Source organism: Cornus florida, unplaced genomic scaffold, assembly GCF_030987335.1.
Source record: "Cornus florida cultivar Cherokee Brave unplaced genomic scaffold, ASM3098733v1 CherokeeBrave_3.0.0_Hap2_Chr10, whole genome shotgun sequence".
NCBI lineage: Eukaryota > Viridiplantae > Streptophyta > Magnoliopsida > Cornales > Cornaceae > Cornus > Cornus florida.
This window is the reverse complement of record NW_026775580.1, coordinates 109,115,578-109,187,666: the sequence shown is the minus strand read 5'-3', so window position 1 is coordinate 109,187,666 and position 72,089 is coordinate 109,115,578. Positions and strand designations below refer to the sequence as shown.

At 35.4% G+C, this 72,089-nt stretch overlaps 5 protein-coding genes across 7 annotated transcripts in view; 4 read left to right on the top strand and 1 right to left on the bottom strand.

Moving 5' to 3' along the window:
• Positions 1-26,085: 26,085 nt before the first annotated feature.
• On the top strand, positions 26,086-38,687 carry LOC132276968 (glycosyltransferase BC10-like). 3 transcript variants are annotated; one of them, XM_059778637.1, is made up of 11 exons: positions 26,086-26,220; positions 27,739-28,256; positions 30,203-30,301; positions 31,637-31,737; positions 31,836-31,907; positions 32,150-32,240; positions 33,813-33,893; positions 37,317-37,379; positions 37,473-37,595; positions 38,025-38,063; positions 38,154-38,687. In XM_059778637.1, exons 2-11 carry the CDS (start codon positions 27,873-27,875, stop codon positions 38,280-38,282), a joined length of 1,182 nt encoding a protein of 393 aa, XP_059634620.1. In that variant the 5' UTR covers positions 26,086-26,220; positions 27,739-27,872; the 3' UTR covers positions 38,283-38,687. The 3 variants fall into 3 exon arrangements, with proteins under 3 accessions (XP_059634620.1, XP_059634619.1, XP_059634621.1); XM_059778636.1 differs by having other exon boundaries at positions 26,086-26,438; XM_059778638.1 differs by lacking the exons at positions 38,025-38,063; positions 38,154-38,687 and adding an exon at positions 37,860-38,018 and having other exon boundaries at positions 26,086-26,438.
• A 4,410-nt stretch (positions 38,688-43,097) lies between these two features.
• On the top strand, positions 43,098-43,730 carry LOC132278375 (uncharacterized). Its single transcript, XM_059780168.1, has one exon. The coding sequence runs from the start codon at positions 43,098-43,100 to the stop codon at positions 43,728-43,730; it is 633 nt and encodes a 210-aa protein (XP_059636151.1).
• Positions 43,731-43,791: 61 nt separating this feature from the next.
• LOC132278374 (uncharacterized) lies at positions 43,792-46,733 on the top strand. The gene is made up of 6 exons (XM_059780167.1): positions 43,792-44,061; positions 44,253-44,358; positions 44,542-45,249; positions 45,340-45,488; positions 45,635-46,417; positions 46,527-46,733. Exons 1-6 carry the CDS (start codon positions 43,792-43,794, stop codon positions 46,731-46,733), a joined length of 2,223 nt encoding a protein of 740 aa, XP_059636150.1.
• Positions 46,734-54,774: 8,041 nt separating this feature from the next.
• On the top strand, positions 54,775-56,148 carry LOC132278373 (aspartic proteinase CDR1-like). The gene has a single exon (XM_059780166.1). The coding sequence runs from the start codon at positions 54,775-54,777 to the stop codon at positions 56,146-56,148; it is 1,374 nt and encodes a 457-aa protein (XP_059636149.1).
• Positions 56,149-70,600: 14,452 nt separating this feature from the next.
• Positions 70,601-72,089, bottom strand: part of LOC132278372 (uncharacterized) — a 2,161-nt gene continuing 672 nt past the window's right edge. Inside the window, exons 3-5 of the mRNA XM_059780165.1 lie at positions 71,736-71,928; positions 71,437-71,561; positions 70,601-71,149 (exon numbers count right to left, since the gene is read on the bottom strand). Coding sequence (XP_059636148.1) covers positions 70,601-71,149; positions 71,437-71,561; positions 71,736-71,928 — 867 coding nt within the window. The remainder of the gene's footprint in view (positions 71,150-71,436; positions 71,562-71,735; positions 71,929-72,089) is intronic.

The window sequence follows — 72,089 nt, the reverse complement described above, 5'->3', positions numbered from 1 at the left end:
ACAAATCACAATGGTCTTGGGCTGTAAATACCCTCAATTTGGGCTTGAGCATGATGGGCCTTATATGTCCTTGGAATGTAGATATGGGTAGTGGTGACGTGTGCACTTTTTATTGGAGGGAGTTTTTTTCCCTCCACACTTTGCCCCAAATTTCGTTTTTAATTGAGCGACGGCTCCTATTAAAAAGGGAATTGAAACCGGTTTTTTACTTTGCTTCAGAAACGGTTCGAGGTCTTTCATTATTACTCCGTCATACAAGATTTTGCAAGAGTTACATTTGCCCTTGCTGCACTTCTGCATTCTTCATTCCATCGCTTTGTCAGGTTAGTCTCGCATCTTTCTCTTCAATCTTTCATTATGAGTACTTCATCTACTCCCGAACGTATAGACCTTGGGGATTCTGAATCCACACCTTCATCTTCCCCCCTTCGCATTAGGGCTCCCCCTCCTAGGGTTTCTACAGATCGCCCTTTGTTGAATCCATTAGGTACTTCCCCTCTTCCAACCGAGACATCCACCTCAGGCTCTGATTATGTTCTTACTCATGAAGAGAAGAGAGCAATCATCTCTATTCGCCGCAGCAAGTTCTCTATTGCTTCGGTAATGGAAGAATTTGATATTCCTGAGGGAGTAGAAATTGCAGAATATCCCGAGGGTGCCGATTTTACCTCCGGCGAAGGAATTGAGGAGGATGAGTTGCTTCTTTCGGTGGGGCATCTTAACGCTCTCCGATTCCCTCTTCATCCCTTCTATCATTTAGTTTTCAATAAGTTGGGTCTTGCCCCCCTTCAGGTAAACCCTAATTTCTTTCGCATCCTTTCGGCACTGTTAGTGCGCCGAAAATTAGAGGCTCTGGATTTGACCCTTGCCGACCTTCTGCTTACTTACAATATATCTAAGCATGGGACCGAGCCTGGTCGCTTCTTTTTTACCTCTCCCCTTCATCAAAGGATATGCACGAACCTTCCTTCATCCGAAAAGAAGTGGAAAGAAAGGATGGTTATAGTTAAAGGAAAATGGTTCGTGCCCCAATCAATTACACTCCCTATCCCGCGCAAGTTCAGGAAATTAGGTATAGAATACTTAACCTCCCTTCATACCAAGTGTTCTGGCTGTTTTCCTTGCCAAGTCTTAATGTTTCGCCGTACTTATGAGTTTCTTGGTATTTTTTCAGCTACATTCCCATCCTCCGCAGCAAGTAACAGACTTTCTTTTCTTGAGGAATGAGTCTGGAGTGACCCCTCGCCTATCGAGGACCTGCTAACTTCTTCAAACCTCAAGGATATTGCCTCCAGTGCTGTTGCTGCGGACCTCATGGATCTGTCTCTACCATCCTTTGACAGTTTCCCCATGACTGAGGAGGAGGTACGGAGGGCTGAGGCTTTAAAAAAGAAAGCCGAAGATGCCCAACCCTTGGTTGTTATTAGATCAACTGAGGATGAGGTGGAGGTTGAGGAACCACCAATGAAGAAATCTCGCCTCAACCCCTCATCCTCTGGCAAGGGCAAAGTCCCCTCTAAGAGCAGAGGGAAAAAAGCTGGAGAGGCCGAACCTGAAGATAAAGTCAGGGCCTTTGTTCTGGCTGAGACTAGGGCTCCTTGGACTCCTTCCTTCACCAGGGCGGACAGGTCAGTCCTGCACTCAGGGGATTCTGTGATTACAGACCCTTCGGCTGCACTGGCGGTGGCTCGAGGAATGTGGCTCCCAAAGGATGAGGAAGCCATCAGCCAAATGGGGTTGGAACAACTACTCCCCTCTGCCCCGGTCCGGGCCATAGAGGTTCGCATTGCTCCTTCAGAATTATGTTACTCTTGCTTGCTTATGTTTCTACTTATGCTTATATTTGCTCTCCTGTTAAACAAAGTCTATACCACACCATGGCCCTCTGCCCCACTACTGAAGCTCAATCCCTCTCCATCAAGAAGCTGGAAAAGGACCTTGACAATGCAGAGAAGAGAGCCACTACTGCCTCTACTAATCTGAAGATAGCTTCTGAAGCCAAGGATGCGTATAAGAGGCAGTTGTCAGCCTCCGAGGCTAAGGTGGATTCTCTTCAGGCCGAAGTTCAAAGCCTGACCGAGGCTCTTACTACTTGCTTCAAGGCGGGGAAGCAAATGCAGGGGCGTTACTCCTGTCTGGCACACCTGGCTAGTGCTAAAGCGTTCCGGTCTGGTTATAATCAGGGCTCAGGCCCTAAGACGATGGATCCGGAAGCTTTTGACAAGCAGGTGGGGGTGCACTTCCCATACGATGAAGGGCCAGAGGCTTTGGAAGCTGAAATCCGCTTTGCCGAGATGGTGAAGGAGCACCTGAAGGGTACTACTAGCTCATCTGCTCCTGCGGCTTCAATTCCTCCTACCCCAAGTCCTAATGTAGTGGATGCTTTTGAATCTACTCCCTTCGATCCGAAGAGGAAGTAGAACCATGTATTTTGTTTTTATGAACAGCCTGTTTGGGATAATGAATATAACTTTTTGTTTTAGGCTTACCTGACTTGTTTTTGCTGTATGCTCTTGATACTGTTCATATTTCTCTGACTGGTAATGTGTTTAAACAATAAATATTGTCTTTATGCTTCGGATTTATGCTATCCGCGAAAACGCAAGGATTGTGGGAAGAAGGAGATCCTTTTAACAGTTTAGTTGATATCACAGGATGATTCATATGGACAATGATTTAACTATTAAATGAACCCTCCTTGCCTTTTACTTGCCTGCAGTAGATGTATACATACTCTTTCCTTCTCGTGTGTTCCTGATGTGGGGTGGATTATGATGAACTTATGATATATCCGCATCCACAGGGTATTAAACCCTAGGAGTCCGGAGGAAAGAGTTCTGATCCGGGCACCAGAGGTCTAAAGCGAATTACTCCTCGGCACTGAGTGTGGAGGAATATTGCTGAATAGGACACTTAGGGTCCAAATCTGTCTCGGATACTTAGGATTCGAGGCGAATTATCCCTCGGCACTGAGTCGTGGAGGACTAGTGCTGAATAGGACACTTAGGGTCCGAAGCTGTCTCGGATACTTAGGATCCGAGGCGAATTATTCCTCGGCACTGAGTCGTGGAGGACTAGTGCTTAATAGGACACTTAGGTTCCGAAGCTGTCTCGGATACTTAGGATCCGAGGCGAATTATACATTCCCTGGCGTGGAGCCGGAGGGTGGTTTTGCCGAGCCGAACACTTAGGGTCCGAGGCGAGATTTTCGCAGAGCCAAACACTTAGGGTCCGAGGCGAGATTTTTGCCGTGCTAGACACCTAGGGTCTGAGGCGAAATTTTTGCCGAGCCAGACACCTATGGTCTGTGGCAAATGACCTACTCTCCGGCGCTGAGCCTAAGGGTGGTTTTGCCGAGCCGAACACTTAGGGTCCGAGGCGAGATTTTCGCCGAGCCGAACACTTAGGGTCCGAGGTGAGACTTTTGCCGAGCCAGACACCTAGGGTCTGAGGCGGAATTTTTGCCGAGCCAGACACCTAGGGTCTGTGGCGAATGACCTACTCTCCGGCGCTGAGCCTAAGGAGAGGTTTAAATGAATCACTCCCCGGCACTGAGCCAGAGGGGAGGTTTTGCCGAGCCGGACACTCAAGGTCCGAGGCGAATGAACTACTCCCCAGCGCTGAGCCTGAGGGGAGGTTAAATAAATTACTCCCCAGCGCTGAGCCTGAGGGGAGGTTGCGCCAAACCGGACACTTAAGGTCCGAGGCGAATGAACTACTCCCCGGCGCTGAGCCTGAGGGGAGGTTAAATGAATTACTCCCCGGCGCTGAGCCTGAGGGGAGGTTGTGCCGAACCGGACACTTAAGGTCCGAGGCGAATGAATCACTCCCCGGCGCTGAGCCTGAGGGGAGGTTTGTTTTATATTTTTCCTCAAACCACTTATCATGAGGCCGAGGACTCAAAAATGATAAGAGGCCAAGAAAGCGAGTAACAGTGGCTGTGAAGTTTTCCATTTGTTGACTTTGGAGACCTGCCTCCTCCACTGATACTCCCTTCTTGGCAACCAAATGTTATGGACCACGCATATATGAACCGTATTTCTTTTCTATTTCTATCCGATGTGGGACATAGACTAAATTTTGTCAAAAAGGTCGGTGTAAGGAATGCCTCTGGTATTGAGCTTGACAGCCTTAAATACCAGTGGGCCCTCCTTACACCGTGATTAATTATTTGAATATTTCCATATATAACAGAATGTGGCACATACTTTTTTGTCGATGTGGGATAGAAAGGTTTAAGCACAGGCATAGTATGGCCATAACTCATGTTTTGTTGCTTTTTTCCCTTTGTTTTTTGGTTTTTTTTTTTTTTTTTTTTTTTTGTTTTTTGTTGTTGTGAAAAAATCAGACGAATGCCATGCATAGTATGGCCCCCCATTTTTATAAAAAGAAACAAAAATAGAGGAAAGTTGTACTGAATATAGAAGCAAAATAAAGAAAAGCTTGGCCGACTGTGGACATACGCAGCTTTATTTGTGAAGAAGTTGTAGCAAAATGGACAAACTTAACTAATGGAAATACCTTTTCAGGTGTATTGCGTTCCAAGGACGCGCAATGGGACGTCCGCCAGCTTCGGCCAAACGATATGCTCCTTTCCCCACTACTTCGGTAACCCTGTAGGGTCCGGTCCAATTAGGTTCCAGTTTCTTTACATGAGCTGTCTCCTGCTTCAAAACCCAATCGCCTACCACAAAGCTCCTGAATCTGACGCGTTTGTTATAACTGTTACACACCTGCTGTTGGTATGCCGCGAGACGAATTGTTGCTGCATCTCTCCTTTCGTCCACCAGATCAAGGCTATGCTCGAGTTGTTGCTCATTGTTCCCCTCCAGTACCAAGGATGTCCGAAGGGTTGGGATTATGGACTCGGTAGGAATGACAGCTTCGGATCCATATGCCATAGCAAATGGGCTTTCTCCCGTGGGTCGTCTTGGAGTGGTTCGATAGGCCCAAAGCACTTGAGGGAGATTCTCGTACCACTTTGTCTTCAATTTCTCCAATTTTTTCTTTAAGCACCCGAATATCGTGCAATTAGTTATTTCAGCTTGCCCATTGCCTTGTGGATGACTAACTGCAGCCAATTTTTGCAGGATTCCATGTTCGCTAAAGAACTTCCTTGTACTTCTGTTATCGAGGTTCTTACCATTGTCCATTACGATGACTTTTGGTACCCCAAACCGGCAAATAATGTTGCTCCAAATGAAATGCTTTACTTCTTCGTGGGTGACGCTAGAGAAGGCTTCAGCTTCCACCCACTTGGTGAAGTAATCCGTTGCCAGAAGCACATGCTCCTTTTTTTCCATGGTTTTGGGTAATGGTCCTACTATATCAATCCCCCATTGGGCGAACGGCCATGGATTAGCCATGGCGTGCAAACCTTCGGCAGGTTGGTGCTTTATTGGACCATGGCGCTGACACTTGTCACATCTTCTTGAGTATTCCTCGGCATTCCGAGCCAAGTATGGCCAGAAATAACCTTGGGTTAGAATTTTGTGTGCAAGGGATCTTCCTCCGGAGTGGTTTCCACAATCTCCTTCATGAACTTGTTTTAGAATTGTGAGAGCCTCAGTAGGGGTTAAACACTTGAGATAGGGACCGGAGAATGACCTTCAGTACAACTGGTTATTGATGATTGCGTACTTAGCCGCGGTAAGCCTAAGCTTCCTTGCCTCAGCTTTCTGATTCGGGAGAACTCCTTCCTTGAGGTAGGCCTCGATTGGATCAATCCAGCAGGGCTCGCGTGGTACTTCCGGAATCACCATCACCTCTTGCCGGGGATTAATGCTGGGTTCTTCGAGAACATCGATTGGAACAAGCCAAATCAACTCTTCATCTGAAGATGATGCGGCTGCGGCCAATCGATCTGCTTCGGCATTTTCATCTCGTGGTACCTGATGAAACTCGATTTGATCGAACTCCCGGATAGCACTCTCTACAGCATCTTTGTACGACTTCATACGTTCCTCCTTGGGAGAATATTGCCCTGTCACTTGATTGATCACAAGCTGTGAGTCACTAAAAACTTTTAAACACCGTACCTGTAGCTGTTTAGCTAGCCGAAATCCGGCGAGCAACGCCTCATACTCGGCCTCGTTATTAGTAGATGGGAAATCTAGCAAAATTGACTGTTGCAGCTTGGTGCCCTCGGGTGTTGTGATGTCAATCCCGGCCCCTGCCCTTTTCCGGTTGGAAGAGCCATCAACCCGTAATTCCCAGTATGGCTCTTGAAGTGTCGGTTCCTCAGGTTGATCTTCGTACTCTAGTAGGAAATCCGCTACTGACTGCCCCTTGTGAGATACCTTCGGTGCATAGGTGATTTCAAAAGAGCTAAGTTCAATAGCCCATTTTGTAATTCGACCAGACAGGTCTGGTTTAGCTAGGATAGCTCGTATAGGGTGATTTGTGAGTACCACTATGCTGTGAGACTTGAAGTAATGTCGAAGTTTCCTCTTGGCATAAATTAACGCCAGGATTACCTTTTCCGTCTTGCTGTACCGTGTCTCGGCATCCGTCATCGTTTTGCTTGTGTAAAAGATTGGGTGCTGAAACTTGTCTCCTTCTTTGATCAACACTGCGCTCGTTGCTACAGCTGATACTGCTAAGTACAGGATGAGAGTGTCTCCGGGCGTTGGAGCAGAAAGGATCGAGGGTTTCGTCATGTAGCTTTTCAATTGATTGAGAGCTTCCTGCTGCTGAGGTCCCCACATATCTTTGTTTTTGGATCGAATAGCATCAAAGAAAGGTTTATACTTATCAGATAATCGGGATATGAACCGGCTGAGAGCCGCAATTCGGCCGGTTAGAACTTGCACTTCCCTGCGGGTTTTTGGCTCCTGGTTCTGTATGAGTGCCTTTGCCTGAGCTGGGCTTACTTCTATTCCTCTTTTATTTACGACGTGACCGAGGAACTGTCCTGATGAGACGGCGAAGGAGCACTTGGTGGGGTTTAGCTTCATACTATACCTTTTGAGAGTATCAAAGACCTCCTGGAGGTGCTTCGGGTGGTCCTCTTTCAGTATACTCTTGACCACCATATCATCGATATAGGCTTCAACTGTGTTCCCCAGCAGATTATTGAAAATTTTATTGACAAGTCGCTGGTAGGTGGCTCCGGCATTCTTTAGGCCGAAGGGCATCACTCTGTAGCAGTAAGTGCCCGTCTCTGTAATGAAAGTGGTTTTCTCCTCATCTTCAGGATTCATGGGAATCTGATTGTAGCCGGAGTATGTATCGAGGAATGTGAGCCTCTCATAACCTGTCGTAGCATCTACCATTTGATCAATTTTGGGCAGAGGGAAGCTATCTTTTGGGCAAGCTTTGTTAAGGTTGGTATAATCTACGCATACCCTCCATTTCCCATTCTTCTTTTGAATGACTACTACATTTGAGAGCCACTGTGGGTACTGCACCTCTCGAATGAATCCTGCTTGTAATAGCTTATTTACTTCTTCGGCTATTATGCGATTCCGTTCAGGTGCGAACCGTCGGTGCCTCTGCTTGATCGGCCTGAATTCTGGGTTAACCCTCAAACTATGGCATGAGACCATAGGATCGATCCCCACCATGTCCGAGTGATCCCAGGCAAAGACATCTGAATTGCCCCGAATGACCCTGATCACTGCTTCCTTCTCTTCGGCTTTGCAAGATGAGCCAATGTAGGTGACCTTCTGAGGGTCTCCGAGGACTACCTCTATAGCTTCGAGGGACTCCTCGGTAGGTGCTTCAGCCTCGGTTTCTTCCTCTGCCTTGAGATACTTGGGCAGAGGATATTGTAACTGCTATTTGATTGCGCCTTTGGGATTCGCCTCTAACTGAGGTGATTTCGACGCCTTTTTTGCTTCATGTAGCGTTAGCATGTAACATTCTTTTGCAGCCACCTGGTCTCCCCAGAGGTCGATGACTTCCCTGCCATCTGGGGATAAACACCTCATTACTTGATGGAGGGTAGAGGGGACTCCGTTCATACGATGGATCCAACCTCTCCCCATAATGAGGTTATAAGATGGGTGAATCTCCTTCACGACAAAGTTCTTCTTCAGAGTCCTCTTTGCTGCAGTAACGGATAGATCGATCACCCCAAGCGGATTCACCTTAGTACCATCAAATCCCATTAGGGGGCTGGAAGTTGGCCTGATGGACGATGGTGAAACCCCCAACTGATCAAAAGCTGTTTTTGTAATGATGTTGGCGCTACTTCCCGGATCTATCAGCACTCTCGTGATCATATTAGTCGCTACTAGGAGGCTGATGACCAAGGGGTCCTCATGCGGGCGCTGGACTCTAAAAAGATCATTGTTACCGAATCCGATGTTGATGCTGCCTGGTGCAACCGTGTTTACCGAAGACAATCTTCATAACTTATGAGCCTCTCTCAGCCTGGATCTGTACAACTCTTCAGACTCTTCATCATCCTCTGACCTTCCGTGTATAGCATAGATAACCTTTACCTGACCGCCCTCTACCCGTCGAGGGTTAACCTCCCAAGGTTTTACGTGCTCCTTCGTGGCGAGATACTCCACCAACTCTCCTCTCGCTATCATGCTTTCTACCTGTCGCTGTAGGGACCTGCAGTCATTGGTGGTATGCCCATAGTCTCTATGGTAGGCACAATGTTTGTTTTTGTCCCTCTGCTCCAAGGGTTGTTTCATGGGCTGAGGAGTCGCGAACCTCGTCTTATTCTCTTGGAATAGGCGCGCCAAGGTAGTACGGAGAGGGGTAAGCCTGTCCTCTGTCCTTCGCCTCTTCTCAGACGCTTAGGTGACTTGCGTGACGGTATGAGGAACCTTCTGCATCCTTGTGCTCGCAGCTTTCTCTCGAGACTTGTTCTCCACTGTGACGAGGGTAGCGTGCTGTGCACGGTGGGCTACGTTTTCCTCCAACCGAATGTAGATTTGTGCCCTAGCGTTCAAAGTCTGCATATCCGGGGGGGGATATTTGACCAAGGATGTGTGAAACTTGGTTCCCTGAATCATTGCCAACTTAAATGTTTCGATTGCCGTGGCAGGGTGGCAATCCGAAGCCTCCATGTTAAACCTGAATAAAAAATCTTGCAGAGTTTCTCCCTTCCTTTGCCTTATGGTGAAAAGGTTGGCGATACTTTTCTTCTGCTTCTTATTTCCGCAATACTGGGCTAAGAACATAGTGCACAAGGTCTCATAATCAGGGATAGACTTGTGTGGCATATTCCTGAACCATTCTAACGCTGCTCCGGTTAAACTGGTAGGAAAAACCTTACACATCCACGGATCGTTATGATCATCCAGTGCCATCTTTTGCGCATAATGATCGAGATGCCGAGAGGGGTCTCCTGCCCCATCGAACTGGGTGAAGGATGGCATAGTGAACTTCTTTGGTCTCTCCACAAGGCACACCTCGTCAGTAAAGGGGGTCTTGACCAAGGAGTTTTTGTGCTCTCTAGCCATCTCGGCTGGTGTCTGAACTCTTAAGAGCTTCTTTTCGTCGAAGGCATCTTGTACGCGTGCGCCATCTGGAACGCCATTGGACCATACCGTAAGCCTATGGCTGGACTCGGCCTGTTCGTCCTGTGTGCGATGCGGGAGATTATCCGAAGCAACCGCCTCGGACCTTGTCCCTTGCTTTTGCTGAACCTCATTAAGTCGAGCCCCGTTGGGTGGTGTCTCGTTGGCTGGAGGCTCGTGAACCGGAGGTAAATTCCGGGTGGGAGGTGGTGCTGCAGCATCGCCTGGTGGCGGTTGTGGCGTTAGCCTGGCCATGGCCGTATGCAGCGTATGAGTCTGCTGCTGAAGCGCAGCTATCTGGGCGACACTCGTATCGTTTGCTTGCCGGAGTGTCTCAAATTGGTGCAAGGACTCTTCTCGCATCTTTTGCATCAATTCTATCTTTTGATTCATTGCTGACTCTCCGTTTGACATTCCAGACACGACTAAGGATTTGATTTGAAGAACAAGTGGGAGTATATTTTTATACGTTTCCCATAGACGACGCCAAAGTGTAGGTGCATAATTTCGCTCAACCAATAATGATTGAGAAAAATAAAACAACTCACTCAACAAATAATGAAAATAAACAAGAACAGTATATCGAGAAGCGTAGAATTGCTTGATATCTTTATTGGAGGTCTTAGCCTCTATTTATATACAAAAGATTGCAAAATTATGGTAGGACTCGCGTTGCTTGCCCTCCAATTCTTTCTATATAAACATTCTTTTCTAATAAAGTTCTTTCCATTGTCGAATTTTCCATACATAGAACTTGCCTTGTACAGAACTTCCTATCTCAGAGTTTTCCTTCTACAGTAAATCCTTCAACTGGTAGGACTTGTGCATTCTTGGGCTGAATATATTTTGATCCGGCTGGGCTTGAGTAACAGGCCGGATGTTAAATATTCATAAGCTGGGCTGATGACTTCTTGATTCGGCCTTGATGGAAGTTGGAGAACAAATCACAATGGTCTTGGGCTGTAAATACCTTCAATTTGGGCTTGAGCATGATGGGCCTTATATGTCCTTGGAATGTAGATATGGGTAGTGGTGACGTGTGCGCTTTTTATTGGAGGGAGTTTTTTTTCTTGGAGGGAGTTTTTTTCCCTTCACATGGATGCAATAGCTAGTTCTTTTGTTTAGTTACGTACGTACCGCCAAATGAAAAATTTACCTGATATGAAAACGAGAGGAGGATGCAGAAAACTAGGGAGAGATTGAGATTGGTCATCTTATACCATGAGTCATTCAGCACCAAATATTACTTAAAATTTCAGTTTCTGTTTATGCAACCAAATAAAGGATGGTTGATATATATATAGAGAGAGAGAGAGAGAGAGCACCAACAACTTATAAACTGAAGATGTACATAAATACCCACATGGTCCTGTGGAAGCTTTCAAAGATTTCCTAAATATATAAGTTTTCAGTTATGAATTTGAAATCCTATTTGAGATTTCATAAATCTCATAAACCAAATTTAAGCGGATACAAATAATTTGAAATCCTATTTGGGACTTCATAATTTTCATAAATCTAATTGGGTTAATTTCACTCACATCCCCTTAGGTTTGACCAAATATCACATCCCTTTAAGTTTGACCAAATATTACATTGAAATACATTTTGAAAATAACTATCACTCACACCCCAAATCACTTTTCCATAACTGACACAGCCAAAATGGATAGGAAATGACATTTTTACCCTTATTTTTTAATGCCTTTTAATAAATAAAAAAATCAAAATTATATAAAGACAAAATTACCCCATAATATATTATACATATATTCATATATACATACACATATACACCCTCGCCCTCCCTATCTCATCACTCACAAACTCTTTCTGTATCTTCCAGCGCCGGCCACCTCCCACCACTTCATCACTGGCACCCAAATTTGCTCAAACCCTAATTTGCTTTTGATTTAATTCACAAACCCTAATTTTTTCTCTGCAACATCAACAGTTCCATCATACACTGAAGCCAATTTCTCAATAGCCTCCTCACACCCTGCAATTTGAGCAATCATCATCGTGGTGTCCTCCACCACCTTGACCCACCGACTCGTCCGTCCTTCACGACCAACAAGAACAGCGCGGGAACAGCCCCTAATTTTGATTATCTTGGCTCGAATGAACGCGTGCAATCCAATCCATAAAAGGGCTTTGAGGGCGTCTTTAATCGATCTCGGGAGCGAATTAAGGCACCGAATAATATCAATTAGGTATACATAATGTTGCGTTTGGAACCAATAATGGGTCTGTACTCGTTGACGATAAGGAGGCTGTGGAGTGTGGTGGAGGCGGACTGGGCAGCGAAAGGCGTGGTGGGGTGGTGGAGGACGTGGGAGAGGACGTCGCGGCTAGAGATGGAGAGGTTGAGGAGAATAGCGGTGGCATTTTCCTGGAACGTACAGAGTGCTTTGGTTCAGGGTTCTTCCCTACAGCTTCTTTATGGATTGGAAAACCTTTTTATTAGATTATGGGTTCTTCTTCTTTACTGTTGGTGCTATATATGTCTATGTGCTTGCAATTGTGTCTACTTACAACTGTGTGTCTATGTGTCTATATATATATATATATATAAGAAGAAGAATTAATTAGGGTGTCTATGTGTGTGTGTGTGTGTGTATATATCTGAAGAATTAGTGTGTGTATGTGTATGTGTGTGTGTGTGTATATATGTCTGTGTGAAGAATTCGTGTGTGTATATGAAGAATTTGTGTGTATGTGTGTATATATATATTGAAGTTCAATCATTAATTTTAATTGATTCCCATGCAAACTTGGCCAAATTTTATTATTATTGGTTGTAGGTATCTGACGTGTACATATATACATTTTGATGTGGATATCATGAGCAATAGTTTTTACTGAGTTTTGGGTCATCATAGCTCGATGTTGAGTGAAAATGAGGGTAAAAATGTCATTTTATATATTAGATAGTTTTTTAGTAAGTCAAAATAAAGTTAAAAGGGTAATAATGTCATTTTACATGCAAAAGTGATCTGACATAACTAAAAAATAATGGTTGGGGTGTGAGTGAAAAACGGAACAAACATTTGTAATGTGAGTGATAGTAATTTTCGAAAATTGTTTCAATGTGATATTTGGTCAAATCTAAGAGAGTATGCAAAAATTAATTTGCAACGAAAACTGTGTCTCCTTAAGTTTTGATATGATAACGTACTCCTTGCAGGCAAGTTGGAGAAGAATTGAGTTTTAAAGGTGCGAGGAGTTTAGAGAAGAGAGATAATAACCGCTAATTGTTCCAATCACAAATGCACAAATAATTCAAAATTACAAAATCAGAAAAGTGATAAATAAGGATAAATTTTTTTTTTTTCAATAAATTCATTAACCCACTCTGATTTCTTTATTTATCATTTTTCTAATTTTGTAATTTCAAACTATGTGTGTATTTGTAATTGGATTAGTAGAGATGACATACTCACGGTGAGTAGAAAAGTGTATATATATAACTGCCATCAACCTTCTATATATACGCAAGAAAACAAGATAATATTAAATTTTACAATTAAATTTTTTTTTTTTTTTTTTTATCTAATTATAATATTGCATGAGTGTTGGAGTTGGGGTTGGGGTTGGGGTTGGGTTTGTTTTGGTATTAGAAATTTTTAGTTGAATAGTGGATTCAAATTGCGGATTTGGAATGTTTGTGATTACAATGCAATTTCAATTCTAAATTATTTTGTAGTATCCAAATAACATATTTGGGATTAGAGCTCCCAATTTCAATCTCAAAGCTATATTGTGCTGCCAAATATATCCTATATGAATTTGGCAACTTCTATAATGTGAAAGTAATTTTCTTGATATAATATATGATACGGTAGAGAGAAAAATAAATAAAGAAGGTAATTATTATTATAGCATTCAAATCTCAACATAATTTATGAATTCCACTTCTGTTTCTTATAGAAGTCAAATTCAAACATATTTCCTGGAATCTTTGTTTTAAAATCCTCCCCTAAATCTTGACATTTTTATTTTTATGATTTCTTTGAGCTATGCTTTCAGGGTGACCTCTTTCTAATGAATAAAAAGTGTGTAGTTAAAGACTTGCCTAATTATGGGTAAGTGAAATCATATCCCAACTAATGTGATTATTTTATTAATTTCTTAATTTTGTAATTGCGAACTAGGTATGCATTGGACAATATTAATGATTACTAAAGATGACCTGCTCAAATCTTGTCCATAAATTTATTGAAAAACTTTTCAGTTACTTGTTTTTCAAACAAGTAAAACAAATGTATAGATGTGGGCGATATATACAGGCCTGCAAAAGGACATGGACAACGTGACAGGGCCTAAACCTAAACAAGAGAACGCCCTACAAAATCATAGAACATGAACCTAAAGCCCAGATGAATCTAAAGCCCAAACCATTTTTTTTTTTTGACACTAAGTTTTATTTTGCATTTTGGTTTTCATATGAAATAGACATAGTAAACATTTTTTTTGTTTTTTTTTTCAAAACAAAAAACATATTTGGTAACTAATTTGTTGCGCAATGCTTCATAAAAAAATATTTTAATTTATTTTAAATAAGAGTCTTGCTATCTGGCCCAACAAATAAAGACCTACTATTTTATCGAGTTTATGTGGCTACCCATGTGTCAAATATAATGGGACTCATTTTAAAAAATAAGACAATTTTTTTTCCCCTAAAATGTAAAACAATTGACTATTTAGAAAGTTGTAATTTTTTTTCTAAGTTTATCTTAATCTAATATCTTTATTGACAATTAAAGTTTCAACCACCGTAAATAAGTATATTTGTTTTATATAAGTATATTTGTTTTATATTTTAAATTGCATCTCTCATCTTTGTAATTGTAAGGACCATTGCGATATTTCAGATTGTATTTTTTATCATTAATATTCAATTATTATTGTGATAGGCATTTGTTAATTGCTATAATGATCAAAACTAATGATTTATCTAACTCCTCAAAATAAAGAGAATAAGAGAATTTTTTTAAAAAAAAATACAAAAGCATGAAAAAATTATAAAACATTGCTTTTTGCTCTTAGATTTTGTATAAATCAAATTATTAAATTTAAGTACCATGAAACTTATGTGAAAAAAAAGAAAGAAAGAAGATGACATGGCTATGGAAAACTAAAAGATAAGGAAAAGGGCTATAGGAAACTGAAAAAGACAAGGAAAGGGACTTAGAGTACTTTACGGAAATAAATAAGAGTTGTATTGATACCTATTTAAGTTGAAATTTTGATTAATCAGATCATATTTTTGTGTCTATCGGTTTTAAGTCAGGATATTAAAATCGTCAAAAATATCAATGGTATTGACATTATATTATTTTTGGAAATAATAATATAAAAAAAACCAATACAATTGTTCAGTTATAATAATAAAAACGAGTTAAGGAAAAGAAAAAAAATCAAAGAACAAAAAATATCTATTTATATATGAGAATACTTTGAAGGGGAAAAAAATAAAAGTTTGGTTGGATATAGGAAATACAATTATTTTGAAGAAAATTAAAGATGAAAAAAAAAAAAAAAAAGATTCACGATTCAAAAGTTTTCAATTGCACTTCCTCCAAATTCGGGAGCTAAAGAGTTTTATAAAAAGTTGGAGGGGTGTCCGCTTGTCCAGTCCATTGCAGCAATAGGATCCTTGTATTCGGCCGGATCGTCTTAGTAAAAGATTGAATTGTAAGAATGAAACAATTAGGAAATTTTTTTAAAATATATAATTTCATAGGTGGCCTTTCATAAATTTTTGTAATTAATATGCCTAAATTTAAAAACATATCTTCTCAAAAAATAATATATTGGATATTCTTGGTGAAGACCTCTTATAACACTCTTGAAATAATCCCAAAATTTCGAATGATTGGAATTGTAGATGAAAGATAGGTAACGACACTCCTTAACCAAAAAATTAAATTTTGTAAGAGTGAAAAAGGTCGAATATCAAGCATGAAATTCCACCCAATTGAATCAAACGCTTTTAAAAAGTCAAATTCGATCCACAATATTCATTAAAGAAACTACACTTTTTGTAACCTTTTTAACTGCGTATATATATTTCAGCACATATATAAATGAGTGAAAAGTTACGGAGGGTCAAGAATCAAGATTAGTCCCTGCTTCTCAATTTTGGCTTCATGACTCATTCTATAATTGGGTCAGTTAGTCAAACTATTTGACCATGAATACCCCCGACTTGTCTATGGTCTGCGAAGACTGCAATTACTTGGCTGTCGGCACAAATCATTTGACCATGTCAATTACGCAAGTTTTTCTTATATATACACACACGCACACAAATAGCTGTTGCTACCATAACAAATATGGTAAAGGGTTAATTGCAGAAAATTCGTGATATATAAGATTTGTGTAGAGCTAATTTTTATTTTTTAAAAATATATATATTAGTTCATAAAATTTAAAAAAAAGTGTAAATAAACTCCTCTGATTATTTTTTTACAAAAATTAAATATAAAAATTGTATTTTATCCTTTTAATTTCCGTAATACCCCTCACCCATATGTGCATATAAACCCCCTACCCATTTCGCCTCTCTCTCCCCCTTCTCTTTCTTTCTTTCTTTCTCCATATCTATATATTATTTGTTTCCAAAAGCCTCACCTAAATTAACTGATAAAAAAATATAATAAAAATATAAAAAACACATATATATGTACTTATATAATAAAACTGATACTCCGTAATATAATAAAAACTATAATAAAAATATAAAACTGATAATATAATATAATTAAAAAATATAATAAAAATATATATAATAATCTGATAATATAATAAAAAATTATCAGTTTTTTTCTTTTGGGAATTTAAGCAGTAAAAAGTTGTTGCTGGGCAAAACAAACATATAAGACACATCCTCCATATATAATATATATATGTATATGAGTGCATAAATTTAGAGATAATACAACTTTTTGGCAATCGACAACGCCAAGCCCAAAAGTTTGCTTTCGGTTGGCAGTTGATGTATTAAAACTGATGTATTAAAACTTACAAATGATTAGTTTTGTACTGCCAGTCGATTACAATCAGAGACTGGTCTCTGATTTAATCCGACGATTTGCCTAACCTGAGGACGACGAGTAGATACCCATTTGCGATTCCAATTTTGCGCCTAGGGTTGTGTGTGTGAATAATATAAGTTAATAGGAATTCCTTGTCTAAGGAACAGGGATTTAGGATGGGCTGAGTATGAGATGGGCTTGGATTCTTGGCCACCTCCTGTATAAACCCATCCAAACCCTATTGTTGATGGGTTTAGAGAGGAGAGAGATGGTTGTGGGCAGTGGGAGGAGGTGGTAGGAGCGGCTCTGGCGTGGAGGAGGTGGCAGGAGGCAGCGGCCATGGCGGTTTTTCCCATATCCAGTTTTAGGTTTAATTGGTTCAGCTTATTCTAATTTTATATAAATTGAGGTTTATTTTATTCTTGTCCCAGATAAACACAATTTTATACAAATTGGATAAAAGGGTCATTTTACATGGCCTATATTTATAGTTATTAATTTATTTAACTGAGTGAGAATATTATCATCATTTTATACCATGCAGGACCTATTTGAACTAAATTGATGGTATAAGGGAATTTTATACCACACAGAGACCTTTTTGCACCACTTAACCAATATAGTAAACAATGGTAGTAATTTATTAAAATTATGAGATGCGCACATTAGAAATTAAGTTCCTATTTTTACATCATAAAAATAATAATAATAAATAAATAAATAAATAACAAAAAAAGACATTATATATACGGCACTTTAGAATGCAGCAATTAATCGGCTCTATATAAGTGTGTGTGTATAAAACATAGTGGTAGAATCGTCTCCATACATACAAGAATAGTTATTTATAAAATTTATATTTTGGTATTATTGAATGTTCTTCATTGTTAGTCAAGTCTAAAAATAAATAGATTAATTAAAAATTTAAAGACACGTCATCCTGACTCCTTAGAGTAAAATTTTATTTTGATACCTCCTTACCAAAATAAGTATTAATTAAGAAGTGTAGAAAAAATTATATTTACTCCAGGTGTAAACCAATCCTGAACTGTGTATATGTTGATATATAATATTTCCATTTCCACTTCAAGAATTTGATGAAGCCACATGGCATAACATGCCCGTTTGGAACAAACTCACGTTGTACTGATCCCGATTCAATTGCAAGTTGTGCTATTTTAATCCTAAAGACAATGGTTGTCTGTTTGTTCTTTGTTGTGTTAAAAACGTTCGTTGACTTCATAATATATATCTCAATGTGGATTAGATCAATCACTGATGATTCAAAACGAGCTGTAAGATCTCTCTCTTATATATATACACTATATAATTAATGTCAATATGTTTATAATGATCTAATTAATATACAAGTTTAATTGGGACCATAATTGCTTGTATGAAAAGACATGTATACAAAAATGAAAAAGTAATTAAGATAGAAAAGAGAGACCAATATTCTGAGGTTGATTAAAAGTCCTGGTTTGAGGTTTTGAGCTAGAATCAATATTGTAATATATATTTATAATTTTATGTGTGTGTGTGTATATATATATATATATCCTTTCAACTTAATTTGTACCTTATTTTCTTATTCCTTGCATGATTGCTTATTATTGACATGGGACTTTTGGACCAATCCACACTTCATTTGTTTGGACGTAAAATATTTTGGTATTTGGTTGTCGTAAAATATTTATGAAGAAAAAAATATTAAAATTTAACACAAATAATTTATCCATTAATTTTGGACAAGTTATTTTACATGTCCGGCCCGATAGACTCAACCTTAACTTCGATGTAGACCTCTGCTATACACCGACAAAGTAAAAATAAAATAATATTTTACCTAAAAAAATATTTTATGTGAAAACAAACGGAGCAATAGTGTCATTTTTTTACAAAGATGTTCATGTATTACTCATTGTAATTCTTTAACTAATTAATTCCAAGATACACAATATAAACAGTAGGGAAAAAAACACTTTTGTTTTTTGTTTTTTTGTTTTCTATTTCTTTTACGTACCTATTAAGGGATAATTTCAAAAAATTGATGTTTTGGAGGTCAAAGGACAAAAATAGAAGGAGTCAAATTTTAATTTTTCAAATTAATGGAGTTTTCTCAAATATGGACCTGGATATGGAATTTGAGTGTAGATCACTTTTTCGTTCTCAAACTGCCCAGCGCCCATCATATATTGTTGCGAATTGACCTAACTACCCCCTTCAAGCTAATTGAGATCCAAATGCATGTGCAGCAATAGACGCTTGAGGAGTCAGTGACCGATGGACGACTGAGATGAGGAACTTCTCGGCATGGCTGAACGGTAGTGTGAATCGCATAAGAGAAATGACACCATGGTGGTGAACTCGATTTTCGCGGAACAGGTCGGCGATGGACTGTGATTTTGTGGAGGGAAATTTTCCCACCAATCATAGCACACCACGCGTCCACAAAACAAAAATAACCCATCAACTGGCCCAACAAGGCAAATATCGTCGAAAACCCACCATTGAGAGGCACTCAGACATTCAAATCAACCCAAAAAAGAGGAACGTGGCTCAGGATAAGGGCATTAAACGACCCATAATGCCTGTCATCACAGGAAAATAGGGCCCTTAATCACCCACACAAAAAACTGTCAGTAACAGCCCCAAAAAAAGCACTATAAACACATATAAATAAGGGATCAATGAGAAGGAAAAGGGACATCCATCTTTCTTCTGTCTAAATTATTTCAATTCAGTAATATTATCTCTACTATAATTTTTATTTTTCTTAAGTATTTCCAGTGTTAAATTTTGCACCTACAGATTTCCCTACCGGTCGGCCGTGACGTGGGAAACAATGAGCAAGGATCAGATTGTTGGGTGACGGTGACCGGAACAACGGACGACGACTAGAATATAACCAGTAGAGAGATTGGAACGGCCGTGAGTAAGGAATACCCCACCAATACCCCACCGACAATGATGATATAAGGGCCTGAACATTGGGCCAGAAAGGATTCTGACGAAGAAAAAGGACGGTGACCAAATGGGCAGCGAGCAAGGAATGACTGGTGATCGAACCAATAACTCTAATGCACATACGACGAGCGGATGGCTAGAAAGAAAGGGCAGTGAGCTTAGAACGGTTGGCGAGGATGATGAGAGCTGCAAAAACAAAAATAAATAAATAAATAAACTAATCTTGAAACTGCGATGCCGGCGAAGAGGAGGCGTGGCACCGGCAACAATGGTAAAGCTTGTGGTGCCACGGTGAACTCGGTATGAACAGGGGGTGAGAATGAATGGGCCGACAAAAAACAATTTCTGAACTACAGTGGTGATCATCGTGAACATAGAGGCCGTGAAAAGAAAGACTATAGGGTCTGTTGTTGCGTAGGCTTTTGGGTCTTGGTTAGCTTGAAGGGTAGTTGGGTCAATTCGCAACAATATATGATGAGTAGTTTAGGAATGAAAAAATGAACTACAGTAAAATTCTATATCCAGATGAGCATTTGAGAAAAATCCATTAATTTGAAAAACTAAAATTTGGCTTCATCTATTTGTTCTTTGACCTCCAAAACACCATTTTTTTTTTTTTGAATTGTCCCTTCTATTAACTTATTTCATTGCACTATGTACCTCTTAACGTAGTATTTTTTTTTTTTATAAAAAAATCTAATTTAAAATGTGTTGTTTTTTTTATATAGTTTTAAAAATCTGAATTATTTAATTTTTTAACATTTAGCATAAATAAAAAGAAAGTAATTGCATTACTAGATATATATATATTTTTTACAAGGTTAAAAGTGTTAGAGTTAGATCAGTAGATGCAGAAAGTCGAAATTTGGTATTCTAAAATCCACCGAGACTGAATCATTGAGGCATCTGCCATTTTTAAATTGAAATGCCGATCAATTATCTTCCAAAATGATATATTTCGAAGTGAAAAACCCATGTCGTGTCATCATTTTGTCAATAATCATAGGAAAAATTGATGCTATTCAAGTCAAATTACAATGAAATTTGTTATCTCAATCCGTCAGTCCATTCCTCCTTCCTTCATTGAATAGTAAGTATGATAAATGAGAATATTGTAAAATCCATCTTACTACAACTCTATACTATACAAGAATGATTCTGATGAAGAAAATTCGCAATATTTGAATTTACTAAAAGGTTATTAAAATTTGAATAAATCACACGATTTCTCTTGCACCGATAACCTTTTACAACCTTTCAGCAAATGTCACAAAACATTCAGCTAAAGAATGTTGCTAGTTTTTTAGTCTATATATATATATATATTTGTAACAAATGTGTGTGTTTTTTGCAACAACATATATATATATATATATATATATATATAGTGCAAGGTTGTTTAAATATTTTGTTTTTCTTTTTCGGGAAGGTGGCTTTTTCGTGCATAAGAATAAGTTAAGTTCGTTATCAAGAGTAAAGTTGACTAAAACCTCTCACATGATATCACACTTTTACGGCTCATTGATAAGTTAAATTATGGATGAAATTAATGCAAGTCTCAAAAAAACTTATCAAAGTTATTGAATTCAATTCCAACTTTTCATACATTGTGTGCAAGAAACAAAGTCTTTGACTTTTCTCTGAATCTTCTCAAGAAACATCCTCTACTATCTTTTATATTTTATTTTTTTACAAGTAGAAAAATAAAAAATAAAAAAAATTTCATCGGAACAACTCTACTAATTTACACACTGGTCAACAAACAACTCATACAGCACGTGAACAAACGTGGCCTTATATTGGGTCCCACTAAATGGAACAATCTACCTAGGCTAAATAGACACTTTTATAAACCAACAGAGTCTACAAGATTATGATGGAGATTAGGTTAAATATAAAATCACACTGTAGCACGGTAAGAAGCGTAGATCCTCGGGCATCTGATTCTGGAGGGGGTATTTCTGTCATTACATGTTTTAGACACAACCCCAGTAGCCAATTTCCTTTTTTTGCAACCTTTTCTAGTTAGTTTCAGACGCCATCCCGCAGTAACAAGCCAAAAAAAGGGGTCGGATGGGGGTATTATAGTAATTCACTACAAGCGTTAAAACTGTCCTCGTATCAGAAAATAAGTTTTCTAGCCACGCGCTTTGTTTCAGTAACCCGCACGCACTAATTACTAATATTTATTATTTTCTTTTTTCATCTATCTCTCGAGCCTTCTTGTTGTGTTATATATATATATATATATATATATATATAATACTTTTTTGAGATAATACTTAGGTCCTCATTAAACTTACAACATATTCACTATTAACATGGATCAATAATAATTAAATATGTGATCTTTAATTATCAAATCAAATATGATAGATTGATATTCACTTACCAAATCAAAGATAGTGATTTGATCACCATCTCTGATCTAAATTAAGATGGGACATGTTCATTTATTATTGGTTCACATCAACGATGACTATGTTGTAAATCATCGGACCTAAGTATTGTTCATTTTATAATTACTTTGTGAATAGAGAGAATAATATTCTCACTTTTAATCATAACTTTAGAATATAATAATACGGTAATTAGTTAATAAACTTTTTTTATATATATTTTAAGTAATTTCTTGTTTTTCTATTACCCTTTCTTAATATTAACAAAAGCAAATGACAAAACTAGACATGTAATTAAAGAAAGCTAAACCAATTAAACTGCATTTGAATTTTTTTTATATAAAAAATCATTCCATCTTTTGCAATAGTGTCAAAATAGTTAAGAAAATCGCCAGTATACAGTATTTTTTTGAAAAAATAAAAATAAAATAAAATTCTTCAACAATGGACAGCCAAATCCAATAATGGCGAGACGAATTAAAATTAATTAAATATTTTTTCTTCACAACCGAGACAAAGTAGAGTTAATTAAGTAAAAAAAAAAAAAATGCTTTAGGGTGTGTTTGGTTAGATGGAAGTAGGAAAGGAAAAGAAAAGGAAAATTTTAAAATTTTTTAGGGTGTGTTTGGTTAGATGGAAGTAGCAGAAAAGAAAAAGGAAAGGAAAATTTTAAAAAAATTTCTTTTTTTTGTCCAAGTTGCTTTTCTTTTTGTCTAACTCACTTCCTTTTTTCTTTGTGAGTTTCGGGAATATCCCCATTCATAGGTCCGAGATCTGTGTCTATGAATTGAAAGGTCCGAATGATCAACTCTGCAATCCGTAGTTAGAATCAATAGGTCTTCAAATTGTCCTCATGAATCATGATAAAAAGCCCGTCTCTCTAAATATGTATATAGGAAAGAAAGAATAAAAAAAGATTTTTCCTTTTTTCTGTTGCAATGAAATTCTTTCTATTTTATTTATTTTTTCGTTCCTATTCTCCTTTCTCAGAAAAGGGGGGCTTTCAAAAAAAAAAAAAATAGAGGATTACTTCGTTCCTTAGGCTCCGTTTGATTAGATGGAAATAAGGTAGAAAAGAAAAGAAATAGAAAGTGAATAAAAAGAAAAGTGATTTTCTAACATACATTTGGTTGGCATGAAAATTTATCCAAGAAAATAGTAGAAAAATATTAGTTTTTTAGTTTGAGTAGCATGAAAGTGAAAAGAAAATGATTATACATACCAAAACTACCCTTTGAGAGAAAAACTAAATATTTCACCATATAACTATATATATATATATATATATATATATATGATATCATACAGAATTGACTTGCATTAATATACTAAATCAAAAGTTCAATATGATCTTTCAATAGAACATTCATGCAACAAAGTAGGAAATAAGTGTTACCAGCCTACTTAGTCAATGCTAATAATGACCTTATGAATACCATCTTCTTGTTGAGATAGTAAAAAATGCACTACTACGGAGAATTAGAGAATTAAATCATTTTGTTGGATCTCTAGAATCGTGTTTTAAATGCTACGGAAATTTGACTTTAATTATTCATGTAAGCCTAACCAGATTACACACCATACTAATATATACAAGTCTTAGTTGTTTACGGTCTGAAGAAGTAAATAAGTAAAGAATATAAAAATAAAAAAGAATTTAATTTTTTTTTTTTAAAAATTCTATTATATTCATGGCATGAGACTGTGTTTAGGAATCCAGGGCGTGACAACTTGGTGTATATACATATATATATCATACTATGTGTTGTCTCTTTGTGTTTGTAAAGAGCATCCACTTCTACCTGCCTTCGTAGGTCACACACACACACATATATATATATATTGATATTGGATACTGGGTATATATTTGGATTCTGGTATATATACCCAGTATCCATATATACATTGGATACTGGGTATATATTTGGAATGAAAGAAATCGTTAAAATAACATCCCTAATTATAAAAAATTCTGATTTTAGTATGATTTGGGATTATGAGTGGCTAGAATTGCAATATAGAACATATAATTTTAAAAAAAAAATTCTATCTGTATAATTTGCTTTGCCAGAGAAACGTTGAGAGAGAACTTACCTTTGGAGAGAACTTTGCAACGATTAAACTGCTAGGTAAAATAGGAACTGCAAATAACTAAAGAACAGATAATTAAAAAAAAAAAAAAATTATTGAAATTTTTTGGAAAAAATACTCTACGCAGGAAACTAAATTTTCCATTACGATTCTCTTTATATCTATCCAAACTTTAAAAAAGTTTAAAATTTTTGTCTTTTCTTTCTTTCCTAGCTGTTTCTACCTAACCAAACAAAGCCTTAGAGTTTAGTTAGAAGAAAAGTCAAAATTTTGAAGAAAGTTAGTCTCCCGCAAGTTGTTGATCTTCTTCAAAATGTTTCCAGCATAAAACAATAGAAAATTTCAATTTCTCATGAAAGTTGTGTCTATATTTAAACTTCCTATTATACACCTTATCAATTGGTGATTTCTTTATGCTCTTTATAGACTTCTAATATATTTGTACATGACACTAACTTAGAACACCAATTATGGAAAGAAATTTGTTACGCAACTTTTCAAATATTTGTGGTAATGTGTATTTTTGAAGTAAGCCTCTAAAATTCCTCACATATAAATAATTTAAAATTTAATATCAATAGTTATATTATAATTCTTAATAATTTCATATTTTATCATTATTATCATTATTTATTTATTTTGTTTTTAAAAAATGAATATAAATAATTGGGCAAGGGGAGTAACACAAATTTATTTTATTTTTAGTATTTAAAATCACAAGGGTGATTTTGGTAAGTACAATCATTTTATTTTCTATTTCATACTTTTCAAACTAATAAAATAATATTTTCAGGAATGTGATATTATCGCAACTGGTTGATTTTTCTCAAAATGTTTTCTTTATAAAATACGTGAAAATTGTAGGTTCACAAAAGGAGCGACTTTTTTTTTTGATAAATTAGGACTCCTAATTATATTACAACTTTGTAACTCTTTAAATTATGATTCTTAATTAAGTTACAGTTTTTTAACTCTTCAAATTAGGACTCTATATATATATGCACGCACATATATTTTTATTCATAAAACAATTATTTATATTTTTTATTATAATTGTTGCATGATGTATTTTACTTGGTATTGAATTCATAAGGGTAGTTTTGGCATATAAATCATTTTCTTTTCACATTATTGCTAACCAAACTACTGAAACAACATTTTTCCACAAATTTTTTACAAAAAAATCATGCTAACCAAATGTATGATAGAAACATTGTATTATTTTCTTTCACTTTACTTTCTTTTCTTTTTACTTTCCACTATCAATTTTCGACTAACCAAATGGAGAGTTTCATTTAATTGACAGACAATGACATCAACTATCTTGGTTGGCACAAGTCTTTGAGATTAATCTTGTCAGAAGATGGTTTTGATCAACTGATATAAAGTACCATTTAATTAATAGAAAGCCCGTGTTCAAATCTTACACTCTCCTCTTTCTCCTCTAACAACTAACTACTAACCCTTACCATTCTTGTCCTAAAATAAATAGTATGGACGTTCAAAGACTTCCGGGATGTTTAGAGACACACCGTGCTCTGATTGGGGGAATTGACGATGTAAGGATCTCTTTTAAAGTACGAGACAATAGTCCTTCATGTTCTGATCAACTAATATAAAGCACCATAATAAAAAGCCTGTGTTCAAATTTTACACTCTCCTCTTTCTCCTCCAACAACTAACCACTAACCCTTACCATTCTTGTTCTAAAATAAATAGTAAAGTACCATTTAATTAATAGAAAGCCCGTGTTCAAATCTTACACTCGCCTCTTTATCCTCTAACAACTAACTACTAACCCTTACCATTCTTGTCCTAAAATAAATAGTATTGACGTTCAAAGACTTCCCATTTTGTGCTAGCTCCCGCAAAGGGAAGAATAAATACTTTAAGTTAACTTCATCATATATCTTCCTTTTAATTCTGTTTGGTTCCCTTATCGTACCAACTTTCCTGTTTTAGACAACCATTGTCTCATTTAATTTTACAAGGCTGAAGTTAACAACTACGCACGCGCCTCCATTGCGATTGGGTTTACCTTTTGATCGTTGAAAAACATAAATATATATATAAAATTCGCCGGCTGAAATTTTCTCGTATGGAACGGAGCCCAAATACGACTGTTTCGAGCGAGGCTTCATCTCAGACACAGAGAGAGAAAGATATTTAGAGAGAGATAGAGAGAGAGAGAGAGAAGAAGAAGAAGAGACACACAGACGCATCGTTGAAGGAAATAACGAATTAGTAATATTTTTATTTTTATCTTAAATTTTTTTGTGTAAATATAAATATATCCTATTTACTATTTATATAGTTCTGTCTCTCTCCTCGCTCGCTCTCTCTTGGAGTCTTCTTCTTCTTGTGCCCTAGATCTTTAACACCTATAACAAAAACTCTTGAGTGGCTAGATCTTTTGATTCGTTACCCTAGTTCGTGATATAGGAATCTTGGGGTCAATCCAGGTATGGCGTCTCATTCTCATTGGTCTATGCGCTTTCTTTTGATCAAAAACAGCTTAATACAGAGAGAGGAAGTTACAAACACACATACACACACAGTTATATACATATGCTTGAGAGGTCTTGGAAATTACTAAATGTGTTCCTCTGTTTGTTATTTATTGATCATTAATTTTTTTCTTTTTAACTCTGTCTGATTTCTCAATGCTTCATTGGTTTCATTAATGTGATGTCAATTTACACGCCAATCGACTTCATTTTATTGTAATCTTGCTTAATACTTAATTTTTCTGCAAGGTCGAGGATAAGGAGAAAGATATAAAATTCTTATCGGGTTGACTAGTAGCACAATGGATGGTATGGTATATTCTGGATCATGCTCATCCTATAGGTTTGGGTGGGTATTGAAGCAAATTTATTTTCAAGAAGTCTTGTTTTGGGTGGTTTGAATCTGATGATGGGAGTTGAAATTGGTAGCTCTGATTTCGATGGATGGGTTTGACTTTATTTTTTTCTTTAGCAAACTGATGTCTTTAGAAAATTATTAAAGATATCAGCTGGTTTTGTTGGTTGGGCAACTTGGACAATTTCAGTTTTTAATGATTTTCTTATTATCTTTTATTTTCCTTTTTTGTTGTTCATTGCGAACAATTGTTTGCCTTTGGGGATATGATATGGTTTGCAAATTTAACTATGTGAATTTTGCTTTCATTGGGTAATTTTTTTTTTTATTTTATTTTTATTATTATTATTTTTTTCTCTTGTTGTTTATTGAATATTATTTCATCTCTAAATTGAATGGCATAACACAAAGAAACAATGGAATTCGAATTGGGGCCTCCAGCTCCAAATACAATGTCCTGATGTTTGCAATGCGAGTCTTGGTGCTATAATTCAGTTTATGTTTAGATCCATTGTTGGATAGTGTGATTCTATGCAGTGTCATGGAAGTACCATGGGCACTTCAAAGTGTTGCATTTGTTGCCCGTCCTCATCAATTATGCAGTTTTCAGTGCTCAGCTATTTTACGATGGAGCAGATTTCGAACTTTGCTCTTTTGGAGTGACTTGTGGAATCATTTTACTTCATTGAATGAATTTTGATTCTCGCCCATTTCTCAGTTTTTTTGCTGGCTAAATTTGGCAATATTTTCTTAGAATTGAATAACTCCTTCCTATCTCTCTCTTTGTAGATTATCAAGTGTAGGATACTCTTTAATATTGCATAATAAAACTATTGGAATTGATTTATTTCTTATAATTTACACCCTGCTGATAAATGTGTCTCTGCTTTATGGATTCAGGTTCTTCCTCAATCTGTCAATTGGAGGCTGGTGGTAGTCTCTTAGGTATTGATATCTTAGAAAGAAGTGTTCTGGAGGGAAATTATGAAAAGGGAGTGAGTTGTTTTCAGACTAAGTGATGCATTAAATTCAAGATGAAGACAGCTCAGGCTTGGCGTCTACGCATGAAAGACATGCAGATCTTGCATGCGCCCCGCCAACGCTCTCATTTAAAGAAGCCAACGTGGATAATCATATTGGTTTCATTGGTCAGCATCTTCTTAATTTGCGCTTATATTTATCCACCCCAGAATTCTGCTGCCTGTTATGTGTTCTCTTCCAATGGTTGCAAGGCTTTTTCCAATTGGCTTCCACCTGCTCCTACAAGGGAACATACTGATGAAGAAATTGCTTCTCGTGTCGTAATTAGGGATATTTTGAATACACCGACAATTGAATCAAAGAACCCTAAAATTGCTTTCATGTTCCTGAGCCAGGGTACTTTACCTTTTGAGAAGCTATGGGATAAGTTTTTTCATGTAAGAGTTCTTTCCTAATATTAATGTTATTTCATTTTTTCTTACTTTTTGTTTTTTTTTGCTAAATCTTTTTTTACACTAACTATTTGCTAAATTTGCATAACTTTTATAGATATTTAAATTTTGTCAACCTTTGCATGCATTAATGCGTAATTAAGTTATACATAGAAATTGTGACTTCATGTTGCCTCACTTTATGGTCTCTTACAATGGTGGATTCTTGTATAAAGTAATATGGTTGATTAACTTGATTGATTGAGTGTACAAAAAATGTTCTGAAGTGCCCTTATAACATAATTTATGATGTGGAACCTACTTAAAAGAAATTTGGAACTATGTAATTGTTATCATTGGAAAGCTTTAAAAGACCAGAAAGCAAGGTTCTACGAAGAGCGTGGATGCACTGCAATTGGCAGAATTTGTTGTCTCATATTTGATGCAATTTTGAGACTGTTGTGTTGAAAACTATGGTTATAAACCGAATATAACACAGGGTTTTGACATGTCTTAGGTTTAAATGAATGGACTAACTCTAAGGATATTTAACTTTTATATTGTTGGCTTTTCTTCTGATTGGAAAACATTAAGTGGGAGGTGGATATGTTAATGTTATAAAAGCATGCTTTGAGGGGTAGGCATAAAGGGTTATGTACACCTACCTGACCACATTCCAAAATAGAAGAGAAAAGTAGCCTTGCATCGGTTTACGAATGACCGGGGAGAATAACCAAACTACTCATCAAACCGTATCAAAGCTAAAAACAATTAATAAAAGCATAAACTAGGAGGAAGTTACTCTTATATTGCACCTACTCATCAGACCATATCAATGGACAAAAAAGAGTCTATACTTAAATAACCAAACTGACAGCTAAGAAGCATGAACACTTCCAATGAGGGTCTGTGTTTGTGTTCTACACATGTTCAACACATATTAGACGTGTGCTTAATTTTAGAATAAAATTATTAATTTCGCACACATGGCTGACACTTCTTGGGCATGTGTTGACATCTCGACCACCTTGAACATTAGATATATCTCTTGCCCTTGTTATCTTTTCCTTGACATATTTGATCATAATTAAAGGATCATTGGCCATAAATTTAATGTTGTTATCATAAAATACATATTTGTAGTATATAATATATTTTTCATACAAAATTACATATTTTATTGTTATATCCTTAATGTGAAATGTCCGTGCCCGTGTCATACTTTGGTCTTAATAATGACTTGGCGGCGTATCCGTTTTCTGTTGTGTCCATCTCCCACATCTGTATTCATTCTTCTCAGACTATTAGAGACTATAAAATCATTTTGTACTTTTATTTATATAATTCATCCATAAAAATTCCTTGTAGTGATCAATTTGATATATAATTATTGGATGTTAGTGTTTTTGGTCTTAATAATGTAGATCATGGTGAGAGATAGGATTTTTGAAGGGTTTAGGAGAAAAGATTGGAGAGTAAAATGCAATAGGAAAAGGTTTATAACTAATGAAAGGAGTTCTATACTTACATGGTATGAGGGAGTATTTATAGCATGAGCTTCCAAATCGCTGTATGTTGGCAGATATGATGTGGCGTTTCTGAAATTGAAAGCGCCACTTCTTTCTTTTGGTCTTCTAGCTGTTTTACTTGTAGGAATTGGTTCATTGGAATCTGCAAGAAAACTTGTGTACCTTATGAATGAAAAAACACTGAATTCCAAAATGCATCTGTAGCAAAAATGCGGATGTGAGTTTGATACCAATGGCTACTATGTGTAGATTATTTATCCCAAGTAGATTAAGATGTAGTACATTAGTAAAAGAGAAAACACTGTATTAATTGTTCGTGTTATTTCATTTTGCTTCCAAACCATTTCATTTTTAGGTGAAAGCAGTTTTTGTGTTGTTTCAGTTCAATTTGTATGCCAACTGAAGTTTTAATTATATTTTCAGGGGCATGATGGCAGATTCTCTGTCTATGTGCATGCATCTAATGAAAGGCCAGTACATTCGAGCCGTCACTTCATGAATAGTGACATTCGCAGTGACAAGGTTTGTAAACTTAATGTCAATATTTTTTTTTAATACTCCAAATTTGTCTCTCCCAAGTCCCAAGTAAATTTACAGTTTTATTACCTGATGGGGTTAGGCTCTGTTGTGTTCATTTTTACCTATATGTTTATATTTTGAATTGTATATATTTTTTGTTTATAGTATATTTCCTTGTATTCCTTTCTTTATTTGCATTTCTGTTCAATATTGGAAATATGCAAGTCCTTGTAATAGTAGCGTGATCAGTAGAAAACATATATAAATAATTAAATGGAATAATTAAACACACACACACACACAGAGACACATATATATATATCATTGATTACTCCATTGGCTGTTGTGTTTGCAGTGGAAAATTGAACAATTAAATAAATGGTAATAAAAAGAAAACCTATTGATAAATGGCATAATTCAATACTTATATTTGTTCCTTTGGTATTAAATTTCTAAGTTCAAGGGCTCGATGAAGTTGTGTGTTGGAATGTTGGATTCAAGGGATTGAAAGGGAGATGTCTATGTTGAAGTCTTCAGTTACTAAGCGGAGATTCTCCTTAATTGGAAGTATAAAACCTATGTGATTGGGAAAGTATTGATCGAAAAAAATGTTCAAAGGGAAAAGAAAAGTACCTCTATCGACACACCTAGAATTGTATGGACCTGGGTACCAAGCAGCCGAATGAAGTAAAAGTTTGACTTTGAAGTAGTGTTTTAGAGCCTGGATGGTCTCTAAAACGATCGAGTGCATACCTACAGATAATTTTTTTTATTTACTTTTTATTTGTGTGTGTACATCTATGAAGTGTAAACATTATATCTATGTGGTTAAGTGCCCACATTTATGAATTCTATTTATACATTATGGCCATATTAGGATGTATTTGTACAGAACTTACCTTGACTCTATTTGCATGAATGGGGTTTTTATCGTTCTCAAATTAAGATTCTTACCTTGACAACAAGGCTCTTACTATTACTATTTCACTAAGCAATATCCCTAATTGCCTGGATTTTTGTAAATAATGCATATATTCATTGACCAAACGGTTGTGTTTAATTTAAGATGATGGAGATATATAGAAAAAATGAATTTCCCTGTTGGCACATATGCAAAAAAACTATCCTGGTCTGTGTATATATGTTCTTTGAATACATCTGTATGTATGATCAAAATAATGGATTTCAAAAGAATCAGGAAGGCATTGTTGTCATACTTTCTTTAATCAGTTTGGAATTGAAATGATTAGGTTGTTGTCGTCATCATCATCATTACATTATCACCATCATCGTTGTACAAGCTAAATAATATAATTGTTACATTGATTTTCTGTGCAGGTAGTGTGGGGAAAAATTTCAATGGTTGATGCAGAGAGACGACTTTTGGCAAATGCACTGAAAGACCCTGATAACCAGCATTTTGTTTTACTTTCTGATAGGTGATTACATGAAAAAGTTACTGTAATTATATTTTTTCTGCTAAATTATGATCTTTAACTCTTATCTATTTCCGATGAATTGTTTTCTTGCATTGCAGTTGTATTCCACTGCGCAATTTTGACTTTGTATACAACTATTTGATGTACACAAATATCAGCTTCATCGACAGGTTTGCACAATGTTTCCACATATTGGGAACCACTTCTCTTGTATATAGCTCTTTAGATGAGCAATTTCCAATTACCATACATTGTTTAACTACATTATAAATATGAAACTATTTTGAAGCATTTGCTGCTTTTATTTGCTTACTAAATAGGGGTTGTCAAATATTATAATTTATTATATTGCAAAATTGCTTTATATGTGTTTTATTCTCTCTTACTGATGCACTTTTTATGTTTGTTCTAGCTTTGTGGATCCTGGTCCGCATGGAAATGGCAGGTATACAGAGCATATGTTACCTGAAGTTGAGAAGAAAGACTTCCGGAAGGGCTCACAGGTATACTTACACACATTTAATGTGGAAGCCATGGTTTTATCAATCTGTATAAATTTTAATGTGTTTATATTGGAGAAGGGCCATATAAACATAAACTACCTGCAGTAGATCTGTGTGCAAACTATTATGACATTTAAGCCCTAAAATTCAAGGGGTTATAAATATGAGTCCCTTTGTCAACTATATGTCAATGAGGTGATGCATTGTTGCAATCCGCTGTAAAATCTTTTCGACTTTTTTAGTTTAGTTTAGTTTTTTTTTTTTTTTTTTTTTTTTTTTTCCTTGGTTCTTTTGGTGGTGGTGGTAGTAAAGAGGGGTGGGGGAAATGGGTATTGGTTTAGATATGTCAATTTCAGTATCCTCAACTTTAGTTTTCATCTAAGTTTTAAATCCAATCAATCAAACCAGTACACAATCAACACAAAATAAAGAGTAATTTGCTCTGGAAAAACCTGAATTGGAAAAAAATTGCGGACCTTGTTACGAGCAATTCAATTCAAATAAATCCACTATGTGAAGAAAAGATTACAATCCAAAAACCCTAACAAAACTAGCTCATGCTCAATGGGGCCATGTGCATCACAGTCTCATGTTTGGTTCTCACAAGGCCAGCCTGGCCTCAAACTCGTGCTTGACTCTTATGAGCTTAGTTGTTGTACTCCACACAATCAAACCCTTGATCTGTCCTCTTCACGAGTTAGTGAATCCAACTTCTCCATGAAGCTATTGTGTAGTGGTTACGAGTTTCTGCTGCTTGATATTTTTCGATGATCTGGTTTAGCAGGAAATCACTGGCATGAGCAAATCACGCACAAACTCTCTCAAGTGTTATATATGAAAAACAAAAATCTTGCAGACAAACATTTATAATGTGTATGCAAAGTAAGCTTGAAATTTCCGATTTTGTAAAAAATTGCAACACCAATCCATGAAGTTGCTAAATCTCTTCTCTATCTTCTAGAAACCCTAGGAGGTTGTTTATAAAGAGTCCAATATTTAAGTCTAAGAAAATTATAAAATTTATTTAGAAACTTTTTATTAAGTTTGAAAACAAATAGAACGTGTTTTGATAATTAAAAGCTGTAAATTTTTCATGTCTGGACATTATGCAGCGACCAGTGATATGTCTGCCAAGATAGCCACCATTGGAAATACACTGTACTGTGCATAACTCACTGTGTAGTTATGTACCGCTGGATAAACATGTATGGGCAAATAACTCTCTACCTAGTTTTATAGCAATGCAAACACCTTGTAACAGGGAAAAACTTGTTGTCTTTTGTAACTTGAGCAAAATTAAGCCAAAAATCAACGTACTTATTTTTCAAAAAACATGTTGAACAAATAAGACATGCTATCAAATTCGAATGTGTTCGCCTCACTCATTTACCTTGTTCTAAAAGTGTATGTCCAATTAGTTGTTCATGAATTAATGATTTTCTGAATGTAGCACGGTCCATGCTTTCAACAATTCAAGACTCAAACTAAAAATGCCAACTCAATTAGGCTTCTGACTGAAAGAGCCAAACAATGACGCGAAGTCCTAATAGTTTTTGTTTTGAATTTCTACAGTGGTTCACAATGAAGCGGAAGCATGCTTTGATCGTAATGGCCGACAATCTGTACTACTCAAAATTTCGGGATTACTGCAAGGTGATTCTGTTCCTGAATATGAGTTGATTTTTAATACATTTGTTTATGATTTGAAGTTTTGATATATGGCATGCAATTGTTGTTTCTAATATCTTTAGGAACAGTTTCTTCTGTGAATTTCAAAATTTTTTCTTATTGATACTTCTCTCTTTTTTAATAGGTTTTGTGAGTTATAGCCAATGCAGTTAATACCCTTTTGCTTCCATTGATTTATTATTTCATCTTGGCAGAACAGTTTAATTTCTACTTTGTGAAATATGTTTGTCTTATTTTTGAGATCTATATAGGTTATATTGCTCTACCTATCTCTCTGTTGGTACTTCTTAGAACAGTAGTATTTAGCTTGTAGAGGAACAGCAGTTTCTCTTTAAGCGTAAATGCAAAAGTAGCTGCGACATGAGATGGACTGCAAGTGTAAAAAGGGATTAATCTCATCTAGTATCTTGATAAAAATAATTTACATGGAATTATTATTAAACAGGTAATATTGTACATAGACAATCTTGCTATTGGCCAATTCCACTAGGTGAAGTTACCCCCTTGATCATAAATAATGAATCATGATTTATGTCTGTGCTCAAACTAATAAAGTGGTGCCAAGTGAAATATATTCACTTTATCTGATTCAATAGCTCTAATGCTTGGGGGTGATATTCTCTTCCCTCCCCCCCAATTGAATGATTGATTAATTTATTTTTGCTGCGTTCAGTTTAGGAGAGATTACTTTCTATCCAAGATGGTGGGCTTAAAATGCAAGTTGTCCATTAAAAATATGAAATGCAACACAGCAAAGCATATTTTATCATTTCCTCATATCGTTGTCATTGGCTTATCTTAGTCTTGGGGTTGGGTGCATAAATCTTGTTTGTTGTCATTGACGTGTATCAAATTTGTAGTTGGCTGCATAAATCGTGTTCGTTGTCATTGACTTGTATGAAATTTGGAGTTAGCTGCATAAATCATGTTCTACAGCTCGAGGATGTTGAATGCCATGAAACATATTCGATATAAATATTTAAAAAAAAAAAATATATTTTTTATTTTTTAAATTGTCAAAATCATATGCATGTGTGCCTGACAGTTTTTTATTAAGACACTCTTGGACATGTCTTGAACACATTTGGACATATTTGGTATTTAAAACAAATTTATATAATCATGAACATGTTCGATAATTCCCTAAAACTCCTGACGATGTGTTCAGCATGCCTCATGATGGTTTGTTGTTAGCCTTTCTGTATAGAAAAAGTGTGTTACTGTAAATAAAAAATAATATAGTATATATACTCTGTCCGAAAATTCAGAAATGAATTTTGGGATGTCACACATGTCCCATTCCAAAAATGAATGTACTATTTTTTATAACATTCCCAAACTATCCTTTTGACATTGATTTAATTAAACTAGTGCACTAATTAGTAATTACGGAGTACTCCTTTGTCTTTTAACAAGGATAAATTTGGAAATTACTCTTATCAATACAATAAAAAAGTATTAAAAACCCACTACCTTAAAAAGTTGGATTCCCCAGACACCCCAAGAATTTTGGGACAGGGGGAGCATGTTAGAGGATTAAGAACATATTTCTCTCCCCCTCACACAAACACAATTTGAGACTTGCATTGAAGGTTTGGGTATATATATGTATATAAATATATATAATGGCATATAGATGTTAGAGAAGTCCATACACCAGGCATTATTTTTATAGCCATAACTTTCTTGTACTTGTTCCTTCTGGAAAATGTTTGGAGTTTCAAGTTTGCGGTTATATTTTTTTGATAGATCCCAAGCGGAAAGATCATGCATTTATGATCTAATTATCGTCATCAAATTTCCATTACTTCCTTTGAGTCGAAATTTCCACTTTTCTATTATCTGAAAAAATATATGCGAAATGGGAAGAAACCTTGAACAGAAACGCACCATTATTGATGGACCGAAGGCTGTAGCCTTGCGACCTGTCCTCTTCAGGGTTACAGCATATGAACAATGGCAAATTTTCTTCATTAGCTGATGAAACTCCAATAAGTAAAGAGTATCCCAAAACAGACACTCTTTATATTCCTTGTGATAGTTAATAGATGCCATAATTCCATTCACTAGAATTTCAGCTACTTTTTGCATGTGTTTTGTGTGCTTGAGCTCACACATCTGGTTATGGGTAGGTTAAGAAAACTCCGCCAGCGTTGAAATAACACTGCCGGTCCCAAGCCCGGATAAAGGAGGAGGGTTTTTCAGGTTTTAAGTTTCTGTTAAGATTTTTCGACTTGTTTTTTTTTATGAATATTATCCTCTTATCTGTATTTGTTTGACAATCATCTCAGGTTGAAAATTTGACTAAATGTCTATGTTTTGTGAGTTCATATCTTTCCATCAATAACCCAGCCCATGTATTAGAGAAGGGGGGTTGAAATCGACAGAACTCAGTCCATGGGGATATGGATTAGACAGAACTCACGCATCGAGAAGAACATCATAAAGCCACAATAGTTATTTAAAAATGCAAAAATTACGTACATTTATATTTGTGCTTGGGTGTGTGTATATACAGTATTGGACATGGCATAGCCGTGTCTTATGCTCACTTTTTTCCTTCCGTGTTTGTTCCAACAGAGCTGTTGCTCCTATTTCCTTTATTTTATTTTATTTCAATCTTCCAAGCTACAATACAACTTCAATGGGCAAACTTTCTTATAGATATAAAAGAACCTGCCATCAAAGATTGTGTTTTGATCATCATTAGCTAGTTTATATTAGACTACAGAGTTTCATTTTTATTTTTGGTTTTTGTTTTGCTTTCTCCATGTTTAATTTTGTGATGCATTGAATCATTTTTAATCTTCAATTGCATTAATAATTGTGTCAAATGGATTCCCCAAAATAAAAACGGTCCATCTGAAACATTTGGTTTGTTATCGGTCTATTTTCTTCAATTGCAGATATAAACGGGTAAGGCTTGTCCAACATCATGGCAATGTTCTTTTGAATGATATTAACTAGACTGTTCTCTGATGTTATTAAATCTGTCTTTTTGCAAAGTGAAGTGCACGCTTGCTTTTGCAATCTCGAAACAATAATACATCTCCATGCATTAAGTTGGTAATATTAGAAAATAATATTGTATACTATTATGTGAGGAATATATTAAATTGCTGTCCCTCTTTTCACAATCATATATAAAAATCTAACTTTCTCATACTAGGTTTTGGACTTGATTAATTAGGTTCAGCTGAATCCATCAGTTAAAACCTTGTGAGGATCTTCTGCATTTATCATAATATTCTTGTATTATGCCATATATCCAACATAAAAAGGTTGTTCTATCGTCATATGATTTGGACTTTTGGAAAATATGGAACTTGTAAACGTGGTTCGTAGCACCATTGTATTGACCACAACATTTTTTTTTTCCTTTTGCAGCCAGGTATGGATGGGCGAATCAATTGCTATTCTGATGAGCATTATCTGCCAACATTTTTTCAAGTGCGAACATTTAATTTTTTATGCTTTTTTCCATTGCCAAATACTTCATGTTCAACTCTGCTTTACTGAACCAATTTTCTGTTCATTTTAAAGATGTTTGACCCTGCTGGAATTGCAAACTGGTCAATAACGCATGTTGATTGGTCTGAAAGGAAGTGGCATCCAAAATCATATAGGGCTCAGGATGTTACTAATGAGCTCATGAAAAATATTACAGTATGTCTCTCTCTCTCTCTCACACACACATACACACAAAAGTGCTTGTTTTTGGCGTGTCACGTTGCTATATTTCTTGGTACTTCCGGAAGTCATGATAAGGTTCAGCTCATTCTGGTGGAGGCCTACCAAATTCATCTGGGCATTATACTCTCTGCCGCCCTCATCTTAGGACACTCGCATTTTCCCCAAAATGCATGTCTATTCAATGAATCAACTCTTTGTTTAAATTGAAATGACTGAAGCACCCCCTCTTTACAACAGTGTAGCATAATGACTCTAGAATCAGAAGGGACATGGGAGAGAGCAGCCATGATGGACACTAGCAGAGCAATTGCCTGTGTCCTTGTTATAGAGCTAGAGTTTTCTTGGCTATGTTTTTGGCCTCTCGGAAATGGGTTGTAAACATCTATTGTGTTTTTTTTGCAGTCTATTTATGAGAGCGTGCATGCTACAAGTGATGAAAGGGTATGTAAATACTAAAATTGAAAATTCTTGCCTCCAAAATTGGTTAAGAGCAGAAAAATTCTGAAAATAATCGTATCTCATGTGCTGCAGAATGAAATACAGATTAGATCTTGCTTATGGAACGGAATCAGACGACCATGTTACTTATTTGGAAGGAAATTCTTACCGGAAACTTTAGATAATCTGATGCTTCTTTTTCCCAATTATACAACAATTTGAGTGGATATCATTGATTCTAATTCTTTGGTCGGATCAGCAGTTGCTCTCGGCCCCCTTCTTCTTCAATTCTCATGTAGTTTACAGTGTTGTAAAGCACCTCATTGTAGAAGGATTGAATGCTCCCCGTCCTGGCTTCTTTTTGAGTGCAAGGGCAACTGGCAGAGCAGTTAGGGTGATTTGAGTCGAAGCTGTTGCAAAAGTTCCTTCCTTGGGGATGGGTGATGTAGTATTTTATCTTTCCCCTCCAATCTGGGCTTATTTTTGGTTATATTCTAGTTATGGAACAGAAATTTTGGGGACTTATTTTGTGAAAGCTGAAAATATGTAGTTGCAAAAGTTGTGTAGTCACGGGCAATGGTGTGTCCCTCAATTGGCCAAAATATAAGACCTAATTCCAGAAAATAATATTTTAAAGTGAATAAGTAGTCCCAGAAAGAAGAAAAGGTTATAAAAAAAATGGATCATAATAAGTGAGACAAACCAACAAGAAATTTAAATCAGATGCCAAACAACTCTTTTATACATTTCTACCGCATCTACAATAACATATTGATTGGTTCTTAAATTCAACTAGGGGTAGCAAAATGGGTCAGGAATTATCAACCAGTCCATATTTGTCCGTCTTTTAATGGTTATGGGTGAATAATATTTAATTTGAGGGTCGAGATGAGTTGGGTAATTTTTAATCACTTAATTTAAGAGTCAAGATGGGTTGAATATGGTTAACCATATTCAATTCATATTTCACCAATCACATATAAACACACGTCTATTCTATATTGCACTCAATTCATTTCTCTCTCTAAATTTCTCTCACTCATAATCCTCTCTTTAAATTTGTCTTTCATTAATCTCCTTTCTATAAGTTTCTCTCTCTAGAAATTTTTTATAAAAAAAATAAATAACTAAAAAATAATTTTAAAATAATTTTAAAAATTAAAAATTAAAAATTAAAAAATTAATTAATTTTTATTATTATTTATTATTATTTTTATTTTTGTAATATATCAAGCACAATGGCGCCAAAACATATAAAATTATACTTCCTTAATATGTTTTACGTTGGGCCGGCACACATATATATAAATATATAGTTGGATTCAGGTGTAATTGATCATGTTGGACCGGCATATATATATATATATGTGCGCACTGTAATGAATTATTATTAAAATTATAGTAGGACGAAAAGTCAGCAAAAGAATCCAAAACGTATAAGTTGAATTAATTGCTGTGTACAATTAATTAGTCGTAGATAACTAATTATAGAGAACTGGTCAAGTGGCGCCATGCAATTTCCATTCAGGTGATGCGAAGGAGAATATGCTTACTTAATATGCATCCATCTTTGTGTAAATATAATATTCCAGTGCTTGTGCTTTGTGCTTTGAACATTTCATTCCGACGACTTCACTGAATTTCAAGTTTTCTTACTCCAAGACTTCACCAAACCGTTAGACATCCAAGTCTCTCGAGCATTTAATTTGGGACAATTGAATCTCACTTATTCAACCTAGTTTTTCTTGGGGTAAACTGTAAAAAAAAATTCCTCAACTTTAGCAATTTTGTTTTATTTACCAAAAAAAAAATGGCAATTTTGTAATAAATTCTCTTGAATTTTTATTTTTGCACAAAACTCTCTTAAACTATTCCAAAAATATGCATATACTCCCTTGTCATTTGCCAATTACAATTGTTACTGAAAGTATAAAAAAAATTAAAAATTAAAAAAAAATTAATGGGATCACGGGTCATAACGGGTTAACCCTGCCCATTTTCAACCCGTTTTGAACGAATTAAATATGAGTCTTGACCCATTTTGACCCACCCATTTTCAACCCAACCCAAATCCAACACAACACGCCCATTTGCCACCCCTAAGTTCAACTAATGGTTAATGGAGCCATCCATTGACTCTATCATTGGAGCTGGCCGAATTTTTGTGTTCGGTCCTGGCTTAGTTTGGCATTCTGAATCTAGCAGTAACTAGTTTAGGGTTAAGGTGAACCCGATTTGTTTGGAACTTTTAAGTCTCATAATTTTGTTTAGGATTTGACATTGGTCTCTTTTTCAAAAAACATTAGAGATTGGTTCTATTTTTAGATTTTTTGTTAGTCATCATACGCGTTTGGAATTGTTTCTCTATTGCTTAAAAACACTTTTATTTTGAAAAATTATTAGTAGGATTTTTGAATTAAGCTAGAATTTTGAGTTAGAAAATTTTGTTCTTTTTATTTCTTTATTATAATGTGTCACCAAACACCTAAATTCTTTTTACTAATAGTAATTTTTTGACACCTCTGTTAATAAAATAAAAAAAAAAAACCTTTTTTTTTTAAAATTCCAAGCTCTAAACAACTTAAAGAATATTTTTTTTTATATAAAATTTCAAAACTACCCCTTGCTAAAATTACCTTAATCAAATACTTAGCCGTCATCTCTTTTTTTGCTTCCTATTTTCTTTGATATTTTTGTTTTTCACAAGATATCATCTCTTTCTTCTCTTCCTATTTCCACCGCTATCTGATTGAATTGTGAGAAAAATATGGAGAACTTTTGCCTTCCACTTCCACTTCCACATGTAAAGTTAATTTTATTATGAATATTGTTCATAAATTTCAATGAATCAATGGATAACTTCTTCTTCTTATTATTTTTTTAAAGTCGAAATCTTTGTTCCACTGCACAATCCTATTTAACAACACAATAACAACCCCTTGTTTCCCTTCTCAATCCTTGATTTAGCTATATATATCTTATTCCCAAAAAAGAAAAAAAGTAAAAAAAAATGAAAAAAGAAAAAAGAAATTACCACTGTTAAGATCTCTTGGTCACCGGCCAAGTAAAAAAAAAAACCCAAATTTATTTTGTCTTCCCTAAAGTCAAAGAATTAATTGAAAAAACAATCACCAAATATATCATGAATGTTTGAAGTAAATAATTGACAATTTCTTTACTTCATGTACTCGTGATAAACAGCAATGGGGGCGTGGAGAGGGAGAGAGAGAGGGGTTAGGGTTCTGGTCATCTTCTCTAAGGTAGTTTGGTGGAAACAAATTAGGGTTAGTTTTGAATTTTGTTTTTGTTTTTTTTGAAAGTTTAAGCAACTGACATGTTAGGAGGTTCGTTGATGTTAAGTCTCCCCTGTTGGAACCCATGCATTCCAAGAGCTAGTAGGAGGTATCTTATTAGCTAAGGCCAGAAGACTTTGGCAAAAATAAAGTCAACAAATTATTTTTTAATTTTTTTCTCAAGTCAACGAATTATTGAACTATATAAAAATATGACCAATCTCTAATATATATATATATATTTTCAAAAATGACAAAACCTATACAAAATTATGGGATTTAAGAAAAAAAAAAAAAAAACTATATATATTTTGTGTAAATCTATAAAAGCGATTTCAAGTATTGGAGGCCATTATGTTCCTTTGTTACAAAAGGTGACAAGTTTTAAAATTTTGATTTTAAATTTTGTTATTATTAATAACCATTCAAAGCACTTTTAATTTTAATTTTAGCTTGCTTTATAATGAAATTAAAATTTCTAAACTTGGCCTTGGTGCATTAAATCTCCCTCTAATTTCAAAAAGTTGCACAATACTACGAAATCTTTTTTTTTTTTTTTGGGTAACAAACAACCTCTATTTTACTAACTTGTTGCAACTTACCCTCTTTTGTTAATGTAGATGAAACAAAATTACATGAATACTCGTAATAAGGAAATTGAATTATATATATATATATATATATATAATTCAATTTCCTTATTACGAGTATTCATGTAATTTTGTTTCATATATATTTTAGGAAAAAAAAAAAATCACAACTAAGCCGACCAAGTTTGAATAACAACTCCCTTTCTTTTCCTTTTCTTCCCCAACCTTTCACCATGATTTTGCTCATTAAACCATGGATGATCCTTCTCCTGCTATCTCCCCACCTGTCCAACCTTCCCCCAACCTGTTATGTGACCAACCCAATAACCATGACCAAAACCCTACACCTATTGTAAAAGCTGGTAGTAGCCTTGAGATGGATGGTTCAACCACTATTGATGGTATGGAACCACTGATTATTGATGACAGAAGGAACATTGCTTTAGCTAAGCAAGTGATTTCTGAGGCCCTATCAAGATACCTTGTTGATGCAAGGAAGGAACTTGAAAAAGCCAGAGAGAAGATTTCTAATCTAGAGTCATCTCTTCTGAAGCTTCAAAAAGGAAAGATGGTTGATGAAGGGCATGTGGCTAATAACCAGCCCAAGGAAGGACCTACTCAGCATACTACTTACCCGAGGGGTAAAGGTAGATTCAGAGGAGGTTCTAATAGAGGTAGAGGAGGATCCACAATTGGGTACAACAGCTACCACCATGGTGAACCAAGTCACGCGCCTAAGGAGATTGGGCATTACACTGGTCAACCAAAGTCCAAGACTGGTACCAACCACAGGGCTGCTACCACTGATACACCTACCAATCAATACACAAACCCCTTACACCAAAATGGTAAGGTCAAACCTGCTAATTGCTCTTTGGAAAATGACAAGAGTATGGTTTTAGAAGCTGGCCAAGTCGCTCCTAGACAGCCTAGCTGGGCTGAGATTGCTGCTGGACCAAAGGCCAACTCTCCCAAGATGGAATTTGAATTCATCCCACCTCTTCCACCCAATAGGGACCGCATCCTTATTGAACCTCCTGAAGAAGTTACAGAGGAAGGAGTTGAGGAGTGGATGACCTGTCTTGTTGGATATTTTATCCAAAAGAAATTGCCTTTTTCCATTATCAAGGATGCAGTTACAAAGATGTGAAGTAATGAAGGGTTGGAAGAAGTTATGGCTGATGATAAAAGGGTTCTTTATATTTAAGTTCTCCACTGAAGCTGAGTGTAATAATATTTTAGCTAATGGACCATGTATGGTGATGGGGAAACCATTATTCCTTAAAAAATGGCACAAAGGTATGGAAATGAGTAAAGAATCATGTAGATCCATTCCCCTTTGGATCAAATTTTATAATATTCCCTATGAGTATTGGGCAGCTAAGGGTTTCAGTCATGTGATAAGTGCTGTGGGAAAACCTTTATTTGCTGATAGGCTTACTGAAAGCAAAGCAAGACTCAGTTATGCTAGACTGTGTGTGGAAGTGGATGCCACTAAACCCTTTGTTGAATCTTTCCAACTGAAGGCAACTAATGGAATTGTGTTTGACATTAAGGCTGAATATCAGTGGAAGCCTATGGTCTGTTCATCTTGTTGTTGTTTTGGGCACCTTAGTAATGTATGCCCTACCAAACAAACCATAAGTAGAATAGCTATAGAGAATGCTAATCAAGGAAAGGAATGGAAAGCAGTGCAAAGGAGTTCTCAACCAATTGAAGTAATAAATGTTAGCCATGAGGACCACATTACTGATGTTGCTGGGGATGATACTGCTGATGTCAAATAGGGTGGAGACTTTATAAGTTGTGTCTAAGAATGTTATTGAGCTGGAAGTGAGCACCAAGGAGATGAAAAGTTCAGAGGTTCCAAACCAAGAGGAGGTTATTCCTGCTGTTGAATTGAAGACTGATGGAGAGTTGCCAGAGATGCCTAAGGCTAACCATGTGGGAGAGGGGACACATGTTGTTTTACCTAGCTGCTCTAGCTCCACATGCTCATCTAGTTCAAACCAATGTAAGGACAAGGAGGACCCTGAGGTCACAAAGCAGAAAACTCAAATAAAGAAAAAGAAGAAGGGAGGTGAATGCCCTATTGTACCTGTGTCAGGTTTTCCAGGGGTAATTCTTCAAACCCTGTCTTAATGATTTTTGCAGCTTGGAATATCAGGGGTCTTAATTCCCCTGAAAAAAAAAGGAAAATAAAACAGCTTATTGCTTCTTCCAACTTCCATTTTGTGGCTATCTTGGAAACTAAGGTCCAAGAACCTAATGTTAATGATATCCATAAATTTATTGCCCCTTCTTGGCAGCTTCTACACAACTACCCCTCCTATAGTCTTGGTAGGATCTTAATCTTGTATGACCCTATCAAACTTAAAGTTCAGAAGCTTTCTTCTAATGCACAAGCTATTCACTGTAGTGTAACCACTATTGAGGATCACACTCATTTTTTTGTGTCTATTATTTATGCTTTTAACACTGCTGTGCAAAAGATCTCCCTGTGAAATGACATTAAATCTCAAGCTAGGAGCTTCTCTCCCTCCCCATGGGTCCTCTGTGGAGACTTCAATGTTATTAAACATCCCAATGAAAATGCAGGTGGTTCTGGTAATTGGAATTCAGGTATCATAGACTTCAATACCTGTATTTTTTATGCTGAGTTACATGAACTGAGGTATAGTGGTATGTTCTACACTTGGACCAATATGAGCCCTGGAGATTCTAATATTTCTAGGAAACTGGATAGAGTTTTGGTGAATGACAGCTGGTTATCCAAATTCCCTCTATCTAGCTGTGAGTTTTTGCCTCATGGGGTATCTGATCATTCCCCAATGATTGTTAACTCAGAAATTGTGCCTCCTAAAAAGAATATTCCTTTCAAATTTTTTAATTTTTTGGGCAATCATAAGGATTTTTTATCTACTGTGGCTTCGGTTTGGGAGCAAAATGTGCATGGTAATATTATGTTCCAGGTGGTTTGTAAGTTGAAGATGCTCAAGATCAAATTGAAAGCCTTAAACAAGAAGGAGTTCAGTGAGATTTCCAAAAGGGTTATTGAAACTAAAGATGCTTTGAGTGTTATTCAGATTGCTCTTGATGGTGATTCTGCTAATGTGGAGCTCAGAAGTAAGGAGAATAATCTTCTTCAAAGTTTTCATGATTTGTCTGTAGCTGAGGAACAATTTTTCATGCAAAAGTCAAGGGTTAAATGGTTGAGTGATGGCGATAAGAACACTAGCTACTTTATGAAGACTTTCAATGCTAGGTGCAACAAATTAAGGATTACTAGGCTCAGGCTTGCCTCAGGTGAGTCCACTGAGGTGCCTTCAGTTATTAAAGATGAGGTTGTGATGCATTTCTAGAGTATTTTGGGAAGCTCTTCTCACTGCTATCTAGGGATTCAAGCCTTAAAGGAAGTTTATAGTAAGGTGGTTCCTGACGAGTATCTTAATTCATGGACTTCTATTCCATCTCTTGAAGAGATCAGGGGCTGTTTTTTTGGGCTGAGTGACAAAAAATCCCCTGGAACTGATGGGTTTAATGCAGTTTCTTTAAGAAAGCATGGCCCGTGGTGGGCAATGATATTGCGATGGCAATCAGAGAATTTTTTGTTAATGGGAAAATTTTGAAGGAGATTAACTCTACTTATCTTGCTCTGGTCCTAAAGGTTCCCAATCAAACTTCTTTGTAGGATTTCAGACCTATTTCCTACTGTAACACTAGCTACAAGGTTATATCCAAGCTTTTGGCTAAGAAAATTCAACCTATTCTTCCTCACCTTATTGATAATTACCAAACTGCTTTCATTAAAAATAGAAGAATTGGTGAAGGAGTGTTTATTGTTCAAGAACTCATGAAGGGATACACAGGCCAGCTTTCTTCTCCAAGATGCACCCTTAAGGTTGATATCCACAAAGCTTATGATACTCTTTATTGGGAGTTTTTGGTGGATTGTCTTAAAGTCCTCAACTTCCCTCATATGTTTATCCAGTGGATCATTGCATGTGTCACCACAACTGCCTTCTCTGTGGCTATCAATGGTGAGATGATTGGTTTTTTCAAAGGAGCTCAAGGTTTAAGGCAAGGGGACCCTATTTCCCCTCTCCTGTTTGTTCTTATTATGGATGTGTTATCTTCTACTATCATTAAGTCCATCTATGAGAGTTCCCAATTCTCCTACCATTGGAGATATAGAGCAAACCAAATTTCCCATTTGTGTTTTGCTGATGATGTCATTTTGTTTTGCTATGGGGACCCCTATTCTCTTGATGTGTTGATCAAGAGTTTTGATTTGTTCTCTAAGCTTTCTGGTTTAAAGCCTAATTTGGCTAAAAGCAACATCTTTACTGCTGGAGTGAATGAAGAAACTCAAAATACCTTGGTTAATGGCTCTGGATTTGTTGGTGGCCAGTTCCCATTCAGGTATTTAGGTCTCCCTATTACTGCCTCAAGACTCTTAACTGTTGACTGCAAGGTGCTTGTGGAAAGGATCATTGCTAGAATATCTAGTTGGACTTTTAGATTTCTATCCTATTCTGGTAGATTCATTCTTATTGGGGGAGACACTCATCCTTCCTATGCAGGTTACTAATAAGGTGAATGCTGTATTAATGAAGTTTTTATGGACTGGGAAGGAGCTGAAGAACTCTGGTGCTAAAGTTAATTGGTATGCTGTATGCAAGCCTATGGTCTATGGAGGGCTTGGGCTGCCTAATCTTGCTGCCTTAAATAGAATTGCTATCTTGCAGCATATCTGGAATTTGTTCTATGATGGAGGCCAATCTCTTTAGTATCAGTGGGCTCATAGTGTCCTAATTGAGGAGAAAAACTTTTGGAACATCAAAGCTAATTAACTAAGTTCGTGGAATTGGATAATGCTCCTTAAGCTGAGAGGTCTAGCTAGGCAATTCATCAAGCACCAGGTGGGGGATGGAGCTGAAACCTTCCTATGGTTTGACTATTGGCTACCTACTGGTCCTATCAATTTGAGAGTTGGAAATGATGTTATATCCAATTTTATGTGGGATGCTAACTTCAAGGTTAAGGGTTTCATTAAACATGGCCAATTGAGATTCCCTCCTCTTTTCAGAAACTTAACTAACTTGGTTGAGAACCCTCCTCTAATCAATTATAATGGTAGGGATAAGGTGGTATGATCCTTGTCTACTACAGGTAAATTCTGTTTGAAACAGACGTACAATGCTCTTCTTCCTCCTGCTCCATTGTCTAATTGGACCAATATTATTTGGTTTTCACAACAGGCTTTATACTAAAGATAGGTTCTCTACAGATCATAGAGATGGTTCTAACCTATGCATCTTATGCCAAAGAGAAAACGAAACACATGAGCATTTGTTCTTTAAATGCAGTTATTCCTCTTATATATGGAACTATGTTCAACATACTTATGGATTCTATTGTGGTGAACGTAGCCTGACCTTCATTGCGAGATGGATTGACAATGTTTGGAATGATAAGTGTAACTCTATGGATGCTGTAACTGCTAGACTTTGTTTCTCTGCGGCTATCTACTTTATATGGAAGGAAAAGAACAAACGTACCTATGCAAGCAAGTACTCTGTTCCTTATGTTGTTTGGAAGCTCATTGAGGATTGCATTCGTGGCCGGCTTCTGTCATTGAGATTCAAAGATACTAGGATTTCTCGGACTGTGGCGGCTGATTGGAGACTTCCTAGTCTGGTTATTGACAGTGCTAGTGTTGGTGATTAAGCAATGCTTTGTGTTGTGCTTTCTGTGTGTTACCTCTCGTAGTTCCTCTTCCTTTTGTGGAGCTTGTTGTTGCATTCGGGCTTTGTTTGGGCCTTAGTGCCTTCTTTCTTGTTGCTTCTTTTGGGCCGCTGTTTGGTAGCCTATATTGTTTATTCTTTTTTGAATAAATTTTGACTTACCAAAAAAAAAAGTTTGAATAACAAATTAAACTAGTGGATATATATATAAGCAAAGTAATAAAGGAACTAATTTCTATATAGAATATAATATATATATAATTGTATATGTCTAATAAGATTTTAATTTACTAATTATTTATTATGAGAATTTTATTCACACAAAAAGTAGATTTGGTCACGATGTACAATGCCTCGAGGAAATTGGAATTGCTGAATCACTTGAACTATGAAATCTTGCTTGTCACTCACCAATAGGGATGACAATGGGGCGGTTTGGGGCGGGTTTCCCATTCCCCATCCCCGCCCTCGTTTAATTTTGGTGCCCCCAAAACCGCCTCATAACCGGTTAATTTTTTACCTCTAATCCCCATAACCGCCCCCGCCCCATTTGCCCCGCCTCCGCCCCATAGCCGATTATATTTTTATTTAAACACAATCATAGCGCGCGCGCGCGCACACACACACATATATATATGGAAGTGGTAAGTGTAGGGTTTCCAATATATATATAGAGAGAGAGAGAGTGAAGGTTAATTTGGTAAATATATTAACATGGTAGGATAAATTAATAATTTAAAATATTAAACGGGGTGGTTATGGGGCAGGGATCTTAGTCTCCCGCCCCCGCCCTGTAACCGGTCAGTTTTTTTTTTTTTTTTAACCCCCATCCCCACCCCATTTAAGTAAACGGTTTTCCAAATCCGCTTTAAATGGGGTGGGGGCGGGGCGGTTCCCCACATGATTGGGGATTTTTGCCACCCCTGCTCACCAAGAAGATTGTGATTTTTTTTTTTTCCCCTTGAAATACAAAACTATATGAATAATAGAGAAACTCCATAAAATATCTACAATATATTTGAAAATTTGAGATTACAATTAGAATTGCCGTTTATAAGGATATTTTTTATTTTATTTTTAGAGAAGCTCCAGAAATATCATCTACCAAAGAAAAGCTAAAAAAAATAATAATAATAAAGTCAACTTATGTATAATACTTATCTACGTTGGATTAGTCCATAATATTAATAATAGAGAAACTCCATAAAATATAATCCGTCAAGGATATATTTTGTTTTTGTAAATCAATGAGAAATGCTACATTGAGCAATTTGTAAGGGTAATTTTGTCAAGAACTTGGATCCCCTCCGGTGGAGGGAATTACAGGAAAAATCTCAAAACGTCAGCATTTTGAGCCACAATTGGCAGCAACCAAAAATTAATTAAGACAACATTTGCTCATTTCTTTAAATACAATATATTACTTCAAAAATAATTACCAATTCTTCTGCAAGTTGTAAATTAAACCAAACTAATATTTATGAGTCTTGGAGCCTTTTGTGAACTATAACGACACTAGTAAGTTTTTTATTTTATTTTATTTTTTCCTAGTTTTTACTATTAAACTCTCATAGTTTTTGGCGCAATTAACAAATAAAATTTAAACAAGTCATTCTTTGTATTAATTGGCAGCCAAACTATATTAGTTAATCTGAAATTTCATCAGAACATCAGTATTATGAAGCTCAAGCAATTGATGTAGAGGTAGCGGCTGATTTAGTAATAATACGGGAATTATTATATTAGTATTTAAAAAAAATATATTGTATTTAAGGACTGGACAACTGTTATCTTAATTAATTTTAGGTTGCTGCTAGATGTGGCACACGATCATGTGATTCCCTCCTGTGGAGGGAATCCAAGTCCTTTTATTTGTGGAACATAATTAACTAATGTGTCGTTTAATATGCATAACTAAGGCTCTATTTGTTTGGATGTTTATTTTATTTTATGGTATTTGATTGTCGTAAAATATTTACGAAGGAAAAATTTATTTACATAAATAATTTATCCATTAGTTTTTGGTAAATTATTTTAAACGTCCTGTTTTTTGGTAAATTATTTTAGACGTCAAGCTTGAAGGACTCGACCTCAATCTCGAGCTAAACTTTTACCAAACACTGTAAAGGACAAATAAAAAAAATATTTTACTTAAAAAATAAAAATATTTTTTGAAAAAAATTTTTTACATCAAAACAAACTGAATCTAAAAGTGGGACATTTCCATTCGTGAGCCATGGATAAGTTACAACCCTTTATAAAATGTTGATTGTGGGGAATTTAGTGTAAGAACTACATTTTGAGTAGCAGTGTACATATATTGTTTTTATTTTATTTTATTTTATTTTATTATTATTTTTTTTTATGGTTTGATGGCAACATCTTACATCTATTTAGAGTCTAGTAGACTGAATTTTAAGATTTGACAATAACATTCATTTACTCAAAGATAATAGAATATTTATTTTTCAAACATAATAGAATATTACTTATAGAAGAGTAAATCGGATATTTCAGCTTTCCTTAGGGCATCCGTTTAGGGTATTTATAGCTAATTCTCATCTCCTTAGATCTTTTTATTTTTCTAAAAAGATTACAATTATTTATTATTTTATAATATTCTATATTCTAAATATTTTGTACACATATCAATAAAATCTATAACTATTTATTGTTTTCTCATATTTTAGGTCCTAAATATTTTGTAAACATATTTTTTCATAATAATAATGTGAAAAAATAATAAATAATTAAAGATAATTTTTTTAAAATGAAAAAAATCTTTATAGATTTCTCTAGACAAATGACACCTGAAAATATATGAGTACGAAAATTCTAGAATGTAGAAGATTGAGAAATAATAAATAATTACAGATTTTTCTTATAAAAAATGAAAAAGAAAATGAAGGGAGAATAAGATGGTAGGAGTGGGCTATAAATATTATAATTTAATTAATTTAGCACATCCAATTTCCTCTCCTCTCGTTTTGGAGAGGAGGTAGCACAGTCTACTACGATTAGTCATGATACCATTCCGCTATATTTTGTCATCATGTAATAATGCAAAATGTTTAGATAATTTTATATATGAGTAAAATTTTATCTCTTACTTATTATTATTATTATTATTTTTTAATATCATCCCACCGCTACACTTTTGAGTATTACAGTTACATCTTCAATTGTTTCATTAGGGAATTTGTTAAGGGGTACATGAAAAGTTGATGCACAAAATCAAATTTAATTCAAATATAAAGAGGGTGTTAGTGTAATTTATGCATTTATCTAGCACTAAAAATATCCTAACATATTGATTTGATGTTTACACATATATGGATCATATAATTTGGCCCTGCACTCCTATAGTAGTCTATGATGAATGATGATCACCTGAAATTAATTAATTTAAGGAGTGTGAAATTTATATAGTTGGGATCAATTATTCATGTTGGCCAATTTAGTTGAAGAAAACTCAGGTCGATTAAAATTTATGAACCTCACTAAATTATTTTCGAAATTCAACACATTCAATTCTTCTCTTTATTTATAGAAAACTGGAGGTCTATAATATATACATACATGCAAGCCGAAACTCAAAACAAAAAGAAATGAAATTTCAAATTGGAAGCCGCAGATGAACGTTGCTTTGCTGAAAAAATTCAAAGTAGAGGATCAACCATCTAAAGGTTTCTATATATTGACAGCAAAACAAATTCAGTTTCCCTCTAACTGGGTCTAGAATTGGTTCTGAGAATGAAGTGAGCAGAGGATGATCAAGCTTTGAAGTAAAACACTTTTAACATCATATATATATATATATATATATATATATTTCTGTGTTATTCCAATCCATGTACTGTGGACCTTGAACATGCTCTTTGATCTGTTACATATTTTAAAGAAGCGATATTCTTCAACATTTAAGCAAAAAATGTGCTGATATTGGATTAGCTAGAAAGTGGGTCAAAATTAAAAAAAAGATATATAATGTCAAGAAGGAAAAGACTGTGTCATAGATTCAAAACATACTGTAGGTAAAAAGAAAAAGAATGTGTTGATAACTAAACATCTGAATATGACAAGCCCTGCATATGTGCTAAAAAGAGGAGGAAGTATCTGAAATCAAAGAAAAGGTCCACTTTTGAGCAAAAATATATTTTGAATACCCATCTTGTTAATACATACATATAGATAGTAAAGGAGTTTCTAAAAGGGCAAAAGAAGCAGCAGCCGCTAGGAAATTATCAAGAAATTAATTTGCATTTAGTGTTGAGTATGAATAATTTTGTTGGAAAGATGTTTATGCATTTCTTTTTCATAATAAACTCTTTCTTGTACTCCATCATTGTAGTCTCCTCAAGCAATGATGCAGCCATCACAAAACCTCGTAGGGTGGTCACTAAACTAATTAACCGTGATTCAATTCACTCCCCATATTACAACCCTGGTGCCACCACCTCAGAACGTGCTAGGTGGGCAACAGAAAGCTCAATGGCACGCTTTACTTACCTAAAGGCAAGGATAGAAAACGCTTTAAACAACCGTACCGCTAATGATGTCCGAGGTGGTGTTATTCCAATTGACACTGGCAGCGTATTCCTTGTAAATTTTTCTATCGGAGAGCCACCAGTTCCACAACTCGTGGTAATGGACACCGGCAGCAGCCTGTCATGGGTTCAATGCCTCCCATGCACAGAATGTTTCGAACAGTTAGGCCTCATTTATGATCCTTCAAAGTCAACCACGTATGAAGACTTACCGTGCACTACTCATCTTTGTTACATCTATCCAGATGCACTATGTGACAGTTTATCTCGTTGCACTTATCGCAAGGTATACTTGGACAACACTACCACACAAGGTCACATTGCCTTCGAAAAGCTTACATTCGTGACATCTGATGAAGGCACAACAAGTGTTCCCGGCATCGTGTTTGGCTGCGGACAATCCAATAATATCTTAGTCGGCAAAACAAGTGGAGTTATGGGACTCGGCTATGATGATACTACTTCTTTGCCTTTTCGATTGGGTTCTAAGTTTTCTTATTGCATTGGCAATATAAACGATCCTTACTATAATCATAACCTGTTAATCACTATGGATGGAGCTTATATCGAAGGCTATTCAACACCAATTGCAGTGCATGGTGATAAGTTATACCATTTGACCTTAGAAGGCATAAGTGTGGGAGACAAAAGGCTTGACATCAACGGTGATCTAGTCGGCAAAGATAGGGTCGTGATCGACTCAAGTTCAACGGACACTCTTCTAGCAATGAGTGGGTTCGAGCCATTTAAAGCCGAGGTCCAATACTTGATAGGTGGATTATTGAGACAGGTGGTTGTTAAGAAACCCGGGTACTTGTGTTACAGGGGGGTTGTGGGTGAAGACCTTAAAGGATTTCCAGTGGTGACATTTCACTTTGCTGGAGGGGCTGACTTTGTGTTAGACATAGACAACATGTTTCGACAGGTTGACACTAATGTGTTTGGCTGTCATTGCAAGTCGCTTACCCAATCAGTTGAGTATACTTGGGATTGTTGCTCAACAGAATTACAACATTGGTTATGACCTAAACAACATGAAACTCTATTTCCAGAGAATTGATTGTGAACTTCTTGAGGATTGATCACAACTCTTACAAGTATGTGTTTGTCTGAGGACAATAAAATTCAACAGATAAAACTACGTAAATTCAACAAGAAATTGATTATGTTATTTTTATTTTATCAATTACCTACACATTAGTGTGTATATATATATATATATATATATATATATATATTGGTTGGTGCTTTTAAATGGGATTTCATATCAGTATTGTCGACCTTGAACATGCTCCTTTTCTTTTCTTTTCTATTTTTTTTAAATGCTACATATTTTAGCTCGAGACAAATTTTATATTAATTTAACTATACTTGTTAGGTAGAAGTTTTATATTTTATTCTTATTTAATTTTTTTAAATGTGAATGACTAATAAGTCCCTAAGCTAAATAATACTTCATTCTTTATTTTATTATACCATAACTACCTTGCACTTTAAACTTTCTTTTTTAACCTTTTTTACTTACTCTGAAAATAATATTTTAACAAGTCAATAAACCAATTGTCCTCCTTAGATCTTACATGACATATTAAATGTACTAACTAATTTTAGATAAAACTACCCTTTCATCGTTATCTTCTTCACCATTTTTCTTTCTATATAAGGTTATTCCTATATATAATATGTTTTTGTTGAAAATTCTTCTTTCCATAAAATACTTTTCTCGAAGAACTCTATCGCAGTGAATGATTTTTTTTTTTTTTTTTTTCCTTTTCTGTTGTTTCAATTAATATTATATATTGTTAATCTTTAAAAAAAAAAAAAAAAAAAAAAAAAAAAAAAAAAAAAATTATACCCCAGGAAAATTAAAAAGAAAAGGAAAAAATGTTTGGAAGGTGAATTCTATGTATGTAGGTTTTGACACAATACCCATCTCTTTCTCTTCTTATTTATTTATTTATTTTTATTTGCTTTACCATGTGGACAGGGTAGAGAATTCAATCATTGACAACCAATTCTCATTTTGTTAAAAAATTTCAGGTAGTAAAAAATATGTTAAGTATTCGATAACACATTATAATAAATATTTTTTACAATTAAATTATTTTTTAATTTATTTGATAATAATTTTTTTTTTAAACACTTCTATTATTAATTTTACAATAAACATACCCGCTGGTTATTGAAATCCAATAACCATGTATTACGGACCTTAAACACACTCTTTTATCCACCATATTTTTTAAAGATGTGACATTCTTCAACGTTTAAGCAAACATTGTGCTGATGTTGGAATAGCTAGAAACTGGGTAAGAAATTAATCGATATAATGCGGAGAAGGAAAAGATTGTGTCATAGATTCAACAGATTTAGTAGGTAAAGGAAAAGAATGTGTTGATAAGTAAACATCTGAATATGACAAGCCATGCATATATACTACAAATATTTCAAATTCAATTTTGTCATATATAAATTAGTGGAGTTTCTATTGGCCCAAGGTGTGTGTTCAAAAAGGAGAAAAAAGAAAAGCAGTAAAGATGTTTATGCATTTCTTCGTCATAATAAACTCTTTCTTGTACTCCTCCATCATTGTGGTCTGCTCAAGCAATGATGCAACCACCACCACCACGACGAGGACGATTGCCATCACAAAACCTCGTAGGTTGGTCATTAAACTCATTCACCGTGATTCGATTCACTCACCATATTATAACCCTGGTGCCACCACCTTGGATCGTGCTAGGTGGGCTACAGAAAGCTCACTAGCACGCTTTGCTTACCTGAAGGCAAGGATAGAAAGCGGATTAAACACCACAAATGATGTCCGAGGTGTTGTTATCCCGATTGATACTGGCGTAGAATTACTTCTAAATTTTTCTATTGGAGAGCCACCAGTTCCGCAACTAGCGATAATGGACACCGGCAGCACCCTGACATGGGTTCAATGCCTCCCATGTACCAAATGTTTCAACCAGTTACACCCCATTTTTGATCCTTCAAAGTCATCCACGTATGTAGACATACCGTGCAATTCTGCTACTTGTAATCACCTCAAGTTTCATAGTCAAATACAATTTCGATGTGATAGTTTCTCTCGTTGCGGTTATAGACAGCAATACGTGGACAACAGTACAACAGCAGGAAATGTTGCCTTTGAAAAGCTTACATTCATGACATCTGATGAAGGCACAACAAGTTTTCCCAGCATCTTGTTTGGCTGCGGACACTCTAATAAAATCTTAGCCGGCGAATTAAGTGGAGTTATGGGACTCGGCTATGATGATATATCTTTGCCTTCTCGATTGAGTTCTAAATTCTCTTATTGCATTGGCAATATAGACGATCCTTACTATAATCATAACCGGTTAATCATTGGGGACGGAGCTTATATTGAAGGCTATTCAACACCAATTGCAGTGCGTTACGGCCTATACCATTTGAGCGTGGAAGGCATAAGCGTGGGAGAGAAAAGGCTTGACATCAACGTTGATCTATTCGGCAAAGATGGGGTGGTGATCGACTCAGGTACAACGGATACTCTTCTAACAAGGATTGGGTTCGAGCCACTTAAAGCCGAGGTGCAATCCTTGATAGGTGGATTGCTGACAGAGGAGGTTGATAGCAAGAACCCCGGGTACCTATGTTACAGGGGGGTTGTGGATGAAGACCTTAAAGGATTCCCAGTGGTGACATTTCATTTTGCTGGAGGGGCGGACTTGATGCTAGACATTGATAACATGTTCCGAAAGACTGACACTAATATGTTTTGCATGGCCATGGTTGAAAGTGGCTTACCCAATCAGATGAGTATACTTGGGATTGTTGCTCAACAGAATTACAACATTGGTTATGACCTAAACAATATGAAACTTTATTTCCAGAGAATTGATTGTGAACTTCTTGTCGATTGATCACAACTCTTATAAAAACCAATATGAAAACTACATTCTCCATCACTCATTTTCTCCTAATACCTTGTGAAATCAGAGTCCTGGATGATTTTGATTGCTTGTGTAACCGTATTATCTTAGGCTTTATTTCACACGTATATAAATCAGTACAACACAGAAAACTCGAGGTACGTATTAAATATATATATATACATACATGCAAGTAGGGGCGGCAAAATATACCCAAGCGGGCCAAGCCCCAAAACCCACCCAAACTTGAAAACAAAAGAAATGAAATTTCAGATTGGTAGCGTTGGCAGATGACCGTTGCTGTGCTGAAGAAATTCGAAGTATAGCATCAACCATGTAAAGGTGATCGGCAGTGGATTAGTACTAGCACTGGCCTCACACTGCGTCTTCTTTCTTGTGGTTGTGGTTGTGGCTGTCCTCCGCCAGCTCCACCAGTCCGTTTTTCTTCCTTCAGTCTGTACCATTTTGCCATCAACCGCGTGCAGAACTTTTGCTCCATCTATTTACCCCCAATTTTTTTTTTATTTATAAAAAACATTAATTAGCTCCTCCTATAACCAAATTCCCCAATTACAACATTTCTTTTATAACGGTAAACCAAACATATTATACATAAAATCAACTATATATACTACAACTGAAAAACAATTTAAAGCATTTAAAAAAATAAATAATGAATCTAAAGTTTCGGCTTAATTATCAAATGATCTAATTAAACGACTGAAAAGAACTGAATATGGTCAAAGATGATTAGGGGTGGCAAAATATACCCAAATCCAAAAACTCGCCCAAATCTGCCCAACAATTATTGGGTATTGGGTGATTATTGATTAGTTTAGTTGAATGAGTTATTAATGAGTAACTCATTAATGGGTAATATATTTAATGGATTGGCAGTGGGTTAAGAGTGGTTACCCACTTAACCCACCAGACATGATGTTTTTCAAAATCAAATTACTTTGTTCCATTTTATCTCTCTCGCTCCTTTTTTTTATCTCTCCACTCTTTATATCTCTCTCTTCTCTCTTCCCATTTATCTCGTTTTCTCATCTCTCTCTTTCTCCTCTCGTTTTCTGTCTTTTTTCGTTTCTTTCTCCTCTCTTCTTTCCTACCCTTTTTTCTCTTCCAGGAGTGGTAATTGGGAATTATATATATATATATAATGTACGTATAGTTGATAAAGAATATATCAATATAAGATGTACGTATAGTTGATGTATGCGGACTGATCTTTGGTTACTTTGGCCTGTTTTGTTAGGTTTTCTGTTTTATTAGGCCTAATATTTTTGTACCGGGGTTTTAACTTTTCAACAATTGGTATTGTTTTTGTTGCCCTATCCATTGGGCTTGATTTTATTTTGTTTTGACCCTGGGTATGCATGTACAGTTCTCCTATTTCTATTTTTTATACTCACTTACTTATCAAAAAAAAAATTGCCCCTTCGAAGAATGTAAAGAAACAACTATATATATATATATATATATATATATATATATATATATATATATATATAATATGTATTTTTATTTATAAGAACTGTTTTTAAAATTAGAAAATTATTTTTATTAGTTGTTTTTTTTTTTAAAAGTACAAGGTTTTGATTTCAGTTTTTCAATTTAATATGGTAAATGGAATCTTATTTGAGTAAAAAAAAAAAATTTGAAATCTTGTTTGTCATTTAAAAAAAAAAAAAAAAAAAAAAAAGAGGTTAGAATGGATTAACCCGTTTTGACCCGCCTCATTTGAGCCCTTACCCATTTATGATCCACCATTGGCGGGTTTTGAATGGGATATTGATCCATTCATACTCAGCTCAAAACTCCCCCAAACCCACCCAATTGCCACCTCTAAAGACGATATATATATATATAATCAAATCGACAGTTCATTACCCATGTAACAAATTTGTAACTTAACATGCGTTCTTCGTGCTCAGTAATTCGGCGGGAAACTTAGTGACCAAATATGTGAGAACAGCAGATGCAACTACTATCGACGGCCTGACTTGTGTGAAGACGATGGCTACAACGATTCAAAATAATAAAAATCAATGTATACTCATCGATCAAATTCCATATTTTTCACTGTTAATTGGTGAGAAAATGAAGAAAGTGAAAAGTAATTCAAGTTTCAAATGACAAAAAATAAAATAAAATAAAATAAAATGTAACCTTAATGAGATTGTATGAGATCTGTAGAACATGTCTCAGTTTCAAGACTTCTCAGCTGAAACTGTTGAAAATAAACTTGATTTTAGAATTTTAGTTGTAATTTGTATTTTCAAGTATTTGGTATACATGATGCATGTGTGCATTTCATGTTAGTGGGATAGTAAATGGTCTTGATGAAGAAGGTTATATAAGACTAAGAGGTATGGGAATTAAGTCTCCTAAATACTATGTTAGTGGGGTAGTAACTGTTGAAAATAAACTTGATTTTAGAATTTTAGTTATAATTTGTATTTTCAAGTATTTGGTATACATGATGCATGTGTGCATCTCATGTTAGTGGGGTAGTAAATGGTCTTGATGAAGAAGGTTATGTAAGACTAAGAGATATGTGAATTAAGTTTCCTAAATACTATGTTAGTGGATATTTGTATTTGTGTTAGTGAAAGACATGAGAGTTAAGTCTCCTAAATACTATGTTAGTGGATGTTTGTATTTGTGTTAGTGAAAGACATGAGAATTAAGTCTACTAAATACTATGTTAGTGGGATTAGTGGGAGTAATTGGGCATTGAAATGTAATTGGTTACATATGTCTTAGAGCCTATATAAACTCATGTACTATGCCTATTTTATGAGGAGAGAAAAGTTGAATAAGTTGGGATTAATTGAAATAATATACTTCTTCCTTCATTTTTCTTCCAAATTATAGTGAATTGTATTTGTTTGTCTAGCCCACTTATTTCCAATAAAGTAGTATCTGTAATACCCCGATATTTTTAAAGGATTTATTAATTAGGATTAATTATTTTATTTTATTTTTCAATGATTTATTTTATTTTATTGAGTGCTAGATTAATTATTTTATTTTAATTAAGTTATATTTCATGATTATGTATGATGATTGATTGTTTGTGTGGTTGATTATTGATTGAATTATTGGTGTGTTGATTTTATTGGTCTTGTGTGACTTAGTTGTAAATTCTTATTTGTTTATGTGTTTCATGTAATTAGTTATTTTAATTTCAGTATTTAATTAATTAATTTAAATTAATTGGATTGGGCTTAAGGGAAGTTGGACCAAATGATTTGGTCTTGGGCTTGAAGGAGGCCTTATTGGGTTAATTAATAAAGGCTCATGGTTATTTAATTATTTAAATGATCATTTTTGGTATTAATTATAAATATATAAAATTATATATAAATATAATTAATTAATAATTGTTAGGGAAAGATATATATAGAGATATATATTTATGGATATATATAGGTTTATATGATTTAATTAACTAACGGTTAATTATGGAAGATAAATATATATATGTGTGTAATATAATATATGTATATATATATTATATTATTTAAAGATTATTATCTTATTAGTGGTCCTAATTAGAATAGGAGTTAGGTTTTAATGTGTATAAATATACACATAAGGTTTAAGATTAAAAGGTTTATACGTTAAAAAAATAAGAGAAGTAGAGAGAAAAAGAAGAAGAGGAGGCCGACAAGGAGGAGACCGAATCGAAGAAAGAGGATGTCAGAATTCGAAGAGTCTTGAAGCGTCGATTTTGTTTCAAAACCTTCAGACGAGTTCTTCTCTATCTTTCCTCTTAGAACTCATAAATATTTTATATTAAGGTTTTAAATTAAAATTATGGATAGAACGAATTAATCAAAGCATTAAATTAAATTTATTTGATTAAATCATGTGTAGATCGGATTATTCAAAAGTCTAAATTATTATATTTTATTCTTTTGGAATTTTGGATTTTAATTGGTATATATGTGTGTTGCATATATTTTATTAATCTATAGGTTGATCCTAGACCCAATATGATTAATTAGGGTTTTTTTAGAGTTTCTGGAATTTTTCTATAATTTTTGGAATTTTATAGATATTTTTCTGGATTTGTTTTTATTTTTATTTTTTTGAATTTTGAATTTTGTTATAATTATTTTAGTATAATTTTTAATGTTTCTATACACTAGAGGCTATTTAAAATCGGTGCACCCATTAAAGGGCTGGGATTCGGTGCAGCAAGGCGCATGACACTTCAAGCGCTTAAATCAGGACCTTAGGATGGTCGTGATAATCATTGGTTGTTTCGGTGTAGTACGACGCATGATAATATGGTACATATGTAGATCTGGGCTTTTGGATTAGTTTAGAGTTAGTGGATTGATTCGGTGTGATACGGGTGTACGGAGGATTAGTGTGCCACAAATTTGAGCCTTAGATGTGGCTGATTGAAGGGTGAGTTGATATGATGTGGCGCTGGTGCATGGAGATGTATGGAGATGCGGTGAGATGATCCTGTGTGCCGCCGCATAAGGACAAGGTTGCCCATCCAACGAATGGTAGCATGCCACATCAGCAAGGAGGAGGATCAGGCGCGTGGGAGTGCGTGAGTGCGCGTGAGGTTAGCTGCCAGTGCTAGGTGGCGTGTGGAGGCGAGTTCAGAGGCTTTAGGCCCGTGTAGTGGCGCATGGGGGAGCGTGAGGCCCTGTTTAGGGTCCTGTTAAGGTCCTGTGCAGTCCGGTGAATTTGCAGAATTTATTTTAAGCTTGTTAGGGTTAAAATTAACCATTAGGGGGTGTGTTCTTAGTGTTCTGAGAGCCTTAGAGTGTTGCTATGATATTTAGTAACATTTAATTGGCGTAAATATAATTAATTAAATATTTTGCCATAGAATAAGGTGTATATATGTATATATAGTTATATATGTATATATATACATAGTTGATTTAATTTATGATTCGTATAGAATGAGGCATATATATACATATATATATATATATATATATATATATATATATATATATATGGTTTTTTTTTTAAATAATCAAAGGTTATTAAAGAATGAGTTATACACATATATACATATTAAATAATATATATGTATAGGTATATATATCAATTAAGATGATTATCCTTATTTTTCTTATTTGATATATCTGGAGAGGCTGGTTAGTAAATTTGTGATATGTTTATCATCCGCAGGAGATGTTTATGTATTAATTAGCTTATTGTTAAGTTTAAAGTTGATACATTGTTGAGTTGTTGGCATGGATGAGTTGTCATAGGCATAAATATATTGCTTAAGTATTTGTATGAATAAAATACATACATAGGAAGTATGGATGAGTTGCTAGTTTATAAGTATAAATATATATACTTATGGAGGCATGGTTGAATTGCCAATTTGTAAATAAATATACTTGTGGAGGCATGGTTGATTTGCCAATGCATAAAATATATACTTAAGGAGGCATGGTTGAATTGCCAAGGTATAAATAAATATACTTCCAGGAGGCATGGTTGAATTGCCAAGGTATAAATAGATATAATTATAATGGCATGGTTGATTTGCCAAGGTATAATTATATGGATATATGTTTGATGATTAAAATATATCATCTATGATTATTACATGTATAAGGTGGATTATGATTAGATATTCTTAAATTAGAATAGTCTAGTACTTACAGGTTAATGTATTATTTTATACATATTAATAAAATAATATTGGGGGTGACATGGATGGTTTGTCAAAACCTAGATATGGGCTGTGAGATTTAAATACTTAAAATCATTATTGGTTTTGGAATTAAATATAATATTCTTTTAATTATATTTTATTATTTAAATTATTAAATTGCCGTGTAGGATGGAATTAAGGTTAGGGGAGGTTCTTTAAAAAGAAATTGTGGATTGGACTACATATAATTATTATTTAATCATTGATAATGGTTTCGAAGTTAATGCACCTGGCTATAGATGTTATTGTTATACTGTATATAATTAGTTATATATATATATATATATATGTATATCATGGTATATCAAGGTTAAAACTTTAGTTGGTTTGTTTTTGATCAGAGATGATCTATTTATTGGTTTTCAGAGACCTGGTAGAGCGAACTTGCTCGTAAGGTTTAACCAGCGATTTATTTCTCAGATTGTTAGAAGGTCAAGTCTCAAGGTTGAGGATCCGCAGCTGGAGGACTTATCCAATCCTTCTGTTTATTTAAAAGTAGGATATTATAATTGTTTCAGTTGATATTAGTATTTATTTGGTTGGAATTCTAAATAGTAACTTTTGGTTAAGGGGTCATTGAGTTACGAGATTCTCGAGTTGTAACCATTGGGAGTTATTAATGGAAAATTTTATGTATTAGTTTTTCTTCAGCGTATTACTTATTTTTTAATTTCATTTTTGTACTCTGTGCTTGTTTAAAATACTTTAATTATTTTGATATCCCCTAGTTTTATGCGCGAACTTGATCAACCCGTGTTCCGAAATTAGGGGGTATTACAGTATCAGAGTAAAGCAAGAAAGTGGTATCAGAGCAAAAGCCAACAAAGTGGTATTAGAGCCAGATTTCATGTTCAGAACCTAGACGATCCTGAAGGCCTGACGAAGTTGATCCTAGAAGGTTCAACATTTTGAGAAAAACATGTTTCTCCTTGATGATGATGAAGGGGAGAAAACGTATTTTCTTAGTGAGAAGATGATGTTCTCTAATTACAGGAGAATGAGAATCATCATGACTTCACACCTCAAAGTATGTAATTTGTGGGATGTTGTTGGATTAAAGCCAAAGAATGGCATGTCCAACAAGTTTCGAGAAAAGAAAGAAGAAAAGGCATTAGTAGTGTTGCAGAAAGCAATATATCAAGAAATTTGGGAGTATTTTGGAGAGTTTAAAACTTCAAGTTGTGTTTGGAAGATGCTCGAGACCATCGTTTCCAATTATAGAAGTGTGAATCACTACCCATGGAGTGTTGGGTACAATACTTTGAGGATGATGAGTTTACAAAAGCTGATTATGAAAGTCTTGAGGATAAAGGTGTGGAGAATGAAGAGGCGTACAACACAAATTAAGTTGAAGAATTTGAAGAACAACTTGAAATGGTGAATAAGGAAGAGGTAAAGAAATGTGTTGAAGAAGGGATTAAAAAAATGGAGTAGAATGAAGTTAAAAGAGAAAACAAAGGAGAAGAAAGTGTTAAAGAAGATGCACAAGTTGATGAATTTGGTACATTAACATCTTCAGGTATGGTTACAAATTCCACCTTGAAAGAAGTTATATTTGAATTATTTGATAAAATTATGATTTATTCATATCCATCTCAATTGGAAAAAGAAATCAAATATTATGAAAATTATGTTCATGTTGTGGAGAATGAAGAAATTCTCTTAAAGAAAGTTGTTCCAAAGAAGTATGAGATTGAAACCTAAGATGATAAGAAATTTTCAAATTATTTTTTAAAAAATAGTTTGGAGAATTTTGTAATTGATACAGATTGGGTGAATATGGAGTTATTTTTTGACTTTAAAGAAAAAAAATATGTGAAGTTGAAGAGCCATAAAAAATTCAAAAACAAAAAAGATCGATGGTGCGTTTGTACAAAGAGGATGATATATGATTATGTGAAGACATCAAATAAACATTTGAAAATTTTTCACATGCCATATACATCAATGGAAATGGCCAAGAAGATTGTTGCAGATGAAGGAGGTGGAACTTAAGACAAAGTAACAAACTTTTGATCGACTTTCAAGTTACAAAATCAAGTTTAAAGAGGGGTGTTGAAAATAAACTTGATTTTAGAATTTTAGTTGTAATTTGTATTTTCAAATATTTGGTATACATGATGCATGTGTGCATTTCATGTTAGTGGGGTAGTAAATGGTCTTGATGAAGAAGGTTATGTAAGACTAAGATGTATGGGAATTAAGTTTCCTAAATACTATGTTAGTGGGTGTTTGTATTTGTATTAGTGGAAAACATGAGAGTTAAGTCTACTAAATACTATGTTAGTGGAATTAGTGGGAGTAATTGGACATTGAAATGTAATTGGTTACATATATCTTAGAGCCTATATAAACTCATGGACTATGCCTATTTTATGAGGAGAGAAAAGTTGAATAAGTTGGAATTAATTGAAATAATATATTTCTTCCTCTATTTTCCTTCCAAATTATAGTGAATTGTATTTGTTTGTCTAGCCCACTTATTTATAACAAATTGGTATCAGAGTAAAGCAAGAAAGTGGTATCAGAGCAAAATCCAACACAAACATTGAAGACCACAGTTGAAGCTCCATTGAAGACCATGGGTTGATGATTCACTGAAAAACTATTCTGGCCGGAGTTACAGTGTAGACCCATTTCCGGCAGGCTCCAGTTCAATTTCAGACGAGCTTCAGTCAGTGCAAAATAAAGCTTTAGTTTCAGCTCCGGTGTGTTTCATTCAAACCAGAAGCTCCGGCGAGCTACAGAGGAGACTCGGTTTCATCAACACCATGAACTCCGGTGTTGAGCTCTGAGTTGACAACGACCAAGCCCAGCTATTCTGGTGTATCTCAGTGGTCAGAATTTTAGTTTGGCGAGCCCAAGTTCGGCAAAGCTTTATTTCAGGCTGGCGACACAACAAGTAGTGATGAACCACAACGGTGACTAATGCTGTAAAGTTTCCGACGTACTCCATCGGCAACCAAAACGGAAACTTACAGACCCAGGTTGGTGAAGTCTACAGAACCAGTCTGGTGAAGCTTATAAAGTGGGGAGCTCTAAAAACTACAACGGGTGACAGTGACTAAACCAGCGCATTCCAGTTCAGAAACATCCATCTTTTTCGGCGACGAACTACGACAAACAAAACGTGTGCTTCACTTTAGTTCTGTCCGGTGAGCTTCATCACGTTCCAGCTGTGAGCTTTGTCTCAGACCTGCAAGCCTTAAGTACCCAATAGAAGCTACAACCTCCGATGAGCTTCCCTCCATTTCAGAAGTTGGTTCCACGGTGATCTTCAAGACTCAGCGAATGACGGAGAATATGAGAGAGAAAACTGAGAGGAAGAAGAGCGGAGAAAGAGATGAGGCGGTAAAAGTGGACAAAACAGTCATTTTACATGGCTGACATTTTAACATATTAATTTATTCTACAGACATAAGGGAATTGTCGAGGACCTGAAAAGCGCACAATACAAACTCTACACCTGGTATTGTCGAGGATTTGAAAATATAACAATAAAGGTGAGTAAAAATCCACGAACAAATCCTTTCTACTACACCTTAAATACAAACCTATGGATACATCCTAGTCAAACTCATGCAATAGCTATGTAGTCCGTATATATATATACACACTAAAGACTCTCACTGGATTATAGGACAGACTCAACCGGATAGTAGATATTTCATGAAAATCGTACACAAGGTGGTCGCGAGTCTCTCTTCTACAAGGGCACACACACTCCTCTATATCCAGCTACCCATCTCAATCGGCAATATATGCCTCAATCTTAACTACTGATCCCGAAACCTCAAACTCGTATCATGTTACATATAATATATATCTAGCCATATTCTGATAATCATGTATCAAACATAATAATAAATACTGTAACCATATCCTGACAATGGCACAACACACATATAACACATAGTAGCCATATCCTGACAATGACATGTCATTCATATCCTGATAATGGCATGACATACAATGAATCTAAACTTATTAGCCAGTTCATCCACAGACACATAACAAATAGCCATATCTTGACAATGGCATAAGTAGGACCATATCCTGAAAATGGTCCCCAACAATCAACATATACAGATCATGTATAAGATCATATACTATTGCTATAGACATGATTATAATCATACTATCATCTATCGCAATTGTTATTACAATTAAAGCGATACTAAACATAATGTAATTAACTTATAACTCATTTAAGTTCCATTACATCTCATATCATTGCATATCATTGTATATAATGCATTATGAAAAATTACCAAGTCCATTAATTTCATTTAAATCAATTAGAACAGACCCGAACAAAATTTGGAACGCAAAACCATAAAACCCATATCACAACCCAAACCAGTTGGCTGGTTCCCAATCCAACCGTCTGTTTCTCAAATTTAGTCGGTTGAGTCACTAACTCAGTCGGCTGAAGCCTGCTATAATCCAGTTGGCTGGGTTTTTAATCCAATCGACTAAGTCCACAACCCAGTCGGCTGAGTTGCTAGTTCCTGCTGGACTTCATCTTCTCCAGCTCTGGCCACTGTTTTCCACGTCGTTCTCCATCATTAAGGGTCCTAAGCGTGAAATCTAAGTCCTGTATGATCCCAAAATTTACTTTAAGCATGGGTGCATGTTTAGAACAAGTTTAACATCAGTTAATTCATCAAATCACCAAAATCATACAAAGCATATACACATATATACTCTTCTGTTTTAATCCGTTTTTATAGGCAAACAGGTTCATTGTTTCTGTTTTAAAACCCTAAAGTCGTTCTAAAAATGTATAGAACACGAAGTCAAAAAAGGAGAGTAGAACAAGAACTTGCCTTGCGGTTTCTCTCTCTCCCAAATCCTCCTTCTCCGATGTTCTTCTCTGACGTCGACATTCTTCGGGTTGCCGTCGTGCTTTCTGCAGACCCTTAGCTCTACCCTACGAACAATCTTCTTCCTTCTTCCTTGGGTTTGGCTACTTCTTCCTCACCCGCGGCTTCTCTTCTCTCTCTTTTCCCTCGCGGTTTCTCTCTCTCCCTCTCTGCCTTTGGTTTCGCACGTAAAACCCCCCGAATGCCATTACACGCATATACATAATACTACACATGTAATATACTAATCCTAATCATAATCCTTCCTCACGTCTAACTAGACAGAAAATAAAGATAACAATAATAATAATAATAGTAATAGTAATAATAACAATACAATATATATATATATACACATCATATATATATATATAACTCATCCCATGAGCATATACTCCATACTCTTCTGGACTTTCATTTAAGTAGTCCAAAAGCCATTTAGTTGGTTCAATCACTATTAGTACAATCCATCTTCTCTAATTAAAATAGAATAAAAATAAATCATTTAAATAAAAATAAATCATTTAACTAAGTAAATAAACACTTAAAATAATACACTCAATAGAACAACCATACTTTACATTAAACTCACGCACAAGCAATATAATTAACCACATAATTCGTAATAATCATTTAAATCATTTAAACACATAAACAAATAAAATGTAATTAAATGCCTTGAAAATTCGTGGTATTACAATAACTAAAAAGTTCAAATTGTTCAAAACTTATATATGACAGGATAATTATTCTTTTAATAACGAAAATTGAGATTCATATATATAAATGCATTAAGAGGAGCACCGTTTAGCTTTTCCGACTTGCTTTTCGTAAGGGTATCATTTTTTATTTTTATTTTTGCTGAAAGTTGATGATGATTATGGGTGGTATATGGTTGTTGGCCTCATCTTCCTCATCTCATATACAATTGTTGGCTTTTGCAGTATATAACATTACTCTATGTAATTAGGTCATTTTCTTACTCCCTCTGTATCTAAATATTGTCCCTCTGTATCTAAATATTGTCCCTTATTCCAACTCTTTAAGTGGAATATGTATATTTGAATGCGTTGTTTGGCTTTTGAATCTCCAAAACCTCATTTTGACTTTAAAAGTTAAATTTTTTAGTGTGAAAATTTTAAAAAAATTAATGATATTTTGACAAATAGAAATGACTTTTTACACTAATCTTAAAATAGCTAAATAGGAAAATAAACATAATATTTGTTCTGTAAGTAAAAAGACGTATAATAAGAATAACCATAATCTTGGGATGAAGGGAGTTACGCAATCTCATATTGAAAAATGCAATCATATATTGACGAGGAGGCCGGCATCATTAACTCAGTGTAGAAGAAATAATAATAATAAAGAAAAGGGTAAAGTGCATTAAACTCCCTTAAATTATTGGCCATTTGTGAGAAACCCCCCTGAACTACAAAAAATTTCCCTGAACTATGATTTTGTTGCAATTTACCTCCTTGAACTATTGATCATTTACAAAAAACCCCCCTAAACTACAAAAAACCCCCTTGAACTATGATTTTGTTGCAATTTACCCCCCTGAACTATGATTTTGTTGCAATTTACCCCCATGACATCAGCTTCCGGCGCCGAAAATTTTAAAAGACCAGTTTACCCTTATAACACACTGTGTCGTTTTAACTTATACACTTCTTACATTTTTTTTTTCTGCCAAAAGATGTTTTTCACCCAACACAACCCAAAATAGAGAGTTAGAGAGAGAGAGAGAGAGAAAAGACCAAAGAAATCTGAGGTCGGCGGAATGGCTCGGTCTCAAATGATGGTGGCTTGTGCGCGGAGGACTCGGCTGTGATGAGAGCTCGGTTGACTCAGCTGTGAACTGTGCAGGAGGCGGCGAGCTCAAGGGGGCTCGACAGTGAACTATGGACGGCTGCGTGCTCGAAACACGGACGACGGTGTGCTCGGTTATGGAGATGGCGGAATGGGCCAGCGAGCTTGGAATGGACGATGGAATGGGCCAGCGAGCTTGGAATGGATGATGGAATGGACCGGCGAGCAAGGTGAGCTGAACGGCGGGCAAGGCAGTGACAGCAATGGGCTGACGCAACGGTGTAGAGAAGTGCGATATATATGGCCGACGGATCTGGCGGGTGGTGCAACAACTATGATGGAGCTATGATAGGAGACCCACCGATCCCAGCAACAAATTCTTCGGCTTCATCGTCCCTTTTAGTCAATCAATTCGCGCAAATGGGATAAACTGCAAAAAAATATATAGTTCAGGAGGGTTTTTTGCACATACCCTAATAGTTCAGGGGGGGTTTTTTGCAACTTTTATAATTTAGGGGGGTTTCTTGCACGTGCCCTAATAATTCAGGGGGATTTTTTGCAACTTTTATAGTTCAAATAATTCAAGAGAGTTTAATGCACTTTACCCTAAAGAAAATCAACAATAAGCTTACACTTTTGTGATAACCACCAAAATTTTAATTTGTGCGGTAGAAATGATCTTCCCTGTGTCCTCTTGTTATGGACTCCTTTGTCAACCGATCCTTTCCTGTACTTCAACGTTGTGGTTCACTAGAGCAGTACAAACTAATAACATATACAGCAACTTTGTGAACTAAAAGGGATTGAAGCCCAACTCATCGTTGTTAGGCTATGTAATGAAGCCCAACCCATCATTACATGGAGTTAGCCTGTATAAACAGTAATGAATCCCACCCCATCATTAAATGGAGGTAGCCTAGGTAATTAAGCCCAACACACAACCCAACCCATCATTACATGGATTTTAACCTATGAAGCACGGACACGGATACGGGACACGGATACGATACGATACGGATACGGCGACACGACAAATTTCAAAAAAATAGGACACGGACAAGGCAGGGATACGCCTATAAAATTATATATATATATATATATATATAATTATATATTCAAAATATAATTACTAGAATCTTGTACAGCAAAATAAAACAACAATAAAGAACAGAATCAATTTCAATAATTTCATAAAAATATAGACAAGACAAAACAGAAAATAAATGAAAAATAAAATTGATCTAAATTCCAAAAGAAGATGTGCAGAAGAGACGTAACTATAATAAACTAAATATGTATATGAATAAATATATATACTTTTAGTCTTTCACAAAGTTTTGTTCATGTAACTTATATATATATATATCTTGTTCATGAAGAGAGATAATTGAAGAAGAGGAGAGACTGAGAGGAGTGAGAGAAAATAAATTTTGTCTCACAGAAGTGTCGGACCGTGTGTCCGAGCCTCGGACACGCGTGTCCAATAAAAAATAATATTTAGACACTTTACAGAAGTATCGGACATGTGTCTGAGCCTCGGACACGGGTGTCGGTGTCCGAAAAGTATCCGACACGAGTACGGGATCCTTAGGAGGAATGTCCGTGCTTCATAGATTTTAACCTGTACAATGAAGTTCAACCCATCATTACATGTATTTACCCTGTATAATAAAGCCCAACTGATCAAAAAATATAATTAGCCTAGGTAACCAACCCATAATTACCTGGATTTAACCTGTATAATGAAGCTCAACCCATCATTACACGTATTTAGGCAATGAAGCAATTTTGTTAAATGAACAGAGACCGCAAGCAGCCCACGAGATACATGGATAAACAAAAGTGAAAGTAACAAATTAAAAAACTTTTAGGAAAAAGAATGCAGAAATTGAATGCCCAAGTCTAAAATTGTGGTTTAAGCATATAGTAAATGCCTCCAGAAAAGAGAGAGAGTAGTAGCAGTAAGTAGCATAAGAGACTTTATTACATCACGTTGAGTAAATTGGTCAAAAGTCCAGTACTAGTAAGTAGTCTCATGAGAGTAATATTGCATCTAGAGTATGTCGCAGCACTGCGTAATTCCGGCAAACCCCCCTTTGGAAAGGGCTTTGGCGGTTTTTTTGATATCATCAGAAGTCCACTCCAGTGGGAAATTCATCAAAAACTCCTCCTCAGCCTCTTTGATCTCCTCCTTAGCTGCCTTCTCCTTTTTTTCTTCTTCTACTACTGGCTCTTTCCCAGGTCGTCGTCCTGACGCTGCCGGTGATGCATCACCACTCGCACTGGTTGAACTGCTCAGAAGGTCCTCCTCCTCCTTCTTCTTCTCCTCCACATCCTTGTCTTCTTCTGCTACTGTGTCTTTGCCAGGTCGTTGTCCTCCGAATGCTATTGATGGCCGAGCCGCATCTAACAGTGTCTCTAAAGAATCGGCACCTCCACCTCCACCGCCAGCGGCTGATGAAGAACCAGCACCACTTCTGGCCCCTGGAATATCAATAGTCGCACTGAGTCTTTTTTCTGGTGGTCCTCCTCCTCCGCCTCCATCTCCGAATTGGATTTTGTACCATTTCTCCATCTCCTCCAGGCACAACGTTAGTTCATCCTACAACCAAATTCCCCAATTACAACATATCTTATAATGCCACTGTAAACCAAACAATTATACTAAAATCATGTAGTACCATAAGTGAAAAGCAATTTCTAGTATTTTTAAAAATAGTTCAATCTAAACATTCAAAGTAATTGTAAAGAAGTTCGTATGGAAACAGAGCACGGAAACAGTTACAGTATAAACTATAGTAATGTTGAGGATATATATATACATATATACACATATAATTGATTGATCAAATTGACAGCTCAGTTTTCTAGTTTTGATCAGTTCGTTACCGCTGGAACAAAAGTGCAAGATGTCTCTTTGAAGTCATCCAATTGCTCGGGAGACACATTTGACAAATGCTTGAGAACAGCAGATGCAGCCACTATCGACGGCCTGAACTGTGTGAACGCGATATCTGCGATTAAAAATAATAAAACTCAGATAGTTGATTATATATACTGGATCAAATTCCATATTTCTCACTGTTTGTTTGATGAGAAAATGCAAGAAAGTGAATATAAATCAAGATTCAAATTGTAAATTCCAAACGAAAATAAAGAAAAGAGAGAGAGAAGAAAGAAAATGTTACTGTTTTGAGATCTTATGATGATTATGAAAACAGGTCTCGTTTTCAATTGTTCTCTTGTCGGCTTCAATTGAGAAAAGAAGAATATCGCAAAGCATATCGGAGTCAAAGATCGCATTCGCCATTTCAGTGTATTGAGTATATGAAGTTCCATTTTCATAAGATCCTTACTCGCAAACTCCAATTCGTTTTCATTCTGTATTGAGAAGATCAAAGAAAGAAACTTACTTTCAACGCACATTAATTTTCATAATATCGCGATCATCAATTATTACCAATACATTTATATATAATAAATGAATCTTGAGAATAGATTAAGAGTTCACCTGAAATTTAGTAACCGAGAAGGATTTAGAC

Excerpts from the sequence above, each read along its gene's own strand:
- LOC132276968 (XM_059778637.1), top strand. The coding sequence starts at position 27,873 with ATGAAGACAGCTCAGGCTTGGCGTCTACGCATGAAAGACATGCAGATC. Across the intron at positions 30,302-31,636 it reads GTGACATTCGCAGTGACAAG|GTAGTGTGGGGAAAAATTTC; the intron begins GTTTGTAAACTT and ends TTTTCTGTGCAG. Across the intron at positions 37,596-38,024 it reads AGCTCATGAAAAATATTACA|TCTATTTATGAGAGCGTGCA; the intron begins GTATGTCTCTCT and ends TTTTTTTTGCAG.
- LOC132278375 (XM_059780168.1), top strand. The coding sequence starts at position 43,098 with ATGAAGGGTTGGAAGAAGTTATGGCTGATGATAAAAGGGTTCTTTATA.
- LOC132278374 (XM_059780167.1), top strand. The coding sequence starts at position 43,792 with ATGAAAAGTTCAGAGGTTCCAAACCAAGAGGAGGTTATTCCTGCTGTT. Across the intron at positions 44,359-44,541 it reads TAATGCACAAGCTATTCACT|GTGGTTCTGGTAATTGGAAT; the intron begins GTAGTGTAACCA and ends ATGAAAATGCAG. Across the intron at positions 46,418-46,526 it reads TCTTAACTGTTGACTGCAAG|GTTACTAATAAGGTGAATGC; the intron begins GTGCTTGTGGAA and ends CTTCCTATGCAG.
- LOC132278373 (XM_059780166.1), top strand. The coding sequence starts at position 54,775 with ATGTTTATGCATTTCTTCGTCATAATAAACTCTTTCTTGTACTCCTCC.